This window comes from Thermobia domestica, chromosome 12 (assembly GCF_964235325.1).
Source record: "Thermobia domestica chromosome 12, izTheDome1.hap1.1, whole genome shotgun sequence".
NCBI classification, from domain to species: domain Eukaryota; kingdom Metazoa; phylum Arthropoda; class Insecta; order Zygentoma; family Lepismatidae; genus Thermobia; species Thermobia domestica.
In genome coordinates this window covers 68674493-68735440 of record NC_137465.1, presented here as the reverse complement: position 1 = coordinate 68735440, position 60948 = coordinate 68674493, and the positions used below count along the sequence as shown (strand labels likewise).

At 35.7% G+C, this 60948-nt stretch overlaps 1 protein-coding gene across 1 annotated transcript; it reads right to left on the bottom strand.

Moving 5' to 3' along the window:
- Positions 1-1717: 1717 nt before the first annotated feature.
- Positions 1718-52033, bottom strand: LOC145665723 (uncharacterized). Its single transcript, XM_081732868.1, has 4 exons — positions 51848-52033; positions 20838-21028; positions 6307-6414; positions 1718-1872 (listed from the first exon to the last, which is right to left on the bottom strand). Exons 1-4 carry the CDS (start codon positions 52028-52030, stop codon positions 1728-1730), a joined length of 627 nt encoding a protein of 208 aa, XP_081588994.1. The 5' UTR covers positions 52031-52033; the 3' UTR covers positions 1718-1727.
- Between the last annotated feature and the right edge of the window lie 8915 nt (positions 52034-60948).

Sequence of the window (60948 nt, the reverse complement as noted above, 5' to 3'; positions counted from 1 at the left end):
AAAAGTATATATCTGTTGAAACTGATTCCGTCCAATTTAGGAATTTTAATAACCCTTTCACCTAAGTCTGGCTTCCGTAACCACTCGGAAATGCAGTGTACTTGTCGTTACTTTGACATGATTGCTGCACCACCAACTTTATTATCAAAATATTTTTAATGCTTTTCGATTTTCTTCAAAATAATCGATAACAAACGAAAAATAAATTATTGATTTTGGTATTGAATTGAAACTTGTGATTTGGAAGACCAGTGTGAACTGGCACACCCAAATTTATTTACATAAATGACTCAACATTTTTTTTTCGAAACAAATTATTTTCTCTTCAAACCAATCAATAAGAAACGGAAAACAAACGATTGGATTGAGTGTTGATCAAAATCTGTAAGTAGAAAACCAGTGTGAAGTTAGCCAGGGATAGCCACTAAATTTGTCTTTTTGTTTTTCGAAACAAGTTATTTTTTTAAACAATCAACAACGAACGAGAAACAAACCACATAAATCAACTTTTATTTCGGAAAAATGTCCTTATGTTTTTGCAAACAAACTACTATTCTTAAAAGTAATGAACAACAGACCCATATTAAACGATTAATTTCCTTCTTGAATCGAAATTTATTAATAAATGGACAGGTGAATTTGACCAGATCCAAAATTTATTCTATGAAGTTTTGTTTTTATTTTCGAAACAAATGATTTTTTCTTGAAAACAATCAGTAATAAACGGAAAAACAAATGATTGGCTTCGATTTCGAATCAAAATATGAAAGTATGGGGCCAGTGTGAAGTTGGTCTTCCAACTTCATTTTGTAAATATCTGCTTACGAGTTTCGAAGCAAACGATTTGTTTTTTCAGAACAATCAATAACAAACGATAAACAATTGAGTCGAAATTTGAAAGCGGGGGGGGGGGGGCAACTTCAAACAGCTCTGAAACACTTCTTTAATCTCCATGTCTCTATTCTCAAGGGATTTTAAAATATGACTGTTACTATAACAATTACAACTTCTACCTTTTTTTCTTTTTCCCTTCTAAGGAAAACATCAAAAAACGCTGAAACACGCCTTTAATTATTTTAAATTTGAAGCCTAAATACCACATATCATGTCTTTAACCTTAACGTACTTCGAGATATGGCCATCCAATTATAACAATTGCAACCCCTTTTTTGTGTCCCTTTCTAGGTCAAATATAAAAAACTGTGAAACACATGTCTAATTATTTTAAAGAGAAGTCCAAATACCAAATTTCACGTCTCTATCATCCAGAGATTCACACATATGGATATTTTAAGATTAAAATTGTCATCCCTCTTTCGCCCCCCTAAGCCATCGAATTTTTTAAAAAAATTTAACCTACTGAGACTTTACATTACAAATCCTATGTCCTGTCCAAATTTCAAGTTTCTAGCTTAAGTAGTTTGTCCTTGACGTTGATCAATTAATCTGTCAGTCAAGACTTGTTATAAAGAAAGATTAATCACGCGAAACGTTTTTCTAGATGTGGAACTTCTATAGCTGAAAATGAGAATGGAGAACTTAGAACTAATCTCGATGCAGTCTTATCTGAATTCGACAGTAGATAGGGTTATCCTGATCTGGTTTTGAACCATTCATATATACTCATTTAAAAAAAATAACAATTTTATTAATTGTCTTTTATTTAGAAACATACAAAATTGTTGAAATATTTATACATGAAAAAGTTAAGCGTCCAGATCTCGACTTTATTGTCTATAAAGTAGCATATCCAAAAATGAGAATTGACATTGTGGAAACAATTCGTAACAATCTATTCCTTTCTTTCCGTGTTGTTGTGCTTTATCATAAATACTCATTTCCTTTGATTGTCTTTTGTCCGGTGGAGGAATTCTGAAAAAGGAAAAAATGTAAAAGATCAGTCCTTACGTTACATAGCGTATCATTAGTAGACATCTGTTTAATTAAAATGTTTACTACCGCACTAACGTTTACATGGAACTGAATGTGATAAAATTTCTCATTAAGCGAAATGAAAATAAATGAAGCAGTTATTTCAGAAACCGAAAATACTGTGAATCCCTATGATACTGCATATCCGTTTCTTCAGAAGCTTACCAATTTAGAGAAAAAGAATATGTGTAATGCAACGTCATGGAGATAATTGAACCCTTTTCAACTCTGCTCTAAGTTTGGTTTACACAGTTATCACTTACGCTTTAGTTTTGTAATCTGCTCAATAGGGATAAGGGTTACTGCCAATATGTGGCAATAATGTACTGAGTGACATGATCGACACGATTTCCTTATAACAACTTTTCTACAGTATATTAAGAACATACTGTAGTTGGAAATGGCATTCGGTTGCACAATGGATAAAAATATTTGATCGAAATTCGTTGAGAAATATTAGTGTAAAGGTGCTTTTGGGCTTACAAATACATTGCACCAAGACCGCTGTATCACACTCTGTGCATGAAGTGCCGCCCAATGCATGACGTACTTGGATCTTAGCATAAACAATGTTTACAATGATCAGAGTTACTCTGGATTCGACAGCCCTAATTTTCGGCTGGTACATTCTTTAACATATTTCTTTATTAGGTTACCTATTAAAATTGTAAAAGTACTTTAATGCTAATCTCAATACAGTTAAATTATACTAAAATTAAGATTAAATAAATGTATTTATGTGACAAGTTGTATTTTATTTACAATTTAAACCCTACGAGTAACTCTTTATGCTAATTTCTTCGCATGTTATCACAGAGAAAGTGAAATATATTGTCAATCTGAACACAACACTCCGAGCAAGGCCATGTGATAAAAATAAAAACACAATCAACACACTCGCTGGGTCTTTATCAGGAATGGAAATCTGATGAAGACACAACTAACATGTTGAAACTGTTACGTGATTGTCTTTTATATAGTTTTATCACATAGCCTTGCTCAGTGTGTTGCTGTGTTTAAATTTGACAATATGGAAACAAGGCCTGATAGAATAGTTTTATGAAATATACTACATTAAAAATTGTGTACAGTAGAACAACATAGCAATCATCATATACTAATACAAATACTGTGAAACTTGTATAGAGTCGACTCGAAGTGTTTTCTAGACCGTTATTCAAGTGACTGTAAACGAACCTCTATCACACAATTAAACACGCAGTTGTGTGTCTTATCTCTTTGCCTATCTGTCTCTTAGAAAGTAACTTCCGTATTCGATTTCAGTGAAGAATTACATGTACTTCCTTCCAGACTTGGGAAATCCTTCAACAAGAGTTAAAAAAGACATAAAATCAACTCCATATTGGTAGTTTGCAATATGCATAATGTGATAAAATAATTTTACTTTGTAACTTTCATAACAATTATTCGATACCACTGAAAACTGCATAATTCTTTACTATTTCCCGTGCTGTTGCTGCTCAGAGACAAGGAGAATTAAAGCAGTAAATGAATAAGTTGCCAGTGTTCCAAAGTTTCCTCACAATACACGTATCGTTTCAAATTTTAGTCCATATATTGTTCAAATGCATCAATCAAAACAGTATGGATATAATATGTATTTACGTATTATATACGTTATCTTTCTTGCTGCTTTTTCTGAGTGCGATTTTCGTGATTATTCATGGATACTTACAATTGCATTAATACTAACGTGCAACAGATAAACTAAAGTGATAGCTAATGCTATGACCTGAGTACGTCATAAGTTTATCTAGTGGTCAGGATCTTGCAGTTACAGAGTTGAATACAGAACATACCAGCGTTTTCGACTACTCTGGACTGAAAGAAATATTTCACAAAGAAACAAATAGTTTTGTTATTGCGATTCTTACTTTCTAAATTTTCGATAACTCCTTTTCTTATTAACGTCAACGAAATATAACATTAATATTACGAGTGTTAATGTTCAGAATTCTGTATTAGTGTCCGAATCCAGAACCGTATTTTCTGGAAATGTTTTTAGACAGTTACATTATAAAATATAATATACATGTTGAATGGAAATGTTACTATATTACCAAATGTGGTTGTGCTTTGTGTGCAGTTAATAAATTGGTACACATAATATGAGAAGAAATTTATCTGCCTGTACTATTTTTCATATATAAGACTAACATGTAAGTTAATATTCATGTGAAAATAAATATGTCTTGCGAGAAAAAAACTGTTCTTAACACAAATAAAATATGATACCATGGGATTCCACTAAACAATATTGTAAACTGACTATACATCACTAATAATAAATCTTTGTTAAGTCTAAATGAGAAGACATGAGCAGAGATATAGAGAATAAAACGTATGTAAACCTTAGCTTACATTCCATAAGATTTTGTACTTTTTATTTTGTTTTATTTCAAAAATAAATCTACACAGAGGAAGAGGTCAAAAACAATGACTCAATGGTAACGGTATTCCCTAGGTCATCCTAGCAAGTATATTTGATTGGCTTTAAATGTATGCTCAGTAATTAGCAAAGGGACTCATGTGTCATTTAATCATTCAGTTAGACATATCATTTTCAAGTCAACAATCCTGTGCATCTCCTTTCCACGAAACCGACTCTTAGTATACTCTCCGAAGTTCTTGCGACAATCTACTGGAATTTAGAATGGGAGAGGAGGACTATTTAGTCTTGTTAAATACTTGGACATAAAGAATACAAGGGGCAGTTTTTTAAACTGACAAAAGACAGCTTGCTATTCCCTACTGCCTTGAATGTGAATGTTATTGATAGCTAAAACCAGTTCGTGTGAGTAAAGTTACAGTTCTACACAGAATTTACCAGAGTTTCTCCAGATAGGAGATCCGGTTTCGAAGCCAAGTAAACAAAAATCCAATGGATTAAGAAGTTTCACTGCATTTCAAATATCCGATCAAATAAGGATAATCACAATAGAGTTAGAATACAACCCTCTACACAACCAATGGAAGGAAAAAAAATAGCAAGATACTCTCTCTTAATGTCAAGGAGAAGTAAAATCAAGAGTTAGTTTTACAGGTGATGAATCTTATTAGTATGAATTATTTTAACTGCTGGAGATAAAATGTATTACATGCTCATTATCACATTATAGTGAACGCTAACAAGCAATCCAAGTAAGTGTTAACAAGAAAGATCAGTTAAGATTTTCAACTACAATGTCTTGGTGTTCAAAGAAATAAACCAAAATAAAAATTAATAAAACCAAAACCGAATCGTAAGCAAAGATTAGCTTTATTAAGGACGCAAATCATTTTATTCGTAAACGATTTAGGAATTATTATATCGCACACATCATTTAATATTTGGCCTTCTCCGATGCTATGTCATAATATAAATTGTTCAATAATTCATTTGCTTAGGAATGTTTCACTTTAATCCTAAATTAATTATATATTTTAAACTTATAAGTTCAATTGTCCTCCTTTCTGACAATTCAATAAAACTTTGAACCCGAACCTGTCTTGGTGTCCATCTTGGAACGACCCAAGGCAGGTTACATATTTAATCTATTTTACAATCGTTCGTAACATGTGTGGTGGATTTGTATGAATACGTACACGTGTCTCTACATATTTTAATTTTAATTTCTTCAACACTATTACGGAAAACAAAATATTTTAATGGAATTTCTTATAATTGATTGCCTTTTCACTTCTTCGTTTAAAACATGTTCTTTAAAAGTGGATTTAAATAATCAGGGATGTTAATAATGTCAGTTGTTCGTGGAATGAACATTTTATTGGATAAATTTAACTTTAATATTCTGTAGAATATGTAATAGAGCTAAAACGAAACACAATGGAACTAGTGGCTTCCGTTAAATAGTTTAATTTTCTTTGTGTGTTTCGAAAAAATATTTTTCACATATCGATTGTAAAATCTTCTGTCCCAGATTTAATGATAATATTTTTATCTGCTTATTTCAATTTATGACTAGTAACTTGCATTGAACTTTATACGCTTTAGCATATACTTGTGAAAGTAAACACTTTATTCAATTTCATATAATTGCCATTATTTAAAAGAAAACTATTCGAAACTTGTTCATCGAATTAGTTTATAAAAGTTTGAGACCAAAATTAGGATATCTTTGTATGATAACAAAGAAAGCTAAAAGTTACTCGCTAAAGGAAAATCTATTACACTAGAATCAGAGAACAGGTTACCGGGACACCCTTCGACGGCTGAGATTCTACTGTATTTTCATGACGCAAGCAACAACAATACTGAAAACCAGAGTAAAAGTAACTATGCTTAGGAAAGACTGGACAGGGTTGGTTCTAAATGGGTCAATCGGTAGTGTTTTATTATAATTTTTTACTTACGTAAAAACTGCTTTCACAAGTTCTTCTACAAGTGTGCCTTCTTCCGTTGATTTTTGAGCGATTTCACATAAGGTCTTCAGGATGCATGCTCGGCCATCGAAACCCAAACTAAAATCCAAGGGAAAGTAAAATAAGTTTATTTCCATAGTAAGCAGATCAACATAACTTCGAAAGTGATTTTTAAGTAAATTTAAGTTGTAATGAAAAGACTGTTCTGGAAATAAGTAATTCTCTATTTAGTTGGGTGAAAATGGATTAATTACTCGGTTTTTAAAATAAAATATTGTTTTTGGAATTTGTTGTAAATGAATAAAAATAGAATATTAAAATGGCATTTTCATTGCATCGATTGACATAACTAGCAAACTTATGAAGAAAAACTATCTGATAGTATTCAGAGCGTATGCATATCCCTTTCGCACTACAGCTCTATATTGCGGAGCTCCCTGATGGTTAAGCGATTAGCGTACGCATATTTGGCGTGGTAAATCCCGGTTCGATTCCTGGCGTGAACTTATGTGGTTCGCGTCACATGTTGATCAGTAATTTCACGCCTCATATAGCCCCACTGCTGAAAGGGACGCTAAACTCAACTCAAATCAAAATCAAACTTAGAATAGAAGGACTTTTTCATATTCAGTATATTTCGGTTATATATGTATTGTTTAACCTATATTGCATATAAAATAATGCGTCATGATATTTCAAACACTTCTCTAAGAGCAAGAAGTTTACCTGTCATCCTGCGATCTTCTCCAATATTTTTGTCATCGAATAGTATAATTTTTACGAGTTTGTGGAATCTATTTCGACTCATTGTTGCTAAATGGACAGCTCTTTTAAACATTTTTGACTATAGCTCATGAAAACCTAGGTTTATATCATTAGCTGCCATAAGTTTAAAAAGTTGAACAACGATTTTAATTTTACATTATTAGTTATATTTACACCTTTTCATTCATGATATTTATTAGTGTGCTGTACTATACTTCTGACCATATCTGGAGTAAATACTGCAGAAACGAATCCATAATACTGTTTCTTTTCCTTAAGGACGCAAACCGGAATGTTCCCAAACAATGTTCTGTGTATAGCGACGTCTCCGTTGAGGCGGTTCAGATACATACTTATCCCTCATTTGGCTACAAACTCTGTTGGATATTTATTATGTGCAGTAGTGTAAAAACTAATTCTGATCTTGATTCGGGAATAATTAATTTTTCTTCTACAGATGTATTATCACTTAGACTTACAGAATCCGTGTCATTGTATACATGACCCAAAAGTAGGTATACAGTACCGTACTGATCAGCTCATTGCATTTTATATCATTTCTTGTTGTTTCCCCGCAGGTAGATTTAGTATCTTTATTACTTGTTCTTAAAACCTTTTTAATACCTGAAGCTCGGAATAGCCGAAACAAATGAACTCACAAACTAGAATGCTATACTTGACCCATGAAGGGGTGTGTACCTACTTTTGGGCCACCTTGTATAATGGTATTATGTTCTACTTCACTTATCTTGTTCAGAAACAAAGGGTCACTCGTCCCACAAATGTTCAGTTTACTACTCTTGTTTCTTTTCAGAAGATATTTTTTTCATACTTTTCACTCACAATTTACATTCTTCACCTTCATATAGAACACTGATTCACTCCAACAAACAGAAGCTAATTGCAACAATAGTAAGAACTGAAATAACACAGGTATTTAGTGATAAGATTGTCAGAAATGGAGAATGTTGTGAATGAAATTGACAAATACTTGGGAAAGTGGTTTGTATCATATTGGACCAAGATAATAATGGAAAAAGAATTTTGTCACCTTGGAAGATAATGTGAAACAAAGGAATAAACTTAAGTGATTTAGAAATTGACACATGATGGCAATTAGCATTTCTAAAATAACAATAAATATTTTCATATTTCTTACTGAAATATTTCTCAAGTACCATGAGTAAAGTTCATTTGTGGCACTTATGTTAATCTTGGACCAGCAATGATTAAGTAAAAATCTAATCTATGTTGTAAGCTTGCATGTAATAATGCAAAACAATTTTTCAGAATATACTACATAAAAGTTATTCGATTTTGATAAAGCACAGTTAATGTTTTCTTTAGGACATCAATCATCCCCATTGGTTCTGGTTGAAATCGGTCAAGGATGGACTGAATATAGAGAAAATATATAATAATAATAATAATAATAATAATAATAATAATAATAATAATAATAATAATAATAATAATAATAATAATAATAATAATAATAATTATTATTATTATTATTATTATTATTATTATTATTATTATTATTATTATTATTATTATTATTATTATTATTATTATTATTATTATTATTATTTTAACAATTGAAAGTTTCTAGAACATCTACAGTGAGCGCAGAAAGTCTTCGTATTCCGTGTATACTTTGCATTGAAAACAGCTAGCATGAGAACGGGAGGTGCAAAATATATATAAATCCAGAATTAAGACTACACATTCATACATTTTATTTATATATACAAGAGAAAGGACAAACAAACACAATCACTGTTTTGTTCAAACGAAAAGAGAGAATTCCTATCTTGTAAGCGCAAAAAGTCACCGTACACTTATGCTTGAACTAATGTTGATAAAGTATATTACGTTATTTTAATATTTTGTAGGATTACCCTGTGCGTTAATGATTGCCTGTGGTCTTCCTGGCATTGATTTCACCAATGTTCTGTATTTTCGGAACTGATTAAGTCCCATTCTTCTTGAATAGCTTTATTCAGGCCTTCTTTAGTAGAGAAGTTGTGTCTTCTGATTCTTGTCACCAGAACAGACCATATATGTTCTTTGTGGTCCATCACTCCATCGATAAAGTGGACACGACCCATTCCTGAGGCACTCATACAACCCCACACGAGCACGGACCCTCCTCCGTGTTTTACTGTAGGGACGAGATTTCGAGGATTCATTTCTGAATTTACCTTGAACCATATCATAATCCTCCCATTGGATCCGGAAAGATGAAATGTACTTTCGTCCGAAAATATTTCCCTATTCCAGAAACCAAATCCCTTATCTCTATACTCTTTTGCAAACTTTAGTCTCTTTATACGATTTGTCTTGTTCAACCACAACATTTTCCTGGCTACCCAACCATGATACCCACTCTCTCTAGAAATATTCCGCGCTGTACTGGCTACCGCGTGTTTCCAAATCCGTTGCCAACTACACAGCACTACTTTTCGGAACCTTTTTTATTTCCGTAATGATATAACGTTTGTCTTATTCACTCAACACTCTTGGTCTTCCAGTTCCCTTTTTGCTTTGCACAGTGTCAGAAACATTATACCTCGCAATTATTGTTTGTACTGTTGAACGAGGCCTGTCTACAAGCTTTGCTATCTCTCTCAAAGACTTACCCTTCTTATCCAATTTAATAATAACTTTCCTTGTCTCTTCACTTGTTTCTGTTCGGTTGCTCCTTATTTTGACAGCCCACCGTGCAGTTGTTTCACTCCTATTCGCAACTAAACTCACTCTGTCACTCGTCACTGCTATACAGAGTTGTATACTGAGGTGAATACTACTGAATCCCAGTTGTGATGTCTTTGTTTCGTATTCTTACATCAGTTGTACGATCACTTTTTGCATCTACTCTACAAACTTTCTATGGAGTTCGTTTACTTTCTAAACATTGCACTTGTCTTTGTGCTTCTTTATTGATATATTCATAAAGTTTAGTTTTCATTATTCATATTGTGTGTATTACCCTTCTTAAATTTTCTGTTTCTTTTTCAAAGGCACTCTCGTTTCAATAGCGTAGGTTTACGAACACTTTCTGCGCTCATGATTGTTACGTGCGGAAATTTTATCCACACTTTAAAAAAAAAAAAATCTTGGAGTGTATTGCCTGACGAGTATGCAACCCGAAATAAAGATGTAATTTTTTTTAGCGCCTCTGGCGGAAAGTTGTGAATTGCGTACCTACGACGGTGCTTGAGGAGGATGGCTTAGCCATTCGATTGCTACTGTGCAAGTGGGCACTATCTGTTCTACTATATTCAACTGTGGATAAGGTTATTATATATATCACGCGTTTCAGAATTAGTGAATTTTACCGTTTATTCCTGAAAAAGAAATTTATATTCAGATATTTTCTAAAGTATTGGTATCTAATTTCTGAATAGTGTTATTTCGGTTTGGTGATATTGTGTGGATGAAAAGTTCTGTACTGTGACACCCACTTACTTAAATCGGGAGTGAATGGAATTAGATATCACTTTTGTAAATGGGTGAGTTGTTATACTAATTTGTTATATTCTCTGATTTAAGGTATTACATTAATTAGTACTAAATATATTTTATATCTATTTGAATTATAGAACGGTGTGTTATTAAAACAATTTTGAATATAATTTTTTTTAGAAAATTAATGATATGGAATTGTGGTAGGGTAGATGCTGCTACTCTATTAGACTCCTTAAATATACTTACAGTAAAAACAGTTTCATCTAGTATAAAAATAAATATATCAGGATATAAATTTACATATGTAGAAACTACTATTCTTGTTCAAATCCATTGAAAGTAGAGATTGCTTGACTGAATTATTGTTATAAAGTTTTCAATTCACATATATAACCTTTTATTTCAATATCCTAATAGCATCTTTCTGATTATTTATATCATTTTTTTTTTGTTTTGCTAAGCTGAAATACGCAGAAATTCTATAGATGAGAATTCATATAAAAAAAAATAGTTAAGATTTGCATTAGGGGGATCTCGCATAATTTCCCTCATTTAACAATTCTTATTGTAGGGCATGTTTCCCTTTATAGATATTTGTCCTGGTCATTAACGGCCGGTAGCCCACGACGGAGCCATACCTAAGGCACGTTACAAACAGTAGCAATCGAATCTTAAATAATAATAATAATAAAAAAAAAGTTGTTGAAATTAGTTACGGTACATGCCTTACATACTTGATAGGTTTAAAGTGCTGGAGTAAAATCAGTTTTCTTGAGACTATAGGAGGGAACGTACAACATAATACATGTATATACATTTGTTTGTTTGTTACTTTGTAGGTTTCTTGTTGGAGTTGTTAAATATATCCGCATTCTTTTTGTAGCAAAAAAAAAAAAAAAGTTTCAATTTTGGATGGGAATAAGGCTATATGGTAAAATCGGATTTCTTGTACAGTGACTCACAAAACTATTCGGACACATAGAAATTCCATGCATAAATGTTGATACTGTGAAAGATATAAATGCAATTAGTGAGTTGAAGTATGAAATATAAAGAAATATATGTTAGGCGACAGAAAAGCACAAAACACTTCATTTTAGCACAAAAATAAAAGTTACTACAGTAGTAAGACCAAACATAAAGAAACGAAAATATGACACCACAAAACTATTCGGACAGCGATTACTGGTAACACAATAATAGTACTTTGTAATGCAGAAAGAGGGCGTAAATAGTTACTGTAAAGTTTCAGAAACAACGTCCAGAACTTAATCTTTGTATATGTGTATTGAAGAAAGCAATTCTAGCATGCTCTATGGGACGGAGAGGCAAGAACAGCACGTTCGATCAGCGCCAGCTGATTGTCTACCACCACGCAAAGGGCAAGAGTTGCCGTCAAATTGCGGAAATGCTACAAATGAAGAAAAGTACGGTGTTCGATATAGTCAAACGGTTCAGTAAAGAAGATAGGCTCGAACTGTGTCCCGCGGGAGGACGCCCAAGAAAGTTTTCCCCCCAGAGAAGAACAATTCATAGTGAGAAAAGTGAAGAAGAATCCTCGTCTAAGTGCTCCGAATATAACTGCACACTGCAAACAGAGTTAAGGAAGCAAGCGAGTGTAGAACCTATTCGTAGAATATTGAGAAGGGCAAATTTTCATGGCCGCGTCACGAGAAAAAAGCCGTATATAAGTAAGGCAAACTAAAGGAAAAGAGAAGTATTTGCTAGACAACATATAGAAAAAGACGAAGAATGATGGAATCGAGTAATTTTTGCAGATGAATCGAAATTCAATATATGTGGATCAAATGGGAGAATTATGGTGTGGTGAAAACCAAATGAGTAGCTTCTGGAAAGTAATATACAAGCTACTATGAAGCACTGTGGTAGACACATCATGGTGTGGGGCTGTATGTCCGCCAATGGTGTAGGTTAGTTAGTGTTTATTGATGAGACAATGAATAAAAATGTCTATCTTCGCATCTTGAAAGACAATTTGAAGAAAAGTGCAGAAAAACTTGGCTTAATCAATACCCTTATGTTCTACCAAGATAACGACCGAAAGCACATATCTCATGTTGTGCAGCTTTGGCTTTTATACAACTGTCCAAAAGGGCTCCATCCACCTCCCCAATCGCCTGACTTGAAAGTCATAGAAAATCTGTGGGATAAGTTGGAGAATGAGGTACGAAAGACGCCCATAAAGTCTAAGAAATATCTGAGAGAGAGATTACGAGAAGAGTGGAGGAAAATCTCTCCTGAACACACCAGAAAACTGGTTCAAAGCATGCCAATTAGACTACAGGGAGTTCTTGATAAGAAAGGCAAGGCCACAAGGTACTAACTTTTGGTTTCATTGTTTTATTGTTAATATTATTATTTCCTGAGCAAAGTGTCCGAATAGTTTTGTTGCGTGATATTTTCATTTCTCTATCTTCAAAGTTAATAAAATCTTTTCTTTGTTTAGTTACAACGACAACTTTTTTTGATTATGTAATCTCTGACATGTACTTCTGTATCTGACATACTTAATAGCAGCAATTAAATTTATTTCCTTTATATATTGAAGGTAATTTAATTTCTTTTCCATGTGTCCGAATACTTTTGTGAGCCACTGTACGAAACAAATGCTTGTAAGTGTGCAGTCGCTATTAGGCAGAAATATTTTTCTGGGGGGGAATATTTTTGTATATTATAGCATTAACTTTTATTTCTTCATTATTCATAAATATGGAAAATCCTGCGGGAAGGCCTGGTCAGCTAGTATTAAATGGGTTTGTAGGAGGAGAAAGGGGAGTATTTATTCCGCCTAATGTAGGTCAAGGTTGGGATTTGTCGTATTTGGACGGGGAAGCAGAATCAGGTAGGCAACATTTATCGTCGTTCACTGCTGATAATGTAAGTGACCTGTCTTCAACAGGTGTGTGTTCTGACTTTACTGATAGCAGCGGAATGTTGAGGGACGAGTTGGAACCTTTGTGTGTGTCGACAACAAGTAGTCGTAGCTCCCTGAATCCCTTTATTGACCTTGATCAATCAGCTGAGGAGATGATTGCGAAAGAAAAGAAAAGCACAAATCCATTTTGCGATAAAAATAAAGTTGAAATTATGCGCAATGAACCTCAGAACGTACGTTTACTGAATAGTTTTGTGCCTTTTAATTTTAATATGGAGAAATTAACGGTTAATGCTTCTTGTAATTTGTTTAATGAACACGTACGTAGAATTCCTGTAGTAGACGGATCAGATGATGTAAAACTTTTTCAATTTATGAGTGTAGTCTATGGTATTATTAAATTGAAATTATTTCCAGTAGAAACCGTTCTAATTGCTGCGTTAGGAAAAGCGCAAGGTAGATTAAATCAAGAATTAATTTCCTTATATGAAATGACTATCGAATGGTCACAAATTACAAGTCATTTGTTTCAAAAATACATGACACCATTAGGTAAGCGAGCCATTATAAATAAATATATTAAGGTTATGCAAAAACCAGAAGAGAATTTATTAGATTATGTAAACAAAATAATAGACTCGTATATTGTTTGCTATGGATCCCTATAAATTATGGGAATAGTAAAGAAGTTATAAAAATCATTATGGAAGGAATGAATCCCCACTTAAAACATGACATATATAAGTATCGTTACCCTACGTCATTAGACGAGTTGTTGAGTGAATTAAATCAATATGACTTACATCAAAGGAATTTGGAGGTATACAGTGCATTAACCAAGGTTTCAAGTAGAGGAGGTGAAGAGCGTAAACAGGTTTCCTGTTATTTTTGTGGTGGACTGCACCGAGTAGCCAATTGTACTGCTAATAAACAATATTTGCTTAATAAAAAGTTGTTGAAAGTGAACATGGGGATGAATATGGAAAGACGCTTTGCAGGGAATAGTGACCGGTCAGGGGCTCTGAATCAGGAACTTGGGTCCGGTGTTCAATCTTCTAATGGTGCGGGTGTTTCAAATTCTTTCAATAATCAGTTTATGAATAGTGATAGGAGGAATAAGAGACGCTTTGCAGCTAAGAGTGATCGGCAGCAGTATACGCTTCCTATGGAGAGGTCCGAACTTCGAATCCCGGTAGATAATATTGAACATGGACACCCTAATGTGAGTGATGGTGTTTATAGTGAAGTTTCTCAAATTAACAACGTAAAAACAAAGCATTATGCATCTAGACCAGTGAGTAATTTAATGCATAGTGGTAATTTTAAAGGGAATCGAGTTTCAGTGTCTCGGAATGGTGTAGAAAATGCGAACTTAAACATTTTTAGTTCGTCACCTGCTAATAATGAAAGTATTAAGAACTTTAGTACTTTGAGACAAGTTCATGGAGAGGGAGGAACAGTACCCCGAAACTTTGTTGATAGAAATACAGTGAATATTAAAAAAAAAGATGGAACAATAGAAAATAATACTTCAAGAAAACTAATTGCAGCTTTTGTCGATGCTTTTGTGCTAGGAACTCGTAGGCGAGGGGGACTAGACACGTGTTCTTCAGCTTCGCTTATTGATAAACAAAACTTTGATAGGTGGAATCAAAATTTAAAATATCCTGTGCAAGTGTTTAATGAAAAGTTTACAGGAGTAGGAATAGATAAACAGAAGTTAACTCTAGAACAATGTGTGAGGATTCCCATTAAATTAAAGAATCGAGTGTATCGATTAAAGTTTTTTTGGTGGAAAATCTTGAACCAGTTTTTATTATGGGAATTAATGAACTTAAGCAGTTAAAGGCAAAGATCGATTTAGTGACCAACAAGTTAATCCTTCCTTTAGAGAACTCTGTGGTTTCTTTGAACTTTTCATTAACGGACCCCCCACCTGATTTACGTGAAGATACTTGTGTTGTTGATTTGTTTTGCAGAGAACCATCCCAAATTTCAACAAAATTATTTTTGAGGGAAGAATCTTCGGGTGAGTTACCTCCAAACGTTGGTCGGGAGTCACACGTTAGGGAATTTACTCAGAAACCGACCAGGGGACAGTCCAGTGTTGCCAGCTCAGTGGAGACCAATGGTTTTTCCAATACCAGTTTCAATAAGCAGTCTATCGAGAATCCATGTCAATTGAGAGTGGATCCGGAAGTCTTGGAGGAATATCCGGAATTACAAGGGTATGTGAATGAGTTACTTGATAAATTTCCTAATGTATTTTCACCCAATGTAGGAAAAATTAAGGATTTTAATTATAAAATTCTCTTAAATGATTACACTCCTATTCGTAAGAAAGCATATCCCATGTCACGAGCATCTCAAAGAGAACTCGATAAAATTATTGATGAGATGTTAAAATCTGATTTAATTCAACCTAGTAATAGTGAATATGCTTTTCCCTGTTTTCTTGTTAATAATAACGATGGATCTAAACGTATGGTCGTAAACTATTCTGCTTTGAATCGGCATCTTTGTTTAAATACACAGTTTACACCTCGGATTGAGGATATTTTAGCTGAATTATCAGATGCTAAAATCTATACCCATCTTGATATAAGAAAAGCATATTTAACAATACCATTGACGGAGGATTGTCGTCATTTGACGGCATTTCTTACGCATAGGGGTTTGTTTGAATTTAAGGTACTTCCATTTGGATTAGCTGCCGGAAGTCATGTGTTATCAAAAATACTAACTGAATTGTTATATCCGTTAAAAGATGAAGGTGTAGAGTGGTATATGGACGATCTAATTTGTAAAAGTAAAGATATAGAGAGTCATAAGGTTCTGTTAGAAAAAGTTTTAAAAAGGTTACAGGATAAAGGACTTACTTTATCAATTAAGAAGTGTACATTTTTTTTCACGTAAAATTTCATATCTGGGTTTTATTATAGAAGATGGAAAAATGAAAATGGACCCATCTAGACTTGAGATTATTAAAAGATTGCCCGCTCCAAAGAATAAAATGGGTTTGATATCTTTAGTTTCATTTTTACAATATTATGCAAAGTTTGTTCCACAATTTCATGAGGTTATGGAACCAATTGAAAGATTAAGGGCGGCTGCAGTATTTAGGTGGGGACCAGAACAACAAAAGGTGTTAGATAATATAAAAGAACTATTTGAAAATTATGTTGTATTAAAATTGCCTGATTTGAATAAAAAGTTTGTAATTAACAGTGATGCAACTTTAAGAAGTTTGGGAGGGGTGATCCAACAATATGATGATGATAATAACTTAGTTCCAGTGGGTTTTTATAGTAGACGTCTAAAGAAATACGACTTCAATAAGCCTATATATTTGTTAGAAATGTTAGCGGCCATTGAAACCATGGAACGTTATAGAACTTATTTGCATAAACCTTTTGAGCTAAGAATGGATCACGCCGGTTTAGTGTAGGCCTTAAGGAATATGAAAAGAGTGAAAAGATATGGATCGTTATTATACCGTCTCTTTTCCTTTAATTTTGAAGTAAAATCAATTTCTACTAATATGAATGTCTCTGCAGATTTTATTTCGAGATTGTATGACATTAGTAACTTTGAGGAAATAGAGATAGAACCTTCACATGCGGATAAAGTAACAAATTATTTTTTGATTAATCTGTGGAATATGCCTTATGTAAATATGTCTATCCGAGATCATCAGTTAAATGATCCTGAATTAAATAAGATTATAAGGGATTTAAAAGCAAAAAGGGTGATTGAGGGATATAAGTTGATTAACAATATATTGTGTCGTAAAACTAAAACTATTAGAAATCCGTATAAAATTTGTTTACCTAAAACATTAGCTCCAAGTATAATTGAGTTCTTCCACGCGAGTATTTTACCCGGATCTCATGCCGGAATAAGTAAAACTATTGGGAAGATCTGTGCGCGCTTTACGTGGCCCGAGATGCAAAAGGAAATTAGGGAATATGTTTCTGCTTGTAAGGAATGTCAGTTAAATAAAAGTAATAATGTAAAACCTGCAGGGAAGTTGATTTCTCAGTATGAGAAGATAGTAAATGGGTGTTGGCAAATTGACCTAATAGGCCCAATGGTAGAAAGTAAATCAGGACGTTATTGTCTGATAGTCGTAGATTCATTCTCAAAAAGAGTCTTTCTTGAACCAATAAAATTCCTTTCTAGTCAAAGTATTATCAATAAACTTTATAAATTAATGTGTAGAAACGGTTTTGTGTTTTCAATAGGTCATGACAATCACTCGGTGTTTACATCAGCTAAGTTTAAAGATTTTCTCTATGCAAATGGAATTAGGGACATAAGTATATCACCATATCACGCGGCGTCGAATCCGAGTGAAAGATACGTGTCTACGATAAAAAAATTCTTTGAGAATATATTTTGGACAAAAACAAACATCTTGGGATAAAGGAATCTGGGAAATTGAGTATTCAGTAAATTGTGCTATTCACGAAGAAACAAAATGTAGTCCTATGGATTTAATTTTTAATTATGATGTATGTAATCCATTGGATGTTAAATGGCAAATAAAAGCTTCAGATTTAAATACTCGTGAACCGGAGTTATGGTCAAAGGCTCTTCAGAACATGAGCAATGCGTGGAAACGTAAAAAGAAATTATATGATAGAAGGCGTGTTGATCATAATTATAATATCGGGGATAAAATTTTGATTAAAACTCAGTTTCTTTCCTCTTTGAGTGATAAGAGAACTAAATCTTTGTGTCCAAAATGGAGTGGCCCTTATTCCATAGAACGTTTCTTGGATGGAAACACTGTTCAAATTAGAAATACGGAAAATCCTATAGATATCAGAAAGTGTCATGTGAGTCAAACAAAGATATTTAGGGAAAGGAGAAACATTGTAAAATAATCATAAAGTAGATACCTCTCATACTATTAATTAGATATGTGATATAGAGAATCTGTGATATAAAGAAATGATATTAATGGTCCGGCTTTAAAATTAAAAATATATATGTGGATATATTTAATTTTTAATGTGTTATTAATACTTGTCTTTGTTAGTTTTCCAGATCTGGATGTGTTGTATAATTGTCATGGTTTTGTTAATTGACCAATGTAATGGTAATTCTCGGAAAATTTTATGGAAGATATATCAAGATGCCCAATTCATGTAGCGAGCAAGAATGGATGTAAGATGAGTACTATGATAAAAATTGTAATATTTTTTTGTTATTATTATGAATTATGGATAGTAATATTAAATTAATACAATTTGATGAACTCACCTGTGATAATATTATATATATATATATATATATATATATATATAATTAAAATGGTTATTGATATTAAACCTGAGATAATGTCACATATTGAAATTTGTGTATTTTATGAATAGGATAACGACTGACGACTTTTCTTTAACTAACGTGAGTGTTTGTGACTATAGTAATGAGTGAAAGTGTGTTTGTATTTTAGGGGGATTTTTTTTCTTTAGTTTGGTTTCGTTTAGTTGGAGTGAATGAGTTTGGCGAGAATGAGTTAGTTAGAAATAAATAGATGTAGGTTAGAGGTGTTAAATTACTAACAGCGACTGACAAGGACTAACGATAAATTAAATTCTATTCATAATTAAGAAAATAAGGATAATTACATGTTGCAAAATTTGTTATAAAAAGTTGTGCCAACTTTTTACCGCTGAGTAGGCGATGTGTGTTACGTGCGGAAATTTTATCCACACTTAAAAAAAAAAAATCTTGGAGTGTATTGCCTGACGAGTATGCAACCCGAAATAAAGATGTAATTTTTTTTAGCGCCTCTGGCGGAAAGTTGTGAATTGCGTACCTACGACGGTGCTTGAGGAGGATGGCTTAGCCATTCGATTGCTACTGTGCAAGTGGGCACTATCTGTTCTACTATATTCAACTGTGGATAAGGTTATTATATATATCACGCGTTTCAGAATTAGTGAATTTTACCGTTTATTCCTGAAAAAGAAATTTATATTCAGATATTTTCTAAAGTATTGGTATCTAATTTCTGAATAGTGTTATTTCGGTTTGGTGATATTGTGTGGATGAAAAGTTCTGTACTGTGACACCCACTTACTTAAATCGGGAGTGAATGGAATTAGATATCACTTTTGTAAATGGGTGAGTTGTTATACTAATTTGTTATATTCTCTGATTTAAGGTATTACATTAATTAGTACTAAATATATTTTATATCTATTTGAATTATAGAACGGTGTGTTATTAAAACAATTTTGAATATAATTTTTTTTAGAAAATTAATGATATGGAATTGTGGTAGGGTAGATGCTGCTACTCTATTAGACTCCTTAAATATACTTACAGTAAAAACAGTTTCATCCAGTATAAAAATATATATATCAGGATATAAATTTACATATGTAGAAACTACTATTCTTGTTCAAATCCATTGAAAGTAGAGATTGCTTGATTGAATTATTGTTATAAAGTTTTCAATTCACATATATAACCTTTTATTTCAATATCCTAATAGCATCTTTCTGATTATTTATATCATGTTTTTTTGTTTTGCTAAGCTGAAATACGCAGAAATTCTATAGATGAGAATTCATATAAAAAAAAATAGTTAAGATTTGCATTAGGAGGATCTCGCATAATTTCCCTCATTTAACAATTCTTATTGTAGGGCATGTTTCCCTTTATAGATATTTGTCCTGGTCATTAACGGCCGGTGGCCCACGACGGAGCCATACCTAAGGCACGTTACATGATAAAGTACAGTTAATGTTTTCTTTAGGACATATCGATCATCTCCATTGGTTCTAGTTGAAATCGGTCAAGGATGGACTGAATATAAATAAAACATATAATAATATTCTTATTTTAACAATTGAAAGTTTCTAGCAAAACAGCTATTTCCTTTCATTGTCGTAGAGAGTATAAAGGTAAGCAGTGTCAATTTAACCAAATATCAGCCTTAGTAGAGAAAAAGCATATGAGCACTGTCTTAGTTTTTCACTCACTGAATCTGACCAACAGTGCTCAACACATATTTTTGCAACAAAAAATTCATCTTAAGGATAGGCTAATAAATGTAAGGAAATGTAAAATGTGACAACGTTCTTGTTTCTTATGAATAAGATCTTATATCCTCTTCTGCATGCGTCCCCTTCTGCATGAAAAATGATACATTTTCCGAATTTTGCTTTGGATGCACTCAAGCTTAGTTCAGAGTACATAAACTGTAATTTGGTTTCCTTCAGATGCACAAAACCCAGGGTATCATGCACAAAACTACTCAAAATGTTGGTATATGTTTCGATGAGATTGGTTACTGATGCATCTCAAGTTAAAGCACCTTATATATGTACGGTGATAACACCATATAAGCACCTTAATTTTAAAGTACAGTTACCTTCCAATGAAATCTCCTAGAGCTTCGTAGAGATCCATTCTGTCTTTCCTGTGTAAAGCTCTTGGTCCTCCGTGGATTGATTGTAGAAGCTCAGTGTCCGGTGGAAGGTCATAAATAAAGTCAAAATACAAGCCATACACATACCCATCATTCACTTCACTCAGAAGACCCATCAAAGAGCTAACCCTGTACTGGAAACAGAGAAGTTTTCGAAGGATTATGCAGTGATCGTCATAGTACTTTCAGAATACAAAATACAGTACATATTAGAATATATTATACTACATTTTAGTTTTCTTTGTAATTTCTCACCGCATGTTACTGCAATAATACTTTTGGAAAACGTTCATAAGCTAATATCATGTTTCATGCAGTCATCAAGTGGTTAATAATAATAATATTTTATTTGATATTAAACTCAGGTTATACTTTAAAGTTTCGTCATTTCCACAACTAAATATTTCTGTGCTTGAATTAGACGAGAGTTGGAGTTTTACGTACGTATTTAGCATGTCAATGTTGTGTACGTGAACATTATCCAGGAAACTTGAACGATACGTGCAATTTCTCAAAAAGATACTGTACATTCCATAGAACTTATATCCCCAGACGACTTTCGTATTTTTCAAAGGAACATTTCTAGACTTTCAAATAATTAGACAATTATTGACATATTAATAAATTATTGGAATATATGCATCCTGCATATATCCTACCTGACATTAAGAGAACCTTTTATCTAGAACATCGCACAGTGGACCGAAATTGGCAATTTTGTGCGCATAACTCATATACTATTGTCCAATGATTGTGATTCATTTTATATGGTTAAAAATGAAAGAAATGAAGAAACATAATGAATTATATTGATTTCCATAAAATCTGGCACTTTAAAATGCAGAAAATCGTACGAGATGGGGATGAAATATGTGATATGACGATATGTGAATCAGTACTACAAGACAAATAGATCAGTGCACTCTAGTGATGCATGAAATATATTACGAAAACATAAATTTAATAATGTTTGAATAATGTTTTAATAATGTAGCATATCGTGAGAATTTTCTGCAATGATGCTGCCTTAATCAACGCACGTCTTTATTTCGTGCTTCCTGAGCATATTCGCTTAATTGTCCAATGAGAAGTAATGCAGCAGAAATTGTAGAAGGACCATGAAGCAAAATTTTACGCACAGACGTAGGCATGTAGTACCACGGCTACTTCTCGACAAACATCTTGGCAGTTTGAAGAGCATACTCATAAAATGCCGGAACATTTATATCAAATCCGCAAGAAATCCCAGCATAACACCAAACCTCTCAATAAGTACCTCATCAATCCCAGTAATTGCTGCTGACAGACTTGCATCTCGGAAGAATCTTCGTGCCGTATTATCATAATTAGATGTCCCACTTTCATCAGGCTTGGGTTGGTCTACCAAAAGACCCATTTCAGTTTTGAATTTTGCATGTATCATTTCCTTTCTTATTGTGAATTTTTGTTTATCTGCTTCCGTAACTTGCCATTTCTTGATATCAAGATGATACAAGACGTGTACAAGGCATTCAAAAAAAAGCGAATACATGCGTAGAGAGTCGATAATTGAAACTTTAAGGCAGGCCTGTCCATGAATTGGCTCCCGGAGCCGAAGCGTGAGCGAGAACGAGCGGAGATAAGAACAGGTGAGCACAGGTGTTGGTAGCTCAGCCCCTTCCACTGCATCCGATAAGTGTTGCCAACCACACATGATGGTAAAAAACCTATGGCCAAGCCTGGTCACAAATTCGCACGATGTTGAAGCATTGAGCAGACGCAAGCGTGAAATGTGCAGGTGTGCTCTCCCCCTCCCCATTTCGAAAGCAGTGACGCGAAAACACTGCAGGAAATAAACTTGGTACGTTTTTGATCGAGGAAACGCATGGTAGAGGTTACAGTTAGCGTTGAAGTAACTAACAAATGAACAAGAAAGAAAGAAACTAATATTAAACATGTCAGCTTACAGACGTAAAAACGACTGCAAAAATCGGAAACGAATTGTTTCAGGCCTTTTTTAGCTTGCTTACACAATTCGTGACATTGTATTACATTAGCACACGGTCTGTAACTTGTCACTCGCTTCACGTTTGCTAAGTTGTAAACGCCTTTCGTCGCTAGATTGATAGCAGAACGACGGGAGGTTGAAAATAATAATAATAATAATAATAATAATAATAATAATAATAATAATAATAATAATAATAATAATAATAATAATAATAATAATAATAATGCGTATTATTATTATTATTATTAGTAGTAGTAGTAGTAGTATTCGGACCAAAGAAGGATGAAAATGGGAATTGGAGGAAATTCATAACGAGGAATTGCATAGTTTATACCGCTCACTTAACATTGTCAGGGTCATTAAGTGTAGAAGGCTCAGGTGGACAGGCCATGTAGCCAGAATGGAAGAAATTAGAAACGCTTTCATAATTTTAACTGAAAACCCAATTGGAAGAAGACCACTAGGAAGACCTAGGCGTAGATGGGAAGACAATATTAAGATGGATCTTGCAGAAATAAGAGTACAGAGTAGAAACCAGGATCCAGTTGGCTAAGGACACAAGTTAGTGGAAATATGTTGTAAACGCCGCATTGAACCTTCGGGTTCCATAGGCCATAGAGTTAGTTAGTTATTATTATCTAAAAGAAATGTTCAAATGTTGTTAAGAGACAATTACACAGAAGAACTGAGTTCCGACCAAACACTAATTTGCCGGAAGGAAATTCCAGTGCAGTCCAGCCCACTTTAAGCGTTATCCGTGCAATCCACGTTTCATGTTCAAGACATTGGGAATAATTGTTCGTATCATTCAGTTGGAACGTTCCCTTCCAAGTTTACGCTGTTACAGTAGGCCTACAACATCGTGACTTTCAAAACCAGTCAGTAACTATCGAAGAAAGACAAGCGTGTAGCTTCAGTCGTTGATATGATTTAACATTCTTTTTCACTTTTAACAAGCCACCGGCAAGCAACCAGCCAGGGACAATATATTTTTCCTTATTAAAAAGACACTCCTTGTTAAAAAAAAAAAAAAAAAACTAATGGTACTCACTAATGGTCACTCTTAAAAATGGAAAATCTCTTTGGCTCTCTTAATATTTTGTTTGATTCTTTGTGATCAAAGTAACATTAAAAGTGGAAAAAATGAAATGAAATCTTTGGGTGTTACGTCCCACGGTTATGCCGGTTAGGCTAAAGGAGACGGTGATGATGAGTAATGAATGAAATGATGGAATGAAGAAAGTGGGAGGAAATGGGAGAACCCCGAGAAAACTCACGCACACGGTGTTTATCTACCGCAATGTTCACTTGGCGGGGGCTGGGATCGAACCCGGGACCCCAAGCACCAGAGGTGAACGTTCTACCACTGATCCACCGCGGCCCCACTTTAAATACTATTCTTCCTATTGATAGTGTAATAGTGGCTTCTAATCTCCACAACCAACCCCTTGCTAAGCCTATTCGTACACACATACATGCATAAGCTAATTTTCTGGAGATAATACTTAGATAATTACAAACAAGTGCTACAGTATTTTTTTTCGTATCAACAGATTATCTCTTTTCCTAAAAAGCGAAACAACATAATATAACAAACCCATACTCGGATTAAGAACTTGATAATATATATATATATATATATATATATATATATATATATATATATATATATTGAAAACTGGTTTTCCATTGGGCAAACTGGCAAATTTTTATAAATGTAAGCGATGGTTTGGTTCCACCACATCCTTCTTTAACAAAAGGAAAGAAAAAAGAAGAAAATGAACGTACATAGTTTATCATTTGATTGCTGTTACCATTTTGTGTTGTCTATAGTTAACAGTTACCACATTGTAAAAAACACTATACACTAAATGGCAATCAGTTACCATACATGCTTTTTTTATTATTTGATAAGCTAGTGATTACCGCCAAGGTTGACAACACTTCCGCTCCTCTAAGGACAAAACCCGAAGATTCACGAAGCACGAACAACGGTATTTGCACGTAGAATGCTCGTGAGCGTTCACGAGGAGAGTTTCCACTAGGAATGGCCAGACGGATCCGGATCTCGGATATCCGGATCCTATAAGATCCGGATCTCGGATCCGGAATTTCGGATCTTGAATCCGGATCCGGATATCCGGTTCCTGGATCCGGATCCGAAGTTTCGGATCTTGGATCCGGATCCGGAATTTCGGATCTTGGATCCGGATCCGAAGTTTTGAATATTGGATCCGGACCCAGATATCCGGTTCCTGGATCCACACCCGAAATTTCGAAGTTCAGATTCATACTCCTGTTTTGAATATTTTAGGCCTTAGATTGAGACCCAGAACTAAAATATCCATATGTATTAAAATTGACTAGGTGAATTTTATCTAACTCAGTGGGAAGACAATTCAATTTAAATGACAAAAGATTACATCAAAATCTCATTTTCACATTTTTCGGGTTAGACCATTGTTCCGCACACCCCATCATTTAGTCTTTAGTATATCTTTAAACGTACTACAAGTATGCCACTTTCATCTGAAGTCAGTAGTTGTATAGATCTGCCTTATGTTATATATTAATCGAGTTAGGATTAAAATTCGATTGTTTGTGAGACCTATGATAATGTTTTCAGAATGAGTTATAACGTTCAAAAACTGCATAGTAATGCTGCATATTTTCTTTGTGCCACATTGGAATTTAATGTAGTCTATCTTATACAATCGGCTCTTATGATTAATTCAATGATCTGAACTCCTGCAGCATTACGCTAAAATCATGGATGTCTTTGAATTTTCATCATCATTTCTATTTTTTTTTATTACGAGCAAAATAAATATCATAAGCGGTATTTTACATAATACATATAGACGCAGATCAGTCAGTTGATTGCTTAAAGTTTATAGCAAAGCTATTACATTTCTAAGACACTGGCGGCCTTAGGACAAAATCCATGGCTTTCCCATAAAATCTTAAATATCTCTATATAAAAAGGGCAAAGTCCTGAGTGACTGAGTGAGTGAGTGACAGATCACCGTACAGACCAAATCGCTTAAGCTACAAACTTGAAATTTGGACAGTTTATAGGGTTTGTGACATAGGATACCACTAAGGAAGGACTTTGGGAAATTCGACGAGGAAGGGGGGAAATGGAGTGGAAAATATTGATGATTCTTGACGTTAGATACTTCAAATTTGGTATTTGGGTTTCTCATTGAAAATAATTTGATACTTGTTAAAGTGCTTTTTGATATTTAAATTAGAAGGGGCAGGGAAGATGTAGAAAGTAAAAGAACGGGTGGTAATTGCAATTATTGCAATTAGTATAATAATATGCCTATATCTCGGAAACTTAAAGCGTTAGAAACATGGAATTTGGTATTTGGACTTCTCACTTAAAATAATTAGATACGTATTTCAACGTTTTTTTTATGTGTGGCCCAGAAGGGAAGAAAAGGGGCGAGAAAAAAATTAAGTGGGGATTACAATTATTGTATTAATATGTTATATCCTTTAAGGTTAGAGACTTGAAATTTGGTATTTGCACTTCTCATTGAAAATAATTTGACATGTGTTTCAGTGTTTTTTGACGTTTTAGTAAAAAGGAAAAGAAAAGAGATGGAAAGGAAAGAGGGTGGGGATTGTAATTATTATAATAACATGTCGATATCTGGGAACCTCTGAAGGTTAGGAGCATAGAATTTGGTATTTGGACTTTACATTTGAAATAATTAGGTATGTACTTAAGCGTTTTTTTTATGTATGTCTTAGAGGGGAAGTAAAGGGGCGGGGAGAAAAGACTTTTATATCTCGGAATTCTGGAATGTTAGAGAAATGAAACTTGTTATTTCAACAAAAATTCGTTATCTTGTGAAATGAAATGCTTGTGTTTTACATCCCACGTTTATGCCGGTTAGGCTAAAGGAGACGGTGATTATGAGAAATAAATGAAATGAAGAAAGTAGGAGGAAACAGGAAAACCCCGAGAAAACCCACGAGCACGGTGTTTGTCCACCACAAAGTCCACACGGTGCAAGCTGGGATCGAAACAGGGACCCCAAGCACCGGAGGTGAACGCTCTATGTAGAAGGCCGATGTCCTTCTCCATCATCTGCATATCGGAATGCAGATGAGGGGCACATTTGCATATGTATATGTAAATATGATACTTTTGTGGTATAATTAATCGCTTAACATTAGCATATTCTGTGCATATTATTTTAATATTATTAGTAATGAAGTGTAAAACACCCAGCATAGTACGTAAATATTAATACAATATTGTATTATATTGTATGTATTTCATTTGTGTTTATTTCATTTATAGGCATTATATAGTGTATTAATGGGTTGCATATAATTACTGCGTCGTTGCATAATGTATAGTTTACAGGGGATGATGGAAGAGATGATATTAAAAAGCATATATGGAGGATTAATTAAATAGGAAATGAGCAGATTCTATAGGAATCATATATGAATTTCAGAACGCTGGAAGAGAGCGAACGCTGAGAGAAGTTTTTTTTTTTTCTTTCCCGACTTGCTGTCGCCTAGACTACATGATGTGAGGTCTCTCACGACTCACCAGGAAAGAAATCACCAGAATAGGAACTAAATAAGCATCGTTATATACCGGAAGTAGCCTACGGACTTCCTTGGTGAAACTACACTGAGTTTGATACAGTGTGTTGAAACACAGAGTTTGTATTGTTTCAAATGCCATAAACTTTTTCGCTTCTACATGCGAAATTTTAGTTTTCTATAAGTGTGATTTCCAATGCAGTGTAGCCCAAGCGTCATTTCCTCCCCCTTGCTCACCAGAGACCAGTAAACCTGGCTAGCGAGCCTTTAGTTAGTTCCCGAAATGCAACACCAATTTGAAAATGTATACTCTGATTTGACTTATTTTCTGTGTTTAATATTAATATTTACGTACTAAGCTAAACACGTTCTTGGAAATACCGCACAAAATTCTGATTTATTTTATCAGCGTGTGTCCATTATCGAACAAGACACTTGGATCTTGTATTTGCGAAAAATAAATAATTTACAAAGATGTTTCCTCAATCTCTCTCCAAGCAAACATGGCTGCATTAGTAGCAGACAGTTTTGAAAGACAGCCACACGAATTGGGTGTACTGCTGTTTCTGAGAGAGATGACAGTTCATAAATTGTATAAATATGTATTCTTTGTATATTTTCCTTTATTTTGATGTATAATAACATATGTTTCTCTATTTAATTCATGTGTAACAAGTGAAAAATAACAAAAGTTGTGTTAAAACTCTCACAGTTTCTGCTGGGAGCAAAAGCTTCCGTGTTGACCGTCCTTGAAGTAGGGGCAGCACGTGTCAGCAAAGAAAGGGTGAATTGGGTACGGATGGTAGCTGAAAATGTGTGTTGGGAGGACGGACCACCCGCAATATCGCCGCAAGGCAGAGAAACCTTTGTCATAGGTTTCTTGCGGAAGCGAGTTTCTTCGTTTCCTTGTTTTAGGTAAAGACATATACTCGTTTTCATGAGAGAACGTGGTAGTTCAAGTTAGAATCGAGCGGTGACAAGATATAGTTTTTCGTTGAGAAGGAAGTCACCTGACTTCTCTTACAGTGAGTTTTGATACCCGGGACAAGGTGAGAACAAAGTGTTTCCGGTTCCCCTGGATGGTCCTGTGAACAACTGTATACGCGAGTGTGTAGAACTCCGTTTTCTATATGAAGTTATAATCCTTTTACAGAATGTGTAAGATATGCACATATCTGTAGTTAAATACGTCTCAGTGGTGAACATTACATATAGTGACCATGGAGAGCTAACTTTAATCTTCAGTTAATAATTGTTCATTCTCTGAGTGCTACGGACACTCAATAGAGACCACGTAGTTTGAATCTCATTGAACATCCCATTTTTAGTATGGGAAAACCCAGTTCTTCCAATATGGGAGAAATACATAACTTAAGCTATCTCAAGTAGAGATAGTAAACATAGGCCGGTAACGCCTTTAAGCCGTGCCTGTCCTTGGACATTTAGAACAAGGCTTAATGCAATTATTTTGCTTGTTTATAGGAGCTACTAAAAGTTCCTTCATAAAACATTTATATTCCTGTTTACCATATCTCATACCGAACATTGTATTTCGCAGTGGAATGAGAATCTAGGAGGACACTGTGACATTCCACTTAGAACTTGTGTACGTCGAGTGAATATCTGAACAGTGAATCAGCATATTAATTTTGTTTTATTGTTTCTTCAATCTGTGTTTTTTTTCACAAATAGTGAAATATGTTTTCAGTGAAATACATCTCTCCTCTAAAAACTGTTAGAGACTAGAAACTCATGAATATGAGGAGATAAAAGAAAGTGATATATCTACATATTTTTTTTTTATTTTAAGGTCAGACAGACCTTTGTAACTTCAAGTTTTCATCCTCCCTCTACTTTTATTTTATTTTCTAATGATGAAATAGTGTGCTAAAAATATATCAAGCATATCAATATATAATAAAGTGTGTGTGTGGTAGTGCACTACGAAAAGGTGATAAGTATTTAGTGTATTGAAGTGTGGATCTCTTCACATCTACCATATCTATGTTCCTGATTACTATGTGGGAAATAAAACTGCCAGCTCTTACCAGAACCAATGTCTATTCAATTTGCTGTAGGGTGAGTACCTGTGCTAATGATATGTTTGTTTCAAGAGTGTGATTCAAGGAGGCATTTTCCCCTTGTTTTGGTATGTTTGACCACCTCTCTGTATGGGGCTCAGAGAGAGTATTCTGCCCAAGGAACCAAATAACAGCTATGAGATAGTGAGTTCAAATACAGGCTGCTACCTGTAAAATTTTAAAATTTTTTGTTTTTTTTTCTTTTAACCTTATTTTAAATTGTAAACTGACTCACTATTGTAGCATCTTGGAGCATGGCTGTTATGCAGAAGGCCCTGAGATCTGCTGTTCCACAAGAATAAATAATATTGCTCTACCGACTTCATAAGGGAGTGGCGGCCCTTACAGGAGAGAACCTTATCTCCAAGAGGGAAGAAATCAGTTTCACATAGTTTGTATTTGCATTCTATGCAAATATTGCAGTTATTTTGAATATTCCCAGTCACTCTCCTTTATCATTTTTTTTTAGTATTTTGTGTTGGTGTTGTAGGTAACAGTTGTTTCGGCTCTGGCTACCTGGCACCTCACAAAAGAAGTGGCGCCCAGCGTGGGGCTGGACTTTCACGTGCTGTTTTAGCCACTCACAAAAGAAGTGGCTACCCAGCTGCAGGGCACGATACATCACGCTTTTGCATGAGAGTATAATTCTATATACTCAATGGTCAACATACAGTTTGTGTTAAAATTTCGGTATATGTTTTGTCTCTCTTCCCGAAAATTTCCAAGAACGTAGGTGTCTTGTGTTGTGAAATTTATTTGTGTCTTGAATATATTTGTTTTACCATCACTGTGTCTTAGAGAATTCAGTTTTTTTTTAACTTTGGGGGGAAGAAACCTTTGTAATCCCGTTTTGTATTTGTAAATGGTTGTAACGCGAGCACAGGCTCGAAGAGTAGGAAATATGGACACCGAGTTAGTATTTGAAGAGTTCGCTCAGAGAGCTGGGGAGCTCTCCGAAGAGAATAGTGTTGATAACGCGCAGAGCACTAGCGAGCGTCCGGTCAGCGTTGTGGGAGACGCTGATGCGGTGGATACGGTTCCGCCAGTCCCTGGTAGGGAAACGGAAGTACCATTGCGGGAGGAAAGGGAGGTAACCACAGAAACTACGAGAATGCCAGATCATAGTGTTAGCACCGCAGTCAATGAGGGTAGCGTGGTGGTACAGAGAAGTTATCTAAATATTGAGGCCATTTTAAGCGAGCTCTTGCAAGGACAAAAGAAACTAAAGGAGGAATTAAAGTTAGAATTAGAAGAAAGTACGAAGAAACAACTTCAGGAAAATGCGAATCAGTTTGAATCAAAGCTTGAAGAGAATAGTAGGAGATTAAAGGAAGATTTGAACTTAAAGCTAGTAGAAAATTCCAGGGGCTTGGAAAAGTTAGAAAAGAAAATAGAGGAAAGCACCTGTACTTTAGAACAAGTCCGTACGGAAACTAGACAAAATAGCGAAAGGCTAGAGCAGGCTATTGAGTCTAGCAATGCTCGTCTTGAACTCCAGTTGGAGTCCGTGAGTTCAAGACTTGAGCAGAGTGAGCGTCAGCTGACGGAGCGTCTGGAGCTCACGACTGCAGAGCTTAGGGGGGAACTACACAATACCAGAGAAGAACTGTCTACTCGTGTAACTGAAACTGCCAGTAGGTTAGACGAAGTACAGGAGAATGCTTCCAGCGTAGCCAGACAGTTAGAGGAAAATTACTCAGAGCTTTCTGAAAGTGTTAAACAGGTCTCGTCTCGCGTCGAACAGACCACGATAGCATTGAATAACCTGGTCAGGAGAGTGGAAGTGAGTTTCGCTTCCCAACTAGCAAGGATCAAGGGGGAACTAGAGCAGGACACGCCACTCGAAGAGATCAGATCCGAATGTAACGGTAGCATCCAACAGATGCAAGATACCGTGCAAGAGGTGTGCACGCAACTTGAAAAGAAGATGGAGGAGTGGAGGAACTCCATACAAAAGGAGACGAGCGAGGTGATTGAGGGGAAACTCGCAAACATCTCGGTCTCCAGTGCACAAGAACGCCCTACGTCACAAAACGACACCTCGAGTCGCGATCTGCCCGGTTCTCAACCTGAGAACCTTGCTACTTCCCGCGAGACAGAACCTGTGTCATCCGCGTCTCGCTCATGTAATCATGAGACGAGACAGAGCTTAGCTACAGCATTAGGTCTCATTCACAGGGATGTCACTCTACCTGTATACATGGGGACCGAATCAGAGACTGAAACCTATAACTTCCTACAAGATCTCGACCGGTACTTTGAGGTCACGGGAGTACCGGACGAGATGAGACTCAGTTTCATACCTCGAGCTATAAGAAACACTTGTTATCAATGGTTTCAAGTTAACCGGAACAAAATCCACTCATATGAAGATTTTGTGCAAAATTTCAAGCAGAGTTACCTTAGTGAAGAGCGGCTGGCAAACCTAAGGGCAACTATTCTCACCTCCCACTTTGACAATCGTGTACACAAATCCCCAGCAGAATATCTGCTGGATTTGTTACACAAGAACAGTATATTAGAGCCTAGAATGTCTGATGCTACATTACTGAAGGTACTTCCGCGTCATTTCCCGAATTGGCTATTTAGGGCGATAGTCTCTTCTCGCCCAAAGACCATAGCAGAACTTTTAAATCTAGTACAGGAACTGCAGTCGTCGATGACGAATCGCGACCAGTTTTATCAGAGCAACCAGAGGAAAGGGGTCAACATGCTCCAAGTGAGCGTGGAAAATGAGGACAATAACCCCTCTGGCCACAGTGGTAAGCACACTGCTCGTAAGAAAAATAGAACGAGAGAAAACCAGCGTCCTTACCAGAGACAGAGACATCAAAACACGAATCAAAACAACCACCAGCGATCCCCGCCTCGCCATCAGAGCAGCGGAAGTGGGTCGTCTGGCTGGTCACGTGGGGGGAACTCCCACTCCTCTCACAACAACAACGTTCGTGGAGCCCGCGGTAGGAGGGGAGGAATGCGCAACACGGATCGTCCACAAGGAAATTCCTTCCGTCACGAGGACGAGGAAATTCAGCTGTTGGAACGTTATGACCGGGCGCCCCCTTCTACCAGCCAAAACCAAAACATTACCAGGATTAACCAATCCTCTTCTTCTGCTCCCAGAGAATGAGGATTGTCCGCATGTGCTTGGAACAACGGTAAGATGGGTATGGAGAATACGAGTACATCTGAGTTGACAAATGTAAATTCCAAGTATGTGCGAAATTTAGAAGAGAACGTAGAAAATATACACTTATATGAAAATTCATGTGAAACCGCAGTTAAAGAAATTTTTGAAAATGTAGAAGGAAAAGAAGAAGAAAATTGCAAAATTTGTTTAGAAATTAAGGCAAAGAAGCATTTCAGTGAAGGCATGTTAGAAAATAAGATAACTTTGTTAAGTAGGACTGGAGAACACATCGATTTAGATAGGGCGGTATATGAAGAGGCCAATGGCATTTTTAAGAATTTATTTGATTCAAGTAATGAAGAACTACCCAGTAATAACGTCATCTCACTGCCAGAGATTAATGTACTTTTGTTTGGAAAGGAAGTTAATTCGTTATTAGATACAGGGGCTACTTGCTCCGCCATTTCAAAAGAAATTTGGGACTCCGTCTCAAATAGCCACCCCACACCCGCATTTTTGAGTGCTAAGAATATACGGGTTACGTCTGCTTTCGGAAGTAAATCAGCGACGATCATAGGCCAGACGCTGTTAGTCATTCAGATACATGGGAAGGAATTTCATACGCTAGGCATCATTATTTCAGGTCTGAACAGATCTTTGATTTTAGGTTCCAACTTCTTTACAGAATCTCGTGCCGTGTTAGACTATGACACCGGCCTTCTACATCTCAAACATCCTCATGATGTAGAAGTCAAGTTTAGATCAGTAGATTGTGAGACTGAGGATTTAGTAGTTCGTTGTTTAGAATTGAATGGTGAGTGCGAGAAACCATATAGTTTATTTGAGGAAGTAGATACTTTTCAGTGTAATTTTTCCCCGTCAGATGAAGGACGGAAGGCCATACGGGTTAGCGCACAGAATGAGCATAAGACCTGCAGAGAAAGGGCAGCTCGTGCCCCGAACTTGGATGATGGTAGATTCCCAAGTGCCCAAGAAATGGCAGTTCATGTATTCCCACCAGAAGAGTGGTTGAAAGTGAACACACGTGCCTCCCATTCCGATATAGAGGAGTTTGTCGCGAACTACTCAGATCTCTCAGCCTCCCAAAGAGATAGTTTGAAAGCTGTTCTTTTAAAGCACCAGGCGCTTTTTGATGTCAAGCCAGGTTGCATAGCTAACTACGAGCATGAGGTTGGAGTAACGGACGAACGTCCCATAAAAACTAAATTGTATCCTTACCCAAAGAAATTCAGGAATTTGGTATCGAATGAAATTTCGCGTTGGGAGGCCTGGGGTGTGATTAAGAAGATGCCTACAGCATATATAAACCCTCTGGTAGTGACGCCGAAGAGTGACGGACGCATTCGAGTTTGTATTGATGGAAGAGCTCTGGCCAAAATTTCAGGGGATCTCTCCGACAGACCTATGCCACCCCTATCTGTTCTCCAAGACATTTGCGACAACTCTTGGTTCAGTTGCGTGGATGCAACTGAGATGTTTTTGCAGATTAAAGTGAAAGAAAGTGACCAGAAATATCTTGGGTTCCTACATGAAGGCATTTCGTATGTTTTTCAAAAACTACCGTTTGGGACAAAACAGAGCCTTGCTTCTTGCGTAAGAGCATTAGATATGCTGATTGGATCAGAAGCTAGAGAGTACTGTGGCGCTTATGTTGATGATTTAATTCTAGCCGATAGGAGCTTCGATGATCACTTAGTACACCTCGACAGAGTGTTGGGTTTACTCACTGCGGGCGGCCTAACTCTCAGGCTGAAAAAGTGCAATTTTGCCAGAAAATCATTGAACATACTTGGTTTCCATCTTTCGCAATCCGGTATCGGCAAAGATCCGGCGAAAGTGAAGGCGGTGTTAGATTTTAGGACACCACGGAACTGCGTTCCTTCATTGGCTACTGCCAGTACTATCGTTGTTTTAGTAGGAAGTACTCTGAAGTTCTTCATCCGTTGTTCCAACTTCTAAAGAAGAATGTTAGGTTCAAATGGGAACCAGTACATCAGGCAGCGATGGACAGGATCAAGCAGATCTTCCAGGAGGAAGTAGTACTGAAAACCGTCCTGCCTGACAAGCAATTGATTCTTGACTGTGATGCGTGTGATATTGCGTGTTCTTCTCTATTGTACCAGCGTGATGACAATGATGACATTCGTGTCATTGCTTTTACATCACGTGTGTTCAATGCCGCGCAACGAAATTATTCTATAACGGAAAAGGAATTTTATGGACTAATAGATGGGGTTGTGAAATTTAAACAGTACTTAGTTGGTACTAAATTCATAGTACGCAGTGACCACCTTGCACTTAAGTTTATTCTCTATTGTAGACTTACAAACCAGCGCATCACCCGGTGGGCGATGTTGCTCTCCAATTTCAATTTCGAATTTCAGTTTGTCAAGTCCAATGAGAATCTGAGTGATTATCACTCTAGGTACCCTCCTCACACAGAAGAAGACCTCAGTGTTGCACGGAAGCCTATCCTCCAGGAGTCGCTGATGTCCATCCTGACGGAAATCCCATGTGAGTTGAGGAAGATGATAGCCATACTACCGGAGATGCAGTCTTCAGATCCTGTCTACGGCAAGATCAAGAAAGATGTCGAAGAGAAGACGGACTCACCAAAGGTGAATGGTGCTTGTCACCGTTTTGAAGTTTTGAACGGGCGCTTATGCAAGCGTGACCGGGAAGGAGTCCGAATTTGCATCCCAGAAGTGTTAGTAGTTCCACTGCTCGATTATTACCATTCAGATCGAGGGCACATGTCGGCTAGCAAACTACTTCCGCTTCTATCAGAATTTTTCGTATGGCCAAAGATGAGGGCAAGTGTGAGGCGTTTTTGCGCTTCCTGCGAATTATGCCAGAAAAGCAACCCTCCCCAATGTTATCGTCCGGGACCACTGAATCCCGTCGTAGTTGAGAAGCCAGGCTACTTGGTCTGCGCTGACAGGTTAGGGCCTCTAACCAAGGGAATTGGGGGAGTCCATTACATATTGGTATTTTATGATGCATTTTCCAAGCTAATTGGCTTGTACGCATGTAGAAAGGCAAACACTACCACTGCCATAAGGAAACTGAAGGAGTATCTGAAAGTTAACCCTAGTGTGGAACTAGTCTTAACAGACAGAGGGTCACCTATCCAGTCTAACCGCTGGAAAACAGAATTAGCAGATCTTGGTATCAGGCACATCACGTCGACGCCATATTATCCGCAAGGTGAAATGGCAGAGGTAGCCGTCAAGGCAACAGTACGTTTACTACGTAAATTGTGCCATGATAACCAGAGAATGTGGCCCAAATACTTGGAAAAAATAGAGAAGTGCTTAAACTCGGCCAAACACCTGACCACTGGCGTGTCAGCCTTTGAGTGTCACTTTGGGCAGTCTATGTCTAGAGACATAGCCAGGCTGTTTGAAATCCCAGAAGTGGATCAGCGCCATGACGTGCAGTACTATGTAGAAATTGCAAGAAAGAACCACAAAAGGAATGCTGCTGCACGAAAACGCAACTTCGACAAGTCACACCGTACTATAGAGTACAATGTGGGTGATCTTGTGCTAACTAGAGTTTTCCCCAAGTCGGATGCTCTAGCAGGTGTGTCGAAGAAGCTCTTACTCTTGTACTCGGGACCATGGCAGATTGTCGCCGCCACTGGTCGTAACATGTACACACTAGGAGATCCAGCGACTAAAGAAGTCAAGATGACAAGAAATGCCTTTCTATTGAAACCATATGTTTCTAGAGAAGAGAAGGATCACAGTGGTACTGGTCAATAGAGATGACACAGATCACACATAAAAGCATCACTTAACCGGATTTGACAACCTGTGTATATAGTGTTAGTGTTAGTGTATATTTCAGTGAACTAGTGTATAAGTGTATTAGTGTATGTATTGGGAACCGATGTCATTTATGTTTATGTAATGTAGGGAACACTGAATTCTCATTATTTAGCTTTGTATATTGATATTTCATGTATTATGGTTATTGTGTTGCTTAACTTTGATTTTTTTTTTAACCTTGGATGTCTTGTGAAATAATATTTCAGGAACGGAAATGTGCCCTCCGTATGATCTACGTCCTGTACTAGAAAGTACAGCACCTAGAATCATAGGGGGGAAATTACTGTAGAAGGCCGATGTCCTTCTCCATCATCTTCATATCGGAATGCAGATGAGGGGCACATTTGCATATGTATATGTAAATATGATACTTTTGTGGTATAATTAATCGCTTAACATTAGCATATTCTGTGCATATTATTTTAATATTATTAGTAATGAAGTGTAAAACACCCAGCATAGTACGTAAATATTAATACAATATTGTATTATATTGTATGTATTTCATTTGTGTTTATTTCATTTATAGGCATTATATAGTGTATTAATGGGTTGCATATAATTACTGCGTCGTTGCATAATGTATAGTTTACAGGGGATGATGGAAGAGATGATATTAAAAAGCATATATGGAGGATTAATTAAATAGGAAATGAGCAGATTCTATAGGAATCATATATGAATTTCAGAACGCTGGAAGAGAGCGAACGCTGAGAGAAGTTTTTTTTTCTTTCCCGACTTGCTGTCGCCTAGACTACATGATGTGAGGTCTCTCACGACTCACCAGGAAAGAAATCACCAGAATAGGAACTAAATAAGCATCGTTATATACCGGAAGTAGCCTACGGACTTCCTTGGTGAAACTACACTGAGTTTGATACAGTGTGTTGAAACACAGAGTTTGTATTGTTTCAAATGCCATAAACTTTTTCGCTTCTACATGCGAAATTTTAGTTTTCTATACGTGTGATTTCCAATGCAGTGTAGCCCAAGCGTCATTTCCTCCCCCTTGCTCACCAGAGACCAGTAAACCTGGCTAGCGAGCCTTTAGTTAGTTCCCGAAATGCAACACCAATTTGAAAATGTATACTCTGATTTGACTTATTTTCTGTGTTTAATATTAATATTTACGTACTAAGCTAAACACGTTCTTGGAAATACCGCACAAAATTCTGATTTATTTTATCAGCGTGTGTCCATTATCGAACAAGACACTTGGATCTTGTATTTGCGAAAAATAAATAATTTACAAAGATGTTTCCTCAATCTCTCTCCAAGCAAACATGGCTGCATTAGTAGCAGACAGTTTTGAAAGACAGCCACAGGAATTGGGTGTACTGCTGTTTCTGAGAGAGATGACAGTTCATAAATTGTATAAATATGTATTCTTTGTATATTTTCCTTTATTTTGATGTATAATAACATATGTTTCTCTATTTAATTCATGTGTAACAAGTGAAAAATAACAAAAGTTGTGTTAAAACTCTCACAGTTTCTGCTGGGAGCAAAAGCTTCCGTGTTGACCGTCCTTGAAGTAGGGGCAGCACGTGTCAGCAAAGAAAGGGTGAATTGGGTACGGATGGTAGCTGAAAATGTGTGTTGGGAGGACGGACCACCCGCAATATCGCCGCAAGGCAGAGAAACCTTTGTCATAGGTTTCTTGCGGAAGCGAGTTTCTTCGTTTCCTTGTTTTAGGTAAAGACATATACTCGTTTTCATGAGAGAACGTGGTAGTTCAAGTTAGAATCGAGCGGTGACAAGATATAGTTTTTCGTTGAGAAGGAAGTCACCTGACTTCTCTTACAGTGAGTTTTGATACCCGGGACAAGGTGAGAACAAAGTGTTTCCGGTTCCCCTGGATGGTCCTGTGAACAACTGTATACGCGAGTGTGTAGAACTCCGTTTTCTATATGAAGTTATAATCCTTTTACAGAATGTGTAAGATATGCACATATCTGTAGTTAAATACGTCTCAGTGGTGAACATTACATATAGTGACCATGGAGAGCTAACTTTAATCTTCAGTTAATAATTGTTCATTCTCTGAGTGCTACGGACACTCAATAGAGACCACGTAGTTTGAATCTCATTGAACATCCCATTTTTAGTATGGGAAAACCCAGTTCTTCCAATATGGGAGAAATACATAACTTAAGCTATCTCAAGTAGAGATAGTAAACATAGGCCGGTAACGCCTTTAAGCCGTGCCTGTCCTTGGACATTTAGAACAAGGCTTAATGCAATTATTTTGCTTGTTTATAGGAGCTACTAAAAGTTCCTTCATAAAACATTTATATTCCTGTTTACCATATCTCATACCGAACATTGTATTTCGCAGTGGAATGAGAATCTAGGAGGACACTGTGACATTCCACTTAGAACTTGTGTACGTCGAGTGAATATCTGAACAGTGAATCAGCATATTAATTTTGTTTTATTGTTTCTTCAATCTGTGTTTTTTTTTTCACAAATAGTGAAATATGTTTTCAGTGAAATACATCTCTCCTCTAAAAACTGTTAGAGACTAGAAACTCATGAATATGAGGGGATAAAAGAAAGTGATATATCTACATATTTTTTTTTTATTTTAAGGTCAGACAGACCTTTGTAACTTCAAGTTTTCATCCTCCCTCTACTTTTATTTTATTTTCTAATGATGAAATAGTGTGCTAAAAATATATCAAGCATATCAATATATAATAAAGTGTGTGTGTGGTAGTGCACTACGAAAAGGTGATAAGTATTTAGTGTATTGAAGTGTGGATCTCTTCACATCTACCATATCTATGTTCCTGATTACTATGTGGGAAATAAAACTGCCAGCTCTTACCAGAACCAATGTCTATTCAATTTGCTGTAGGGTGAGTACCTGTGCTAATGATATGTTTGTTTCAAGAGTGTGATTCAAGGAGGCATTTTCCCCTTGTTTTGGTATGTTTGACCACCTCTCTGTATGGGGCTCAGAGAGAGTATTCTGCCCAAGGAACCAAATAACAGCTATGAGATAGTGAGTTCAAATACAGGCTGCTACCTGTAAAATTTTAAAATTTTTTGTTTTTTTTTCTTTTAACCTTATTTTAAATTGTAAACTGACTCACTATTGTAGCATCTTGGAGCATGGCTGTTATGCAGAAGGCCCTGAGATCTGCTGTTCCACAAGAATAAATAATATTGCTCTACCGACTTCATAAGGGAGTGGCGGCCCTTACAGGAGAGAACCTTATCTCCAAGAGGGAAGAAATCAGTTTCACATAGTTTGTATTTGCATTCTATGCAAATATTGCAGTTATTTTGAATATTCCCAGTCACTCTCCTTTATCATTTTTTTTTTTTTTTAGTATTTTGTGTTGGTGTTGTAGGTAACAGTTGTTTCGGCTCTGGCTACCTGGCACCTCACATCTACCACTGAGCCACAGCGGCCCCTTAAAAATCCGTTATGTTTGCAGGCGTATGATGTGCGAGGCCGTAGACCGAGCAAATGTGTGGGCTGGGGGGAAAGCCCCCATGTACTTGCACTGAAATTCGGTATGTCTCGGGATACCGGAATGTTATTACATACAATTTGATATTTGAACTGAGATTCGGTATGGTTGTAGGTTTACGAGGTACGAGGTCATAGGCCGATCAAATGAGATATCAGAGGGTCTAAGGGCAAATCCCCAGATATTTCTTTTTAAATTGATTATGATTAGAGGCTTTTGTGGTGCGAGGCGCTAGTAACGGGGGTCTAGTGGCGAAGCCCCCAACTAGCTGAGGTCTATTAAGTATATAAATGTATTTGCGTAATGACTGGAAATTGCATGTATGCCTGTGGACAAAATTGCATAAGTAGCCGCGAGAAATGACAATCCTTTAAGATAAAAATTTTAAAAAGCTACCAAACTGTACTCTTGAATGAGTTGTATAAAATTATGTTTGCGCAGGGGCGAATCCAGAACGGACTCTTGGAGGGGGCGGATGGATTCTTAGGGGGCGGTTGGGGATGCTAGCAGTGAAAAATTACTTAGATGATCTGAAATTGCCACAAATTACTACTAAAGTACACTGTTAATGGTGGCGCTGGGTAGGGGCGAACGACTTTTCGCCCTCCCCCTGCATCCGCCTATGTGTTTACATGAATGATATAGCTCCTTATACAACCTATGCAGAGTTAATAGCAGTGGCGGCTGGTACTATATGTTGCATGGTTGTGCAACCGGATATTTTTTTAAATACTAAAAATATTTTTAAGTGTTAAAGTAGTGTATCAGTAAAAAAATAAACCTTTGCTCTTGAGCGCAAAACAGTATTGATGCATTTCTGAAAAAAGTCAATTAAAAAACGGAAAGAAAGAGAGAGATTTACCTTTCCAGTGGCAGCGAACATTGCCACTGGAAGCAGTAACATTGAGCATATGGCAGCGAGCTCCTATCTCTTAACGTGGGGAAGTGGATTTATTCTTGCAACGCTCCTATCTTCCCGTATTGGTCCCTTACGGTTGCATTTTTTTCCGCAACTGGTCAGCTTCTGTAATAGTTACGAATTCCTCCGCTTAGCAGCGCTTGACTCAGTTAATAGGGTGAGGAAGATACAGACGCGTGGAAGAAAGAAGTTATTCACAAAACATAAACTCGCAAAGAACAAATATAAGTCTGGTGGTAGCAGGGACGGATCCAGGCTGAGAGTTTGGGGGGCGGTCGTTCGAAGTCAATAGATTTTATTTAACATTTATAATACAAAGGTGAAAATTGTTGGGATAAGATTTATTTTTAAAAGAATCCTATTCTGGGGGGAAGGGGGGGTCAATCGAGTCTCCAAGAAGAAAATGTCTTACTACGGGTCTAACTCCTAGCTCTGTGTCCTTCGTGCACATTATTACGTGTTCGATTTCCGGCGGAGAGCATAAATTAATATCAAATGATTCACTTCCAATACTCATCTGTCTTCTTTAGCCTAATTTCCTGGAATGTTAAACTATTTTTTTTTTTTATTTTCAAAGGAAAACATCTTAGATTTCATGCTTCTTTACAGACAAAAAAAAAAAAAAAACGTGGTTCCTGAAAATTGACTTTTTGTTCCGTATATTTATACAAAGAAATGCTAACAAAATGCATATTGTCGGAGGAGACAGGTGTTTCTGGACCCTAAAGAAAATAAAGCGGAAAATATTTGCGGTAGCGATGCTTTCTATTCAGAGAAACTTGGCGAGCAGCATTTCAGATTTCAATAAAGTCATAGAAAAATTTGAAGCCCGAAAGATCGAAGAAAGACCTTCCATTCTAAAATAATGCATAGTTTATATAATTAAATAATTTTGTTTAGCTGCGTGCATGCAAGTTTCTTGCTTCTTTTCTTCTTTTCGGATTAACGCCATCATTCATGGCTTACAGCACATACTATATATTCGATTTATCTCGTGTTTAATAACATGAGTGTAGAGGTTTTGTATATAAATAGTGTATAAACGTACATTGATAGTGGTTGTTTGAAAAAAAGAAAATAGCTTATATATTAAATTAATATTAGAGAAATAATTTAATCAATAATATACAAATAGAGCTTAAAAGACTTTCCTCTTCATATTTCCTGAATATTTCTTGGATAGGACTCAAGAATGCTGGGGGAGGGGAACACTTCCGCGTACCTACATACCTTTGATATTGCAACATTGCAACCGGTGCTTGTACAGACTACGAGCCGCTACTGGTTAATAGTAGTGGATTACTAATTACAAAGATACGTGTTACTGCTCGAGGCTAAATATGGTATTTTGTATACACATACAGTACATTAATACATTGATTTTGATACATTAATTGCCATTTAGAACTCCATCTCTACTACAATTCTTAATTCTAACTGGAGTGGTACGGTCACAGAGAAACGTATTTTTAAAGAAAGAAAAAAATGCTCATCAAGAGCAAGAAAAGGGAGTTGCTCCTTAATTTGATTTGATCTATATTTTATGGGCTGTTCTATTAGCAATGGCCTAGCCCATCACGACTAGGAAATGGCCTCATTCAGTGACCACAATAACTCAGAAAGAATTAGAAAAGTAAGCAGCCAGAGTCTAATGAAGAAGCTTGGGCTTGAGACTAAGGTTTCATCCCAGCATTTGACTAGTGTTACAGAAAACAAAGGACAAATTTCCACCAGGACGACAGCTTTAAAAAAGATTTACTACCTTTTCGGTCAAGTATTTCCACTAGAATCTAATCTGACAATGAGATTGCTCTCACCTAACTCGACAGTTTTACTCAATCAAATTTGGAGTAATTGTGACATATTAAGGCACGAAAACCAAATATCAACAGAATGAAGGGAACGCAAGGCTGTCACACGATCAGATACCAAAAGTGTCTTAAAATCTTATTTTAAGCATAGGAATGAAAATCACTTTGTCAATAATTTCGAAAATTTTGCTGATTCGGAACACCTGAATTTTCTGACACGGAGTTTCGAATCCGGATCCAAGATCCGAAATTTCGGATCCGGATCCAAGATCCGGTTTTTCGGATCCGGATCCAAGATCCGTTTTTTCGGATCCGGATCCAAGATCCGGATTTTCGGATCCGGATCCAAGATCCGGATTTTCGGATCCGGATCCAAGATCCGGTTTTTCGGATCCGGATCCAGTGTCCGGATATCCGGATCTGGCCATCCCTAGTTTCCACTATCTGCTCGCCGTGGCCAGGGCTGCTTTAAGGTATCAATATTAATGTGCTTCCTTCCTAACTTCATCAATATCGTTCATTTGGGTTGGTGAAGCACTGCAAACGTAACATTTCATAGAAGAAGGTTTGATCATAACCAGGGGCGGACTGGCCCACCCTGCTACCCTGCAAATGCAGGGTGGGCCCCCCAAACAGGTGGGCCCCTCCATCAATTTTAAAAAGATGTGCTCAATTAAACCTACCAGCATGAAAAATATGGCAGGGTAACTCCCGCAAACTTGTGTTTTGCATAAAAAAGACGTAAAGTTAAACTTTCATGAACAGACCTTATTCTTCTTCACGTTTATCGACTTGAAAAGGTTCCGTCTATGAGACAATCAGGCCCTAAAACATTGCGGGGTTTGTGATACAGCAGCTGTTAAAAACGAGCACGTTAACTACTACTTTTTTAAATATAAGAAACACAGTAGATTTCAGGCTGTTATTGAATTTGGATACCATTGCCTACTCCGGTCCTTTTACAAGCCGGCGAGTGGCGATGTTTTAAAGAAACAATAGTTTTGTAGATATCGTTATTGTGGAAAGTGGAGGTGGAGCCGGAACGCTTTTGAACTGCATTGTCCTCAGACCAAGCTTCGAAGAAAGAAATCGGATCAGGCTTCGTTGTTGTTGTTTTTTTTTTTTTTTTTTTTCAGTGCGGTAAAGCGAAAAGAAATTAGTCACCACTATCAACGATTGTTTTATACAAACCTCAAACAATTACTATGAAGTTGCTGCCCTCGGCTCGTGTTTTATTTCTATATTACATCGAAGAGCAAATCCGATAGCAGCAATTCAATTATTGGAACACCAGTTACGTGTCGTTTGTCGTGGAAGACAGATGTGGTTATGTCAGTATGGATGGTAGGAGTGATTGTAAGATTACTGTAAATAAATAATATAAAAGTGGTGCTAAAAAGCGACAACATAAACGAAGATGTGATTTACAAAAAGCTGCATCTGACCCAAAACAACGTAGGCTATTTGAATCTGTGAAGCCCCAAGAAACAAATGAGTGTGATGTGACTCATTCGAGTACTGCAGGACAGTTGCAAGTATGAGTGATTTTCAAGCAGAAGTCACATTCAAAGCCAAGTGTTTGGTTCAGAACTGGTGTAAATTTGAAAACATTCTTGTGGCTTTTGTTTTCAGCCAACTTTTTCACCTATGTACACCTACTTCGCAGTATTTGCATAAATCTGGTTTGGATTATCTAACGGCTACAAAAATGATTTGTACGTTACAAGCAGACTTAAAAACGGAACGTGTTTTGTTCTATTGAAACTAAAGCTATGGAGTTTGCAAAGGACTTGAAAAGACAATTGAAGGATGCAGGATACGATGTTGTAGTTGAAATTTCTCTCCTTGCAAAGTGAATACCAGTAGCAACTCTTCAAGCAGACGAGCTTTCCCATGATGAGGCAAGAATTTTAGATTCTCCATCAAAAGTGTTTCAGATAAACGTTTTCAATGTTATTTTCGATACTGCAATTGAGCAATTACATTCTCGGTTTATCTGCAATGATAGTCTCATGAAGGACATTGCATGGCTGGATCCTACCCGTTTCCATGAGATAAGTACTTTAGAAGAACTACCTGATTCAGCTCTCAATACTCTACCACATTATTGCAAAGTGGAAAGAGAACAAATTCAAGAGGATCTGCTCCAATTTGCTCGTCATTATAAGGACTATAATCCACCAATATGTAAAAAGCACGATATTTTAAGAAATGATCATGGCAGCGAGCAATATGCTCATAGTACTGAAAAAGAGGAAAATGAAGAAGAGGAAGATAATGAAACTGAGAATGAGGAGGAAGATGAATGGAAATGCAAACCTGCAAGACAGTGTAAAGTGTGTCGAGTTTGTGCACTGCACCTGCTTCACGAATTAAATTTTATGGTCCATTATATCCATCGTTGTATAAAGCGTATAAGTATGTTCTAACTCTATCGTGTACCCAAGTATCATGTGAAAGAATTTTCTCGATTATGAAAGTGATCAAAAATCGGTTGCGTTCATCGCTTGGACAAGATTTGTTGGAAGACTTTATTCTTTTATACATAGAAAGATCATATACGTTTGATTACAACAAAGTGATTGACGATCTTGTATCTAGCTCCAAAGAATTAGGTAGATATTTGAAATTGTGAGTGTAACTGGGGCATAATGAAGATATTAATACTGATTACATTTCTGGCATTCCTTTTAATACTATATTATATTATATTAGGTTACAGTATGCAATTCAGTAGAAAATTTCAACCAATTTGATATTAGAACTGATATATGAGGAAAGAAACTTACATTATTTCTGCCAGTGCTTTAATTATTTAATGTTTCAAAGTTGACTTGAGGTTGTTTTTACTTATTGCACATGTATATGTTTTGGGTTTTCTAAAACATGGCACTCATTTGTTTAAATAAATGGTTTAAATTCATTACATAAAAAACAATAGCACTATATAAATAACTGAAAGCACCAATTCCGGCATTGTGTGTGTTTACAATAAAAAATGACAATGCCAATTACACACTGTATGAGTTACTATTAAAATGTTCCTACTTCAGGATTTTTGTAATTAATGTTTTACTTTTGTATGAATATATGGGATACTATTTATGGGTTCGAAGAAGGACTTTTATATGTAATACATATGAAGAATGTCTAGTACATTTTTTTTTTTTACATTTTTATACAGTGGGCCCTTATTTCAGTTAAGCAGGGTGGGCCCTATGGTTGCCAGTCCGCCCCTGATCAGAACAACCTTATTGTAGATAAAATACACTATGCAACACTTAAAAAAAAAAAAAACTTTTGTCCTTCGGTTGCTATTGTTGATTCCTTAGTCATATTCATTGAACATCTACGAAAATGTCCATAGTTCTCATGAGACTTCGCTTTTGTAAGTTTAACATCGATTTGTTTGCAAAAACAAATAACGCTATGAAATATATTAGACTTTGCATTTAAATTAATTAAAGGAGTTTGGTAGTAAGTTCCTCAATACAACTATTATAACATCAAAAGAGTAGGCTACTTAAATACATAACTTGGGTACATAGATATCAGGAGCGCCCGAAGAAATTTTTTAGGGGGGCCATCTCTATGGTTGCTATATTACGTCTGATATTTTTGGTATTTAATATACATGTTTCCTATATTAAATATACATTAATTCCCGGGCCCCTCTCTGCCCCTTCGTGCGACCATGATATATATCCATGTGTACCTGTGTATACCTTACAAATCAGTGCTTTTTCCTACATTTTTGTTGATGCGTATCATCATTTTCATGAATTATCTCCTAGATGTAATTTCTCATCATATTCTTTATATTGTCCTTAATAATCGCGTTCGAAAATCATAATATCTTGGTGAAAGCGCTCACTGTGCTCCTCTGTACCCATATATTCCTTAAAACTGTCCAGATGAGAGCCAAGAACATGTAACTTAAGTGACATTCTACAACCCGTTTCGCCATAGTTTGTCACCATGTTCATAAGTTCCAAATAAATGTCAGATCTGTAATATCATAAGAAACACTGAACGATTGCCACACAACTGCTCCAAGCATTTTCAATCTCAGTTAGCAACGTGGAGAACTCAGTGGACTGGATCATCATCATCACTTGTACACTCCAGCCTCCATCTTAACACGAGATATCTGCAGAAACATGCCTTGTGAAAGCTTGAATATGTCAGAATCTCTATCCAAATCTTTCACAGATTGCTTGATAATGCCTAGTTTAATGTGTAGAAGTGGTAACAATACCATTTTAGGGTCAACAAGTGGCTTGGATTTTAGGTTATGTGTCCTAACAGTGTATTCCTCCCGTTGTGGCCAGTACTTCCTCCGGTAGTGAGACTCGGTGTCACCACTTTCTCACAAACACAGATAAGACGGAAATTTAGTGAAACTGCTCTGCAAACCCATAAGTAACGTAATAATTTTGAAGTCCCCTATTACTTGCAATCCATATTTTGTATATTCTAAATTGTCCAATAAGGTCTTGAAGCTGTTAAAGTCTTCCTTCATAGAGACAGAATCAGTCATAGGAATAGGCAGGTGCTTATTTCCATTGTGCAGATGCACAACCTTGAGACTTCTAGACGAACTCTCTATAAAGAAACGCCATTCATTCAGAATGCAGGATATCTGTAAAGCATAAACACTTATAAGCACAATCCAGCTTTCATACAAAAAAATTTGAAAAACTGTTCGTGCCGTCTCCTTTGAGCTGTTGCGTTTACTGATTTATCAATTATGTTCCACTATTTTACCCACCATTTTTACTCAGACCTCGAATAAGATCATTCAAATCTGTTTGGTTAGGATGGTATAGCTGTCTATTAGTAGTTCATATCTGCAATGTTTAATAAGAAAGGCATGCTGTGACATAATTATAGTATAATAGGATATTCTAGCGTTATAAATATACAGGGTGGCTCAAAAGTATGTTTATAGAACCATACTGATTAGCTCGTTGCATTTTATATAATTTCTTATTGTTATCCATCAGGTAGACTTAGTTTCCTTATTATTTGTTCTTAATGTGTTTTTACTTACGTCTTAAGTTCGGAAGAATACACCCATAAATTAGGTGAAGCAAATACACCCATAAATTAGAATGTTATACTTGATCAATGCCGGGATGTATACCTACTTTTGGAGCACCCTGTATATATACACACATACTTTTAAATCCTTACAAATAGCCTTAAAACACTCTGCCCGATGCATGTTGATTATATCGCGAATCTCTCAGTGTTGGCAGATTCTTCAATCAACTTTAAATGCAACTTAATGCATCAAACGTTTTAAGACGCTCATATAAATTCATTAATATAGGACAGATTCCATATTTTCGATGCTATTACTTACATAAGCGAAGTTTCATGGGAAAAAAATACATCTTTTCTAGTCACTTTCAAGGTAACAATACAGGAAATCACTATTATAAGACAAGGACAAAATGAGTGTTGCATAGTGATATTGTTCTTAATTTCTTTATCCTCTTCTCCTATGACCAGTACTTCGATCACACAACTTTCAAGGTACTTTGTCTTAGCAGACTGAGAATGACTGGCTTTCTCAAAGAATTTGTTGAACAGGTCTCAATATGTTGGATTATATTCCATGTTTACATCTCTAAAGATGAGAAACAAAATTAATTCCGAAGTTACAAGTCATATTATTTTTAAACAGTGCATTACCATCACGTTATATATATATATATATATATATATATATATATATATATATATATATATATATATATATATATATATATATATATATATATATATATATATATTTGTCATCATCATTCCGTTTGTAAACGTGTAAGACTTGTCTCTACTACTGTTGTTGACTTCTTGCAAAAACAGTCATTTTAACATCCATTACCACATGATACATTTTTCAGTGCCATTTGTATAGGGGCACACATGGGCAGCTATAGTTTTCGCATGTTACACCTTATATATTGTAGACTTCAGCAATGCTTGTATTTCAGGTGTACATCGTGGTATATTTTTTGAAAGGCAAATATTGTAACTACTGATCTTAATTACAAGAACTTGCACAGTTTCCTTTACATCACCTAGTATTCATTCTGCACGTTCGCAATGTGCATTATTAATGTATGTAATGATAATTGCAACACTCAGTAATAACCCATACTGATACTATATCCAATTCTCGACTGAATTCCTTTTGTCATTTTGTTTTTATTAGCTATTGAATATGACCTATGATTTTACTTATGAAAATCAGTCAGACAAGCTTCACTTTAAATGCATGCAGACAGGGCATCTGTAAACCTACAGGGAAAATTCATACTGCATTTTAAGCATTGGGGTTTTCTCAAACTATGTCAGTATTATTTATCACAAAACAGTCACTTTGAAAAATTAGGTTATGAGCGACTTTCTAGGTCTTCTGACCCACTGTGCATCGCAGGGAATTCATCTGAGCTTGAGGAAAATATTTAAAGGTAATGTGCCAGGCATTACTAGTATATCAGCACATCATAAAATGATCTTTGTAAGTTGAGATCTGATGTGAATTGAAATGTGTATAATTATTGAAATTAGCGAAAATGAGCACCTACTATTTAATGATATGCGCTTGTTTTTCTGTCTCTTCCACAATAATTTCTGTAAATGTTATGTGTGTTATATTAAAATTGGGCATGTTCTTTGTTTAAGATTTGAAAATAGCATAATGTTTAGTTTAAAACTCATTTGATTGGAGTAAAAAGTAGCAACACCATATCAAATCGGAACTTTTCTTAAATATATATAATCTGGTACCGAACTAATTTTCGCAGTGTCTTCAGTATTAACTATTTGATTTTGATTATATATGGCAAAACTTTCTGTGAATATTCCCAATAATTTTAATTGCTTTAATTTGTAATCGATTAAAAAGAATAATATTATTAACAAGAAAAAGAAAAGAAAAAGCGGAACTGAATTCATTTGACCATTGTAAATGTTTATTTTCTAATTAAAATTGTGCTCAAAATTATCCTACTTTCATTAAAATGCATGCAGTTTGAGGATTTGGGGTCAAGTTTATTGTTAAATTAAAATCAGTGAATTAGGTAAGTGGTAAATTAAATTCCAACTTTTAGTAAGTGTTTTAGGTTAAATTTCTTTAAACAATTTCTGATTTTCATGAAACAAAGAATAAGTTTTCTTTGAGTCGTAAGAATTACCCGTACTGCTTGGCTTTGAAATCGCTCAGGAGTAAGGAGGATAAATTCTATTTATATTAAAATAACATTCTTCGCTCACTTGACCATCGTCGAGGGACTTTTTAAAGCATATTATTACAAGAATATATTTGGTCAATTACGTTCACCTAGAACATCAACAATCTCGTTTTCATTGATGCTTCTCCTCATTTTCAGTTAGTACCTACCAAGCCCGTATCCAGGGAGGGTCTAGGAGGGCCGCCCCCCCCTAAATTTTTGCTGGCCTTCTCTAAAAATTTTACGGTAGGCTTGCAAATGAACTATAATATGGTGGTGAACTATAATATGGTTGGATCGGGCCCCCCTATCTTCAGCCGGACCCCCCCCTAAAATTTTGGGCTGGCTACCAGCCTGGTACCTACGAGTGGCTTTTTAAAAATCCGGAATTTAGCTAGTTCGCCCTGGTACAGATGAATGACTAGCAAATAGCTCTGAGGTAATCCTTGAAATTTCTTGTGAAAAAGAGCGGAGAATGTGTACCGTACAAAACCACAAATACTGGATAAACTGAAGGATTCTGACCAGTGCGCTTCAGTGGCCAATCCAGGGAAAGGGTAGGGGCAACTACCTTCCCAAGGCTAACTTTTTCTTCAAAGTTCAGTTATTTAGCATACCTAAGGTTTTTTTTCATTGCATTACAAATATGTATACATTAATATTACATTTCTTATTCTGTTTGGATGTAAAAATGAGTCTACATTCATCACTCAGGAGGCGATCTGCTACTAATATTATTTGAATTCCTCTCGAAATTAAATGAGTCTGTTCCAGTTAATTACAGAAGCTGATGTTCTTTGTTGATGTCTATGGAAAAAGTTAAAGTTTCAATTTTTATATTCCATCTTAGCTGACAAAACTTGTTTTACTTAGTAGCTATTTCAAACAGTAATTTAATTTTAATTAGTCTCTTAGAATAAATCATAAACTTCTTGAACTTGTCATTTTTTCTGATCTGCATTGATAAAAATATATTAATGTATATCCAGTATGGTAAAGAGGTTATTGCAAGACGTTTTCTGACGTGCTATAACGCTTTCTGAAACATGGAAAAACGTTTTCTAAGAGTATGACTGTCAAATCAGAACGTACTGATTTGACAGCCTTAAGCAGAGTATATTATATTGCAGTAGCAGTGTCGGAATCAACCCTTTCATGGAGCGTACTTAAATTTGGTTCTCTCATATAATTTGATATTGCAGTAACAAAGAAGCATTAATCATCTCCGTTTAGAAGGAAAATTACTGGTGCCACTGCATCATTAAAAGCAAAATACAAATCCCTAACACTGTTGCAAATAGGAATACATTCCCAGACATTTTTCACTATCTTATTTTCTTGTTCAAACAATAACAATATTAACACATTTCCTATTTCATCTTCACCAACAATACCACATAACAGTCCTCACCGCTGGTCAAGTGGTTAGCGTGTGCCAATTTGGTGCATGTGGTTCCGGGTTCGATTCCCCGTGGGAGAGTATTAAAAAATTCTAACGCATTACGGTGTTCGAATTTCTCTTGCATCGTCCACGTCCCATATTGCATCGATGCTGAAACGGGACGCTAAACTTTAAAAATGCAGAGGAGGACAAAAATGTCTTAATTTGTTAATTGAACATTGTCTTACGTTTCACTTAATCCTGCCTTCAACGATACAGCGTCTGAATCTGATTCACCTTATTTTATCATAATAAAAATGACGTTCTATCGATATTTAAAAATATTTATGCTAAAACATCAGAAAATATTGTTTTCACTACAGAGCCATCAGTAATACTAGTACTATTGTGTTTATAATTAAATAAGAAACTATCTACTGATCTAATGTCTAAATTGGTATCTAAACGAACCCGTAATTTAAAGTTTACCTTAACTGTACTTCCTTTTGGATAAGTGAGATATCTCTTCTTCCGAGACAAACTTTTCGTTGGTGTAGAAGAAATATTCTTTTCTTTGATCAACTGTTGCAATCCTATGTCTAAGTTCAAAATGTCAGCTTCTATTTCAGTTAGAGCACATAGTAATATTAGGTAGAGGAACTTCAATTGCATTTTAAGAACCTGAGAAGAAAAGAGATTTAGTCATTATTTAATTTAAACTAATATATTTTCTCTTGCCTCATACTACAGTATATTAACTTGAATATGCAATTAAATATAAAGAATCATTGAAAATTTCCATACCAATAGAAAATATTATAAGAACAATATGTTATAGTAGTGTACAAATTATATTGTTACAAAATTGATTACAAATAAGAGCTAAGAAAGATTGAAATGAAGGGTCATTACACTTATAAACAACACATGCCTGCGAAAGTTCTACAGTTTCCATCATTTCCTGATAAATATGCTCTAATGTCCAAAATAATAGTACATTTGTCGTATTTAGTATAACTCTATGCTTGAATGATCTTTATGACACAATGCTTCGAAGTTCCATTTCAACATCTATCAAATAATACTTTACATAGTGTAAATGTAGAAACGTCTCAAAATGACTTTAATATATTTATATTGTATACTATAGTAGAAAATACAATGTGTTCAGAAACGTGTTTTCCAACTTTTTGGTTAGCAAAAATACATTTTGTTGTTTTGGAAATCCGAAACACTAATCCCCTTCAAAGTAGACTCCTTGGTAATACACACACTTCTCCCAGCGCTTTCCTTCATTGTTGGAAACACTTCTGGAACGTAGTTTTTTGGAACGGTGAGTAATCATGTTGTCACATTCCGCATGCCTTCTCTTGACTCAAATCGGGTCTCTTTCTGTAGCATTTTCAGCTTGTGAAATAACCAAAACTCACTCGGAGCCATGTCAGGTGAGTAGGGAGCCTGACGACACACACGAATGTTGTGTTTGGCGACGAAAGCCTAAATCCAATTTCGCGGACACTCTCCTCATGCCCAAATTCTCGTTCAAAATTGAATGTACCAATTCAATTGAGTGGTTTCCGCTTGGGTATCACTAAGCTTTTGGCAAAATTTGATGCAACATCGCTGCTCAAATTTTTCTGTCATTTTACAGAAAAGTGAAATCTGACGAACGTTCACTACACGTCTTCACTGGTTGGCCGACTATCAGCGACTGACGCTTTTCGTGGGTAGGAAAAATTCACGACTGCGCATCAGTGTCCGCGCTTCATTGATTTACGCGGGAAAAATAAGGTTCGATACTTTCTGAACACACTTCGTATATATTTACTTTCATGAGAATATGAATATATATATATATAATCATCGTGTATTATGTGCACACGTGCATCAACGTATGTTTTGTGTATATTCTCGGCTGCACCTGTATGTCAACGTTTTACTCCCCTGGAATTGATCTTTCGCTCTCTTCGAAAAAAAAATTCTATGGGCGTCCCTGTATTAAAAAATCATATCAACAACCAGGAACGATGGAAGAGTTTTTGCAAGGAGGTCAGGCAAAAGACCAACAGTCAAGCGCAGTCGCAAATACAAACACACACACACTGATGCATGTGAGCACACGATACTTGAAGTAAAGCAACAATTAATGCACATTACGTAATATTATTAAGTAGAATAAACATATTACAGCACTGTAATTAGGGATACTAGATGTCCTGATTTAATCGGAAGAGTTCTTTCGTTTTGGTTCCTGTTCCGACTGGTTTTAAACGGAAGTTGGACCCAAAGATGTCCATATTTTTTTCAAAAAAATAGAGAATATTATTTTGTTTTATATGCTCTCTATTACTTTTGTCTTACAAAACTTAGAAGGTTCATTGCTAAAACACACAATTTATCATCACCTATGAATATTCTAACCAGAAACATTAATTGTTTTTAAATAGAAACACAACACCTAATCTGTGGTGGTAGTAAAAAATTAAAGGAAATTAGAAAGTAAGTCACTGTTCATTATATTTATACAGGGTATACCAAAAGTCCGTGACGATTGATTAATTTCGTGAATAAAGATACGAAAAAATGGAACAACAGCAAAGTTGTTGAAAATAGATTGTTTTCAATCTAACATGGGTAAATGTTTGCAATCTCACCAGCCATTTGTGCTCCATTATTGTAAGGAGTCCTCCACACTGGTAAAGTAAAAGTAATGTAAACTAACGATAAAATAACGATATGATTTGGAAAATTATGGAAATTGTTTATGGGCTGGCCAACTTCACACTTGGTTGAAAACTTTCTTTCTCGAATAAAGACAGAGGCTTTCTATTTTAAGTGTACCCCTGCTAGCGCTGCTGTCGATGTGTAGTTTTACCGTACCTCCTTTGAAAGAGGAGGGAAAAGTTGCTCTGGTCGAGATCTTTCAATTGTTGGATGTGGAAGCGTTGTCATAATGAATTGTTTCACGGACTTTGCTGTGTATTATATTGTTAGCCATTCGAAGGGCTTACGATCTTCACTTGTCAAACGACATGATCAAACGACTGAATGACAAATTGGCAACGCACAAAAGGTCATTCACTTCTTTTCCCAAAGGAAAGAGAGGGTTTTCTCCGTAAGAGGGTGGTGTGATTGGGGCCGAAGTAAGTTTCACATATTTTCCGAGGCCACAATTGAAATAGAAAGGATCTAGTAGTTTTGCGATACTAACGATAGTTTTAGCAAAAAAAAAAAAAAACGTAAACCAAGGACTAACGTTAACAACGTTTTATAATTCCTTGAAACATTAAAAACTTTTTATTGCATTTTAGGAAAACTTTTGTACATGCTTGTACTGTACTCAAAATAATTTTCAAGACCTATAAACAGCGTTTATTTTAAAAAGAAATAGGAACTAGTAGATGGTAAACAACCTCGAAATACTCCATATAGGATGAATGAAGTGCTAGTTTGTTTTTAAATTGTATGTCACTGAAAGTGTTTAGAAATCGTATAAATACTTCCCAAAAATGGCAGACCGGGGTCAGAATAGTCAGAACGAAGAATGATAGAAAAAGGACAGAACGAAACAAGACGTCAACTCAGGATCTTCGAGAAATGAGAATTTTCGCTGACCTAAACTTTTCATGTAAGTTAACCTTTTATTATAATTGAATTTGTCTTGTGTTAGAGAATATAGTTTCAATACTTCTCGAGGAGGTGTCTCGACAGGCCTACCTGCAATCAGTTCACTTAAATATTTGTTCTTCCATAAAGTAATTTTCAAATAGTCAATTTAATATGTTCGAAAATAGCAAACTAAAAGAGTGCTCTTAATTCATATTCATTTAGAATATGTCTGCTGCAAACTGTAAACTTTTGTTTTCTTAATGATGATTTATGGATACAATAAATGTGTATCAATTTGAAATTAATTCTTTTACAAATAACCTCGATTCGCACTAAGAGTAATAAGATATTTCCACTATACTACCACTGATGTTAAATCTAGAGATCAATATTAATGTTCAAAATATGGTTAATTTAGAGTAGAGTAATCATAACATAACTCCTATCAATATTTAGAGAATCTCTTGATCATTATTTAGAAAGAGAATTACCTGTAAATAGAGAGACGAAACATAACGATAGTTTTTGCAAAATTATCGTAAAATAACGATAAGAGCTGGAAAATTATGAAAATTGTTTATGAGCAAGCTAACTTCACAATTGGCAGAAGACATTAGCCTATTACTCGAATAAAAATTTCATGGAGTCCTGGGTTCAAACCCTGTTCCTGCCAAGTGAGCTTTGTGGAGGGAAAACACCGCGTGTGTAGGTTTCCTCGGGGTTCTCCCCTTTCCTCCCACTTTCTTCATTCCACCATTTCATTCATTATTTCATCACCACCGTCTCCTTTAGCCTAGCCGGCATAACGTGGGACGTAAAACTCAAAGATTTCGTTTCATTTTTTTTCGAATAAAAAGTTCATTTTTGCGAAACTAACAATAGTTTTAGCAAAACCATCGTAAACTAACAATATGGGGTGAAAAATTATTTATGGGCTGTTGAACTTCACAATTGACGGGAATTTTTATGTCTTGAATAAATAGTGTAACTAACGATAGTTTCAGCAAAATTATCGTACAATAACGATATGAGATGAAAAATTACTGAATTCGTTCTGGATGAGCAAACTTTACACTGTGCGGAAAACTTTATTTCTGTAATAAAAGTACATGTTTGCCAAACTAACGATACTTTTAATAGAAGTAATGTAAACTAGCAATAAACTAACAATGTAGATACAAAAAATGATAAATTCATTACGTGTGAGACTTCACAATGGCCGGAAGCTTTATTTATCGAATAAAACGTTTAATTTTGCGAAACTAACTATAGTTTCAGCGAAACTAACGTAAACTAACAATACATTAACGATCTGAGGTAGAAAATTATGAAAATTGTTTATGGGCGGGCTAACGTCACACTTGGCGGGAAACTCTATTTCTGCAACAACAAGAGAGTAGTTTAAAACGCTTATGATAGTTTTAGCAAAACCCATGTAAACTAATGATAAATAACGATATAAGTGGAAAAATGTTGAAATTCGATTTGTGTGGGGAGCTGCGAAGTTGGGTTCTCCATTTAGTTTTCCAATAAAAGAACGTATTTGTGTGAAACTAACGATAGTTTTAGGAAATCAAGTGTAAACTAACGATATGAGGTGAAAATATATGAAAGTTGTTTATGGGCTGTATAAAATCAGACTTGGCGGGAAACTTTGGTTCTACAATAAAAATTGTGGTTTTGCGAAACTAATGACAGTTTTGGCAAAACTAACGTGAACTAACGATAAACTAACGATACGAGTGAAAAATATTGAAATTCATTTGTGGTTGGGGAATCATGGATTTATCCTGCTCATTCATTTTTGCAATAAAAGATGTATTTTTCCGAAACTAACGATAGTTTTAGAAGAAGCAAAGTAAATTAATAATAAGTAACAATATCAGTGGGAAAATATAGAAATTCAATTTGGGTGGGGGAGCCACGAAGTTGGCCTGCCCACTTCTTTATCCAATAAAAACAAATATATATTTGCGGAACTAACAATAATTTTAGCGAAACTAACATAAACTAACGATAAATAACGATTTAGATATAAAGAAAAGACAAATTCTTTAGTTGGTGGGGGCAACTTCACAGACGTAAGTATTTTTGTATTTCTCCCACAATTTACCTACAGTAGATCTCTAGTTTGAGACTATATCTTAAATGTACTCGTCTGTTATTCCATACAAAATGGTTATAAAAGAACATGAAAAAACTCACCAATAACGTTCCTATGCAATATCAACTCTCTTCCAGAACTATTCATCGTTTACTGACAAAAGGAGTGAAATTAGACTCACTGTCAAAGATGCTCCTATGACTACGATATGCTGCATAAACTTAACTGTACGTATAAAAGGAGAGGAATATTTATTCCATTTAAAATATTCAAGAGGCTAATTTCAGAAATGCAAAAAAAAAAAAAAAAAAAAAAAAAAAACTTCAGTGCTATTCAAATGCACCAAACAGTTTCCTTGTTTATGTAAAGAAATGCGAAATATACCTAACGGCAGTTTTATTCAATATGTTCCCCAGTAACTAAGAAACAGTGTGAATTGTAGCTCATTTGCAAATCAGATGAAACTCCTTTTTGGTTGTTTCCACTTAGGTAATAGCATAGACAGTACCTGTAGTTATCCGTTCATTCATTCATTCACATTTTCTGTCTTTTTTTTCTAATTCCCAGCTTCTCCAGGTTGTTTATTGTCATAAATTATCTTTATTTGTTTACTTCATATTTAGCTGAGGTTCCTCTTAAGTAAATATAACAGTTATGAGCAGAAGAAATCACGATATTTTATTCATTTACTGCTTCATAATACATTTAGTTCTCAAAGAGAACTAATGTTGGGCTTACCTGTTTGTAGGGAGAATAAAATTACTATTAATTATTTTACTTTAATTTATTTTCAAGTTTCTATTGTCTGAAGATGCAATAAATCTGAAATTTCTTTTAAGTATAGCTTATGTGTACCACCAATATACGAGTATATATTAAAGAGGAAGAACTGCATGACTAATGAACGCCAGGCCTAACCGCTGAAACTTCAAATTTTGACAGTACATAGGATTTGTGATGTACGGTGCCGTTAAGGATGGATAATTGGAACTTCGACGAGAAAGGGGGGAATAGTGGTTGTATTTATTATAGTGAAATGTGCATATCTGACATAGAATTTGATGTATGGACTTCCAATTTAAAGTAATTAGTCACGTGTTTTACTGTTTTTTTTTTTAATATTTCCCCGAGCTGAGATGAAAAAATGGCCATATTTTAAATAACATGAATAATTGTTATAATTGGATGGACATATTGTGAAATCTCTTTAAGATCAGAGACATGTTAGGTATGTGAAGTTTGCTATTATACTCTATATTCAAATCAAGTGGCATATGCCACAGCATGTCCAGAAATTCCGTTTTTGAACAAGAGAAGGTGTGCAATTTCTAATTTTTTTCTCTCTATATAGAAATGACTTCAAGGTTGTCATTCTCATCATCACGAGAAAACGAGTGAACCATTTGAAATGAATTTTTGACGCGGTTAGCAATTAGATCTACATGCATTTTTTAACATTTCAGTTTAATTAAAATTAGTAATTACTCTAATGGAGACAGAGGTTTAAATTTATTCCAAAGTATAATGCCATAAACCAGGACCGTGCTGGGTCACTAACAAGGACGGTGGACAAGTCTACCAAAAGGGCCCATACACACGTGAATATATATATATAGTGTAACTTAATATACTAAACGTCGGGTTGATTCCTGACACCGGAGATAAAACAAAAAGTATAGACCAACCTGGGTATAGGAATGCCTCTGAGCTATGACCACCCGAAAATTTTCGAGAAAATGCAACAGCAGCCATACTCGAGAACAAAATGTCGGATCGAAATCGTGCAAAAGGAAATGTCCATTATTTTTAGTCGTAGATTCCATTAGTGTACAATCGGATGTAGTGCAGTGGCGGTGCAAGGGTGACTCCCAAAGAAACTGGAGTAATATTCCTTGGAGTATTTTATCAAACGTATGTGTACACGAAACAGCTGTGAAGAATAACAGTTCACAGTCTGATATTGTCAACCGTTGACCGCATTGCAAAGATGACATTGCCGAAGCAAATTTTTCCGCGTGCGGTCAAACACATCTGAAGTTTCGGAAGTGATTGCCGCAGCTATGTTAACTCGAGCAACAAGTTCTTCGGCTGTTGTGGCTAGTGTTGCATACAAAACGCGTTTCATAACGCCCCAAATAAGAAATCAAGGGGCGTGAGTTAGGGTGAAAGAGGTGGTCATAACACAGGCCAATCTCTCCCAATCCAACTATCTGGTAATGTTTCAATTAAGTAGGTCTGCGTATATCTGTCAAAATGTGCAGGTGCACTGTCATGCTGTAATCACATCTGCTGTCTTATGTTCAAGGGCACATGTTCTAACAATTTTGGGAGAACATTACGTAAAAATAAATTATACGTACTCCCACACAGGCAGGCCGGTAAGAAATAAGGTCCTACCACAAAATTATCCACCATACTGCACCGCGCGCTCACACTAAATCTCTGCTGATCATTCACTAGAATTGCACGTGGATTTTTAGGCCCTACACATGGCTATTGCTAGTTTCAGGACGGTCTTTGATCATTCCCAATACGCTGTGTTCAAATTCAACTGTCCATATGGTGCAATGTCCTCCGATTTCATGTAGGGGAATTTGAAGAGACCCTATCTCCCGTAGGCGAATATGGAGGCGTGGAAAAAATACAGGAAAAGTTACTCTCTTTTAAGGGAGACGGTTACGATATAAACCCCTTGCCTCTGGGATATTTTCCTTTATCTTTCCATAAATGAGGTGCATATCTGCCAGCTCGTGGACAGGGAAATCTGTCATTGCGCAGGCACATACAGGTTAACAAAATTAATTTTACTTAAACACCAACGTCTACAGTTTTACACGACGTGAATACCTGGTCACTACACTCTACCGTCGTACGCAACACTTTCTATTATGTTATACAGCAATTCCACACGTAAAACCAGAACATCGGACTTTCTATATCACTTACAATTTGCGTCAGATGTCTACTAGAACACAGACACGCTAATTTATGCCATTCACATCAAAACTGCAATACAGTCTTCCGCGAGCCACTTGCAAGTGGCATACAAGGGACGATAATTCCGTAAGTGCTGCTACGTCTAAGCAAAAGTGCCACATTCTCTTTCCACTGTGTTGGTATTTCATTCACCTCCAAAGTACATAGAGAACGTCGAAAAAATATTTTTTACCATTTGTTGCATGTGTTTTCTTCTAGAAACAATTTTCTTCTTAAACATTGTTCCACCAGTGACAAAATCAAAATATAAGTGGGCTACACTACGACACCATTTTGGTATATTCACAGTAGGAATGTAGTTTTTCGTAGGTCAGGATTAAGGGGCGTTTTACCAACTCCAAGAGAGGGGAAAAGCCCCTCGAAAATATCCCTGGAAGAATATTTACCTAACAAATAAATAAAGTATACTGTTCCTGCGCACTTCTTTGTATCATTATGCAACATATACAACATCTCGTGTTTCGTCCATTTTTGTTGCGTCTGTGCACAGAAGTATCATATTCCACAGAATTACATAGTACGAGGAGGCAATCCTTTAATGCAGCTTAGTTTCGCCCAATATGTATCTGGAAAATCCCTTGTACACTCGTTGATCACATATGATCTTTGCATTTTTGAATACTACATGTTATATTTCTTTACATACCGCCTGACTGTCCTATGCACGATCTTTTTAAATCTAATCTGGATCAAAGTTTTTTTTTTTCCATTTTCACACACTCGTAACTTGGAGAGAAAGCCGTTTATTTATCATTCATTATCAATAGCCTAGAAGATATAACCGTCAAACGTTAAAGGATTCTTTTCGTTTATATTATTCTCCCTAGAGTTTATTCTGTGCTGAGACGAAATAGATCAATCACACATGTGTATATCTCTT

Excerpts from the sequence above, each read along its gene's own strand:
- LOC145665723 (XM_081732868.1), bottom strand. The coding sequence starts at position 52,030 with ATGCAATTGAAGTTCCTCTACCTAATATTACTATGTGCTCTAACTGAA. Across the intron at positions 21,029-51,847 it reads CAAAAGGAAGTACAGTTAAG|TACAGGGTTAGCTCTTTGAT; the intron begins GTAAACTTTAAA and ends CTCTGTTTCCAG. Across the intron at positions 1,873-6,306 it reads CTTGTGAAAGCAGTTTTTAC|AATTCCTCCACCGGACAAAA; the intron begins GTAAGTAAAAAA and ends TTCCTTTTTCAG.